This window comes from Leucoraja erinacea, chromosome 8 (genome assembly GCF_028641065.1).
Source record: "Leucoraja erinacea ecotype New England chromosome 8, Leri_hhj_1, whole genome shotgun sequence".
NCBI lineage: Eukaryota > Metazoa > Chordata > Chondrichthyes > Rajiformes > Rajidae > Leucoraja > Leucoraja erinaceus.
The window spans coordinates 48,436,492-48,508,580 of NC_073384.1; positions in this window are offsets into that span (position 1 = coordinate 48,436,492).

Consider the following 72,089-nt stretch of genomic DNA (forward strand, 5'->3'; position numbering starts at 1 on the left):
CCCAACTCCAGCAAACAACCTGGAGGCAGAGTTTTTCTTTGAGCTGTTCAAATTGCAGCACACACCAGCTGTTTATCTTTGGGAACACCTGTAAACCTTGTCGCCAACGGCTCGCAGCCTCATATTAACGCTCTGTCCAAGTGAACAAGACGCCCCTTGTATGTCAGACACATTCATATCAGATCAGATGCAGGCTGTACACTTTGTGATGGGGTTTCAATTCATGTCAGTTGCTCACAAGTCTTTCACTTTGAGTTTTCACAAAATGTCTTTTCCTTTAGAAAAACCTTTAGACTTTAATTTAGTGCAGATGTAGCGCAGAAACAGGCCCTTCGTCCCACCGATTCCGTGCCGACCCGCGATCACCCATACATTAACACTATGCTACACACTAGGGACAATTTACACTTTTACCAAAGACAATTAACCTACAAACCTGTGCATCTTTGGAGTGTGGGAGAAAACCGGAGCACCTGGAGAAAACCCACGTGGTCACAGGGAGAATGTACAAATTGTGTACAGACAGCACCCGTAGTCAGGATTGATCCCGGTCCTCTGGCGTTCGAAGGCAGCAACTCTACCACTGTGCCACCATGCCACCCCTAAAGTACTAAGTGCAGTTCTGGTCACCGCATTAGAGGATAATTGGCTTCAGTAAAAATAGTGTGTAGGGTAGTGCGGGATCTGGATAAACAGGGGATGGGGGAAGAGGAAATGGGGACAGGGAACGTGGGCTATTCCTGATTGTAAAACACAGAAAGCATTACTCTGGGAAATGTATGAAAATTCAGAAATGTCATAGTCACAGAGCTATTCAGATATGCAAACAAGTCCATTGGCCCACCTGTCCATGTTGATCATGCATACAGGGTTGGGCCCATTATCCTGCATTTGACCCCATAGCCCTCTTAACACTTCCTATCTACTGTATAAATCTGTCCAAATGTCTGTTGCACTTTGGGAGGTCAAACCAGGACACAACCTACAAAGTAAATGGTAGAGGCCTGGAGAATGTTGCAGAACAGAGAGATCAGGGAGTACAGGTGTGTGGTTCCCTAAAAGTGGCAATTCTGGTGGACACTGGTGAAGAATGAGTTTGGTGCGCTTGCCATCATTGGGAAGGGGATTGAGGGCAAACGTTGGCATGCACCTCACAATATGCTTCTCAGCTTCTCAGCTCCACCTGTTGCAATGATCTTGAGGATCCAGACCCACGGAAATTAAAGCACCACAGATTATTTGTTCACCCAGAAATCCTCCCTCAAGAGCAAAATGATGGACAGATCTCCAGCAGGTGGAACTAGTGAAGATGGACTTATTGAAGTGAGTCGAGATAATTATACCACTCTCCTGATTTGTGCCTTATAGATGATAGGGAAAGCCATGGGGTGTCAAACAATGAGCCAGTCACTATAGGATAACCAGTGTTCGATCATGAGCAAAACACAAAGTGTTTAGTTTAGTTTAGTTTAGTTTAGTTTAAAGAAACAGCATGGAAGCAGTCCTTTTGGCCGACCAGCCCAAGCTGACCATCAATCAACCATACACTAATTCTATCTTACACACAAGTGACAATTTACAGAAGCTAATTAACCTACATTTACAAACCTTTGTTAAATTGGAGGAAACCGGAGCACCTGGAGAAAACCCATGCGGTCACAGGGAGTACATAGAAACTCTATAGAAGTCCTTGTGTTCAGGATTCTCCGGTGCTGTAAGGCAGCAACTCTACCACTGCGCCTGCACCACTGTGCCGCCCCACGGTGCCATACTCCAAGTGCCAAGTAACTCAATGAGTAAGGCAGCATCTGTGGAGGAAATGGATAAGCAACATTTCGGGTTGGGGGTCCTTCTTCAGATCTTCTCTTGTACACATATTGTTTATATGGCTAGTCCAGTTAAACTTCTGGTCGATGCTGAACCCCAAGTTATTCTTAGTTTAGGAAGAAACTGCAGATGCAAGTTTACACCAAAGATAGACATAAAATGCTGGAGTAACTCAGAGGGACAGGCAGCATCTTTGAATCTGGAGGTGTGCGTCTTCAAGCTTCTGTACCTCTTGCCTGATGGGAGAGGGGAGAAGAGGGAGTGACCAGGGTGAGACTCTTTGTTGATGTGGGAGGCCTGGCAAGAGTATCTTATGCTGTGGATGTGAGTTGCCTCGTATCAGCTTATGGCTGAAAGGTATCCATGTCATGCTGCATGCAAGCATGGACTGCATCATTTGCTGGTGAGTTGAAGGGAAAGGTTGCAAAGGAATGCCAAAGGATGGAACAGAAGAGAGTACTACCCAGTCATAAACAGAATCATTGGGTGAATTCCACTGTGTCACACAGAGATGGAGAACCAGGAGGTCTCTAAGCACAGCAGCTGGGGCAGTGGGTGTTGGGTGTTGCAGTGGGTAGCCCAGCCCATCACTGGCCGCAGGTAGACGTGTCTGTGGAGCAGGCTGCTGGAGGCTGGAGCAACACACGGATCAAGCACTGCAGCTGACCCCACATAGAATGGATGAACGAGCAACTTGGGCATGTCCTGCAGCAGTTACACTGAGTGTCAGATTACTTTAGTTCAGTTTGGAGATACAGTGTGGAAACAGGCCCTTCAGCCCACCAAGTCCGTGCTGACCAGTGATCATCTCCGTACACAAACACTATCCTCCACACTAGGGACAATTTACAATTTTTACTGAGGCTAATTAACCTACAAACATGTACATCTTTGTAGTGGTGAGGAAACCGGAGCACCTGCGGAAAACCCACCTGGTCATAGGGAGAACGTACAAACTCCATACAGACGGCATCGAACCCAGGCACTGTAAGGCAGCAGCTCTACCGCTGTGTCACTGTGCTGCCCTGGAAGTGGAAGCATCGCCAGGCCAAACCGACCTCTGCATCACCTGGACAATGGGCCTTTAAGATATTTTAGTCAGAGGTGTGGTTAATCTGTGGAATTCATCATCACAGATTCCTGTGGAGGCCAAGCCATTAAGTATTTTTAAAACAGAGATCAGCAGGTTCTTGATTAGTAAGGGTGTCAAAGGTTATGGGAAGAAGGCAGGAGACAGGTTGAGAGGGAAAGATAGATCAGACTCAATGGCGACAAAGACTCGATGGGCGAAATGGTCTATTTCTGCCATAGTGCCATTATAACATGAAATGTTAATGACTAGAGGGCATAGCTTTAAGGTGAGAAGGGCAAAAGTTTAATGGAGATGTACGAGGTGATTTTTGTACGCTGAGAGTGGATTGTGCCTGGAACCTACTGCCATGATGGTTGAAACAGATGTAATACTGGGATTTAAATGCCTTTTGAATAGACACATGGATATGCAGGGAATGGAGGCATATGGATTACGTCTAGGCAAAGGAGATTAGTTTAAGTTGGCATCATGTTTGACACAGATATTGTAGGCCGAAAGGCCTGTTCATGTGTTGTATTGTTTTGGGGCAGCACAGAATTGCTACTTTATAGCACCAGATACCTGGGTTCGATCCTGACAACGGGTGCTATCTGTACGGTGTTTGTATGTTCTCCCTGTGACCGCGTAGATTTCTTCTGGTTGCTCTGGTTTCCTTCCACATTGCAAAGACATACAGCTTTGTAGGTATTTAAGAAGGAACTGCAGATGCTGGAAAATCGATAATGGTAGGTACACGAAAATGCTGGAGAAACTCAGCGGGTGCAGCAGCATCTATGGAGCGAAGGAAATAGGCAACGTTTCGGGCCGAAACCCTTCTTCAGACTTTGTAGGTAATTGGATTTGGTAAAAATTGTACATTGCCCCACATGTGTAGGATTGTGCTGGTTTACGGGGTCTTTGGTCGGGCGTGATCTCGTTGGGCTGAAGGGCTAAAGTAAAATATAAAGTCTATATTCTATGTTCTAAAATTTTTCGGGCTAATCTGATGCATGAATTCTTTCATTCCTTACATTTCGGAATAAGCAGCAAACCCGAAAAACTTTTGAAAGATGCTGATGAGCAGTAGTCACTTTTGAAGAAATTGGTTTTAATAAATTTGAGAAACTGGTGTGAACCAAGACAGGTTTGTCATACGCAACAAAACAAAACCTTACATATATATGCCTCTAAAACCACTCATGTCAGCAGAACAAGAGGTACCGACATAGAAAGAGATATTTATAATCATAGATGAATGTGAACAGTTCCATACCTATCGTAACAGAAATGAAATTTGTAGTTCAAAGCCTTCTTCAGTCTCGAGAGCAGATTTGCAAAATGAAATACAGTGCAAAGCACCAATAAGTCTGCAAAGATTAGCGTTGAGTTTCAGGGTTATGACTTTACTCTGAAATACATACCTGGAAAGGAAATAGTGCTGAGAATATGCACTCTCTCATCTGTCACCAAAGCAAGAGAGACAAGAGAAGGGAGATCATGGTGTGAAGATACACTACCTAGTAAATGTGACACCTCCAGAGCTACATAAGATCAAAGAAGAGGCTGACAATGATGACGACTTACAGGCAACTTTGTCAGCAAATGGTTCAGAAGAGGCCATTTAGATAAAACAAAAGATAAAACAAACCCAGAGAGCAGTAAAACATCCCCGGTCAATCAGGGACAACAGTGCACAGTTGGCATGATTCCGAATCCGAAAGATGCATGAAAGAATGACCCCACAAGATATTTTGCGGCACAGTGGCGCCACGGTAGAGTTGCTGCCTTGCAGCAACAGAGACCCGGGTTCCATCCTGACTATGAGTGCTGTCTGTATGGAGTTTGCATGTTCTCCCTGTGAACTGCGTGGGATTTCTCCGGGTGCTCCGGTTTCCTCCCACACTCCAAAGACGTACGGGTTTGTAGGTTAATTGACTTCTGTAAATTGTAAATAATCCCTAGTGCGCAGGATAGTGCTAGTGTACGGGGTGATAGCTGGTCGCGCAGACTCGGTGGAACGAAGGTCCTATATCCACACTGTATCTCTAGAGTCCAAGAGCCTAAAATATGTGGATATAGAGAAGTGCTAGCTGAGAGATGTTGCACCATATTGATATATTTAAAAATAGAGAGAGAATGGTGGCAACGTTCTGAGTGTGCCAGAAGTACTGAAGTACATACCAAATGGGACAAGGCCTACTGAAACGCCGCTTAGGTTAAGGATGTGCAATCCAAATAACAAGAACAAAACAACACCACACAGGTGAAGGAGTTTAACTGTCCATTTAATGACTACATCATTTCACTTTATTAGTGAAACGCCTTTGGTGCCTCTTCCCATTTCCCTGCTGCTAAGCCGAACTTGCTCTCACTCTTTCTCTTAGTTCCAAAGAAGGACCTTTGTCACGAGTCAAGAGCGTTTAATTGTCATATGTATCAAATTTAGATATCAAATTTAATTGTCATATGTACCTTTCTCTCCTGAGATGCTGCCTGGTCCGCTGAGCGCTACTTTGGTATAAACCAGCATCTGCAGTTCCTACCTACAGAATGAAATTCTTACATGCTTCAGCATAACAGTTTTGTAAACACAATACTCACAATACTTCTATATTACATGATAAACAAACAAAGTTCAATAAATTTAAAAGAAAACAATATTAGTGTAAAACAAAAGCCTGAAGTCCCCAGTGATATGAAGACAGTTTGTATTTCCTGATTTAGTTGGTGTCTGTAATGTTCAAGAGACTGATGGTTGTTGGGAAGAAGCTGTCCCTGAACCTGGAGATCACAGTTTTCAGACTCCTGCACCTTCATCCTTCGACCTGAAACATTAATGGGTCTGTCCCACTTAGGCGATTTATCAGCAGAATGCCGGCGACTGTCAAATTGCCGGCATTCGCCTGAAATACCAGCAACTGGAACGGCGACTGTCAGAGCGGAACACACACACACACACACAAAAACACATCGCTTTCTTCATCAGCCCATGTGAATGTTTCAGACAGCGCTCCTTCCACTTACCCTGTCTAAAAAAAAAATCACATGATGATAGAGACACACACCGCGATGAACAGGAAGGTTGGCGTGTAATTAAGACGGCTAAAGCACAGTGTACGGTAAGTCATTTAGAAGAGGGGGAGGGGGGGGAAGGTGGAGAAGGGGGGGAGAAGGAGCAGAGACAACTTTTAAGAAGCCAGAGAAACACGGCTGTGAAGCTCGGCGGACATTTAACTTATCCTTGGTTCTAAAAACTACTGCTTACAGTAGGAGGCCTTCAGACTAGTTTGAAGAAGGGTCTCGACCCGAAATGCCACCCATACCTCTCCAAAGATGCTGCCTGTCCTGCTGAGTTACTCCAGCTTTTTATGTCTATCTTCTGAGCTGGAAGTAGCTGGTCTCAGACCAAGACCCGGGCATACAAATGGGAGGTGAATTTGTTAACTCAGAACCAAGAATCCTATCTCATATTTGTAAGCTAATCATCCCAAGCTCCCTTTTATCCTCAAGTTGACAGACTTGAGAGCCATAGCAATCACCAAGACAATTTGAATCCAATTTTCAGAACAAAGGATATCTGAGAAATTAGTTTGTGACAATGGAAGCCAATTTATTGCAAGAGAATTTAGAGAGTTTGCAGTATTGTATGGATTCACATTTTGTGCCTCATTCCCAAGCCATTCAAGATGGCTCAGTTTCATATACATATTGTATTAATGAGAGCTTGTGTACCTTTAAGAACACAGTGCACCATGTGCTACAACTTTCAATATATTGTTGTACCAGCCAAGTTACTTAAGATAGACACAAAATGCTGGCATACGTCAGTGGGTCAGGCAGCATCATGGAGAAAAACGATGGGGGAGTTTCATGTCCAGACCCTTCTTCAGACTGAATGTAGGGGGTGCGTCTGAAGAAGGGTCCCAACCCAAAATGTCACCCATCCTTTTTCTTCAGGGATGCTGCCTGACCTTCTGAGATACTCCAACACTCTGTGTCTAACTTTGGTTTAAACCTGCAGTTAGTTAAGAGTTGACTCTCCTTAATGAAGCTTTGTTGGTGGCTCTCATTCAAGTTATTTGCTTTAGTAAGCAGCAGACACTAAAGACCCTAATGGTCTAGGAGAGAGAAATTACAAAACAGCCATCGGGAACCTTATTGAATGCTCTCATAAGGAGAGCCAAACATTGATTTAATTTCACCCTTGTAAAATGGACAATTTGACCAGCTGAATTACTGATTGGCAGACAGTACCAGATAGCACCTCCATGCACAATATGGTGCAAGATAGCACCACTATGCATATCCTTCACAAGACCAAGAAAGTAAGACAATTGTTGACTGATGCAAGTACCATGTTGTGTACAGCAGTCAGAAACTAATGAAGAGCTAGTCCATTAGATTGGGAAGCCCCACATAAAGACTTAAAGCTCCTGACCTGGAAGTTGCAGGTCTCAGACTCAGAGCTCAGCATACTATGGGAGTGCATTTGTTCACTCAGAACCTAGAAATATATTTTCAAGTCAAGTCAAGAGAGTTTATTGTCCTGTGTCCCAGATTAGACAATGAAATTCTTGCTTGCTGTAGCACAACAGAGTATTGTAAGCATAAATATGGAACAGTTCAGTTCATTATACACATAAATAAGCAGATAAAGTGCAATAGGCTGTTAGAGTTCAGAGTCTGTTTGTTGGGGAGTTTAATAGTGAGATTAAACGAGTACTTACCAGTACGAAGTTTGATCTGTATTTTATGAGGAGTTACGATGAGGGATTACGTGAAGAACCCACCCAGTGCGCAGGCGCGGCATACTTCCAAGCAGCGGTGTGGAATCACAGGTAGACACAATATTGAAGTAAAGATAGTAAAGATTAATGAGACATCAGCTCGAGTTTGATCTATACAACGAGGGTGGGAGCGGAGGGCACGTAATCCCTCATCGTAACTCCTCATAAAATACAGATCAAACTTCGTACTGGTAAGTACTCGTTTAATCTCACTATTTTACTTCGGAGTCACGTGAGTGACTACGTGAAGACTTCAAAGGTCTGTGATTTCAAACCGTGTAACAGCTATATCACTCACTGCCGAAAGTTCATCGAGGGAGGAAGTGGTATCTAAAGACCAACGAATTTGTTAGTTTTTTGAAACAAAATTGTTTATTTAACAATAACAAAAATTAGCTCCCCTGGGCTTTAAATTATAAGTTTGCAGATTCTAAAATTTTCTCCGCAAACACGTCCTTCTCCATCAGCGGTTTGTGGTAGAATTTTTGGAACGTTGATTCCCTTGACCATCCCGCTGTACTAAGGATGTGGTCTATGGGAACCTGCATCCGTTCCGCCGCTGACGTGGACGCTGCCCTGGTTGAATGGGATTTAAAAACATCCGTGTTAATCCCCGCGGCTTTTAGGACCTGTTTCAACCACCTAGATATTGTCTGGCTGGTAACCCATCCAAAAGGCTTTTTGTGGCTGACCCATAAGGCTTTTTCACTCCCTCTAAGTGTTTGGGTTGTGTCTACGTAGTCGTATAGATGGGTCACTACACACAGCCTAGGTTCTGGAGGGTAGGCCCGGAAGATTAACGGAGAGTTGGGTATACCTGGCCTGCTTTGTTTAACCAACCCCGGCATGGTAAATGTAATGGAATCTGGGGTGGTTACCATGTTGTCCAGTCTTAGTTGATGCAGCGACTGAACCCTTTGTGCAGAGACGAGCGCCATGAGCATGAGGGTCTTGATAGTGGACTGCTCCAGACTCAAGGATCCCACCGGAGGCCAACCTCTAAGGTGTGACAAAACTACACTTACATCCCATACATGGGTGTATCTGGGTGTAGGGGGTTTAGCATTATAAATCCCTTTGAGGAGTTTTATAACCAGAGGGTGGGATCCAATGCTGTGATGTCCTGTAGGCATAAGGTAAGCGGACAGGGCGCTCCGTGCTGCATTGATGGCACTGTAGCTCATCTTTTGGTCATGGTGCAAGTGGCCCAGGAATTCCAGCACGTCCGTGATCGAGGCTGTCTTGTATGATGTCCCTGCATCCAAGCAGTACTGTTCCCATTTCCTGATGTAGGTCAAGTACTGCTTCTTGGTAGAGACTCGCAGGGACGCCGACATGGTGGTGATTGTTCGTTCTGATAACCCCAATCCCTGGTAAGGCCTGTTCAGAACCTAGAAACCAGGAGTTTCAATTTTTGATGGCATGGATGGCTTTTGCCGGATACCGGGTGAGTCAATAGTTGTGGGTGGCTGTGAAAAACCATAGGTGACTCTACCACCATGTCGTGGAAGACTGGGAACCATGGTTGGGTAGGCCAGTCGGGTACGACCAGAATACCTGAAGCTGAGTCTGCTTGTATTTTCTGGAGTACCCGGCTGATGAGGCAGAAGGGAGGGAAAGCATAGAAAAAGAAATTTCCCCAATCCAGCGTGAAGGCATCTACCGCTGCTGCCTCTGGGTCTGGTTCCCAAGCCACATACATGGGTAGCTGGTGATTTAATCTGGACGCAAACAAATCTATATCTGGCGTACCGTATTGCTTAACAATTCTAGCAAATATTTTTGGGTCTAACATCCATTCGATGTTGTCATTGAATTTTCGTGACCTGGTGTCCGCCACTGTGTTTAGCTTGCCTGGTAAATAGGCAGCTGATAGCCAAATATGTCTCTCACCACACCATTGCCAGATTATAGTAGTCAATTTGTCGCATGATACTGATTTTATGCCACCCATGTGCTGGATGTAAGACACCGCCGTCGTGTTATCAATCATTAACCTGACATGCACATGCCGCATATCAGATGCATATGCTTTTAGCCCATAAAAGGCGGCCAGCATCTCCAAATAATTTATGCCAAGTGATTGTAGTAGCGATGCCTCTGAATTAGTCCATCTGCCACCTGTGCTGGATATAGAGTTAGTAGCTCCCCAGCCTAAAGCACTGGCATCCGTTGTAATGGCTATGTTAGGATTGGTGACGGCGATAGGACTGTAACTGTGCCAAATGTTATCCACCCACCACTGAAGTTCTGATTTGGCTTCAGCGGGTAAATCCATGGGTCGGTCATAATGCCCCCTACTTAGACGTAGTGCATGTGTCCTTGCTCTTTGTAAATTTTGATAATGCAAGGGCCCATATTGTGCAGCTGGGAATGCTGCTACTATACTACCAATGACTCTGGCTACATGCCGGATCCTTGGTTGCGTTTTTGCGATTAAGTTGTTACAGGCTTCTGTTAATGTAGCCTTTTTGTCTCTTGGCAGAGTGACAGTCATTAAACCATTGGGTAATGCTCTATACTGCCATAGTTGCCCCATCCAGATAAATTTCAGATATCTGAAATGATCCTTATGAATGGGTACTAAATAGTAAGCATCCTTAATATCTATGCTTGCCATGAAGTATCCCTTGGAGATCAGTTGTCTGGCAGTAACAAATGTCTCCATTTTGAAATGTTGATACTCAACAGACTGATTTAGTGATGTCAAATCAATGATAATACGACATCCACCATCTTTTTTAGTTTTGATAAATATATTCGATACAAATTCCAATGGCTCGTGTCTGGCCCTCTCTATGATGCCCTTGGACACGAGCCTATCTAGTTCAGCTTGTCCTTCTACCTTTTCTGATTCTGTGGGAAGGAATACCCTTTGGGGTATGTGCTGAACTGGCGGTTCTATGCCTGGTTTAAATTCAATTTTGTATCCACTGATACTGTTGAGTATAAACTTGTTGCTAGTAAAGGAGCACCAAACATGTTTGAAGAACCTTAAACGCCCTCCTGTTAATACAACACCCTTTGTCTGCGTATGTCGACAGGAACCAGACCCACCTACCTCCATGTTTATTTCTGGGAGCGTTTGCGATGGGTTTGGCCCGAGGGTGTCCTTGTTGGTGCTGTGGTGGGGCGGCGTATCTTCCCACGGCTCCGCCCTGGGCCCCGCTCTAAAAAAGAGCTCTGGGGGTAGTGGGAGGCGGTCACCAGGTTTTCACCAGCTCGGTACCTGCTGGTGGATGCCGAGGCGTGCTGCCAACTGGGTGTCTTCACCCTGCTCGGTCCTGGCGCTGCCCTCATGAGGCCTACAGGTTTGGCCGCCTCTTCCAGTTCCTTGAGCCTTTTTGCCAAGTCGGCCCCGAATAGTAGCGCCTCCTTTTCTGGCGCCGGAGCTTTGCAGAGGCCCGCGTATTTGGGGTTGAGGGCAGGCCTGATGTTTTCACGCCTTAGGTTGTTGAGCTCATACTGTGTGTTACACATTAGGGCCAGCACATCCTGCTGAGGTGTAGAGAGCTCTGCGTTCCCTGTGGACCGAGCAAAGGCGGTAATGGCTGCGGTGTGGAGCTTCAGGATACGCTGCATCTTCAGCTCTTGTGTCCTGATATGCTGCCCCAGCTGGCTCCATATTTGGCCGTTTACGGTCTTTACCCGCAGCGCCTCGCAGTTTTTCCGGCGCTGTGTAAGTGTCGAGGGCCTCTTGAATGACTTTCTCCTGCAATGGCTTATTGGAGAGCCTGTTGATACTGGCCGCCATTCTTGGCGGTAGCATCATTCCGGTCCTCGGGGGCGCCGCATACCTGCTGACTACACCCAGTAGCTCTTCTTCCTCCAGCTCGCCTGGCATGCTTGCGCTGTCGTCCGCCTGCCCTTGTGATAGGCCAGCCCAGTCCTGGCCTCCCTTACTGACCTCAAACAAGGAGGAAACAGAAGGGTGTGGCGATGGTTTGGAGGAGGCCATAGCCCGTCCTCCTTGGAGATGCCTTGCCTGCATCTCCTCGTCGAGCATCTGCTCGAGCAGCTGCCTCATGCAGCTTAAGCGGCCGTCTCCCCGTTTCGCCGGTGGAGAGTGTTCCCGTTCCTCCGACGAGTCGGAGGCCACCGGCCGGTCTGTTTTCCGGGTTGCTTTTCTCCCTGTGCGGGGCGTCGCAATCGGCGGCACAGGGAGGGGCGGCTCGGCGTCGGGTGTGCGGGAGCGTCCAAACAGCTCCTCCGCCGCTGGTGGCTGCCGCCCAGATATTGACCCCTCCTCGGGTGGAGTTGGGCAGGCAGTCCTCCTTGTTGGTCGCTTTCGGGTAGCCATAGCTTTTTCGTCCGTTAGCGACTCTCTGTAACACAAAAGACTCACTTACCTGAGGTCTTGTCTTTATCCTGCCGCTGGAGAGCCTGGCTCCAGCTGCTGCCGCTGTTGCGCTGCTGACGTAATGCCGCGCCTGCGCACTGGGTGGGTTCTTCACGTAGTCACTCACGTGACTCCGAAGTAAAATAGCCTGATGGCTGTGGGGAAGAAGCTGTTCCTGAACCTGGATGTAACAGATTTCAGGCTCCTGTACATTCTGCCCAATGGTAGCAGGGGTTGAAGGTTAATTTTCCAAGTCGTCATTTTTTTTGCACAAAGACCACAAAGTGAATATGCAACTGTTTATCACTTGAGAACGAGTTTATATGATGCATTAAGAAAGTCATAATAGTGAATAGGTGAAGTTTTGAACCAGATTATCCATTCAACTGGGTTACTTGTCCGAAACACCAGTTTTAAGAACATTGTGTTCTTAGTAGTTCTTAGTAATGTCCTGTGGTCTAAATCTCAATACAAGCTGCATGTTTTCGTCTTAACATGTAATTAAAAAAGAGATATTTTGGTGCAACAATAGATCACACTACTTCCTCCCCTAATGCTGACCACAGACCTTTCAGTTTCCAAACCAGCCCAACCACATTAAGACATCCCAGTCAGAATGTCCGAGTTGGGCCAAAAGGCATGTTTCTATTCTATATTCTATATGACTCTGAATCTAAGTTTCAACCAAATACTACCCCAGCTCCTAGGATGTGGGAGCAGAATTGGCCCCATCCTCTCATCCTCTCTGCCCTTCGATGATGGCTGTTCCATCCATCCTTCTCAATGCATTTTCCTGCCTTATCCCTTTGACACTCTTACTAATCAAGAAGAATTAGTATCCTAACCTCAGAAACCCTCTTTGTGACCATGTGGGTTTTCTCCAGGTGCTCTGGTTTCCTCCCACATCCCAAAGACGTGCGGGTTTGTAGATTAATTGGTCTCTGTAAATTCCCCCGAGTGTATGCCTAGAGAGTGGATGCGAAAGTGGGATAACATAGAACTAGTGTGAATGGGTGATCGATAGTTGGCGTGGACTCGGTGGCTAAAGGGCTGAAGATTATGTTTCGGGCAGAGACCCTTCTTCAGACTGTTCTATATTTGTTCTATGTTTCTTTTTATATCTCTCGTTTCCCTCTCTCCCGACTCTCAGTCTGAAGAAGGGTCTTGACCCAAAACGTCACCTATTCCTTTTCTCCAGAGATGCTGCCTGACCCGCTAAGTTACACCAGCTTTTTGTGCCTAGCTTCTGACTGTTCTTTTCCCCATTTTGTAGGTCCAAAGTGGCCACCCTTATTATTGCACCACCTGAGATCAGGCGGGTTACCAACACAGAGATCCTAATCCAAACTCCACAACTTGGCGTCACACAGAGAGATGCACTGTGATGTGAAAACCCAACCTTTCTGCACACATCCAGCAAGGGCTCTGCTGCTGTTTTTTTCTTCCCTGTTTATTATTAAAAACAGACAGCGTGTTACAAAAAAAGCCACAAGTCTTTGATTGTTTTTAAGAAGACTCGTGAATTCAGGGGGGTGATGACGGAGCTTGCTACACGAGGGCACTTATCTCACTTCTTGTCTCTTTGATTGAACTTTCCAATCCTGGTCTCTTGAGGGATGCGATTCTGTCCAAGGTCCTTGATTCAGGGGAAGACGAATGCTTACAAGAAAACAATGAATAACAAACAAATGGATAGAGACCTTAAATTGAAAGTACCTCCTCCTACAGTTGACTTCCTCTTTAAGTAAATAATGAGCTGCACCGGACAAGGACTGTAACAGTAAACACTGCTGTATTAGTACAAGGTTCCAAAATAATAGAAGACTTGAAAGATGGTGTGTCCTAACATTGGTTAAAGGGAGTAAGCATCCTGCATTTGTTTTCCTTTCTTTGTTGCCTTGAAGGGAAATGAACCATAGAAATGATGAAAACTGCCAGCTCTTGTTTATTTGGAAGTGCAGTCTCAGAGGGCCACCGTCCTATTCACTTTTTCTACCTTTTGCATCCTCTCGTCCTTAAAAGTAAAACTACACCAAAACATTTGCCAGCTGCAGTCAGTAACCATCAACCCAAGGACTGTGGGATGACTGCTGGCAATCTGCATTAACTCCTTTCTGCAAGATAATAGATGTCTGGGGGAAAGGAGCTCTTTAGACAGCCCCACTCATTGCAGATTATAAATGAATGGGCAAAACCCCCAGGGAGGCACGACCTCTAACATCTGGGTCATTTTTGCCTCATCCTTTGCCTATTATCTTAAGTAAGACTGAATGTTCAAGGATTAACTAGCTGACTTGTGTCCAAGATTTCTTGACAGCCACGACAAAAGTTGCTTAATCAGCATTTAGTTTTGAAGACTATTAGGAATCCCCCAAAGTAAAAGAAAACTTTAATAATGATAGATATTTTCCATGTGGAAAGGTTTTTGGGCATGTTTACACCATATGTGCTGATTTTTTTGATAACAGTTATCTTACTGTCTCTGCATCAATTTATTGTCCAGGAGGTCTGATCAGTAGATGGTTAAGTTTTTAAATCTTTGATGGAAATCAAGATTCTGCCAACTAAAAAAAGGTTAACTAAAACCAGCAGCTACGTGCTACAGTAGTTGTAATGACATTGGACTGCAGGTGAAGATGAAGCACTCTGAGGTTGCCAGCTATAAATATTGTTTCTGGCTTTCAAACCTAAATTACATTGCACAGCTCCATTTCAATGAAAACTATCTGCCATGAATGCTAACTATTTTAACCTAATATTATTCTTTTATTGCCTTTTCCATTACCTTCCTTCTGTCTTCCTGGTTTGAATCCATTGGATACACATTTTTCTCTTCAGTCAGAATGTCATCTAATTTGCACCCACACTGGTTAAACACTACCCTATCAGTCACCATTATGCCCCTGTCCCAGTTAGGAAACCTGAACGGAAACCTCTGGAGACTTAGTGCCCCGCAAGGTTTCCGTGCGGTTCCTGGAGGTTGCAGGTGGTTGCCGGAGGTTGCAGGTAGTGAAAGCAGGTAGGGAGACTGACAAAAACCTCCGGGAACCTCCGGGAACTGCACAGAAACCTTGGGTGGGGCACAAAGCCTCCAGAGGTTTCCGTTCAGGTTTCCTAAGTGGGACAGGGGCATTAGTAGGACAGGGGCATAGGAAGCACTTTTGATCGAGACCCTTGGACTATCCGTAATCGGACTTTACTGGACCTTCAACTAAACATTATTCCCTTTATCCTGTATTTGTACACTGTGGACAGTGTATGGTCATAAGGAATAGGAGTAGAATTAGGAACTCTGCCATTCAATCATGGCTGATCTATCTCTCCCTCCTAACCCCATTTTCCTGCCTTCTCCCCATAACCTTTGACACCTGTACTAATCAAGAATCTATCTATCTCTGCGTTAAAAATATCTTCTGACTTGACCTTCTGTGACAAAGAATTCCACAGCTTCACCACCCCCTGACTAAATACATTTCTCCTCATCTCCATCCTAAAAGAATATCCTTGAATTCTGAGGCTATGACCTCTAATCCTGGACTCTCCCACTAGTGGAAACATCCTCTCCACACCTACTCTATCCAAGCCTTTCCTATTCTGTATGTTTTAATGAGGTTCCCCCTCATTCTTCTAAACTCCAGCGAGTACAGGCCCAGTGCTGACACACGCTCATCATAGGTTAACCTACTCATTCCTGCTTGATTGTAATCAAGTATAATCTTTCTGTTGACTGGATGGCACACACGAAAAAATATTTTCCCTGTACCTTGGTGCACGTGACAATAAACTAAACTAAACTGGGACTTGAAGTGAGTGAGTGTGAATTAAGAGTCTATCCACTTCATGCATGGATAGAGTGGATGTGGAAACGTTGTTTCCAGTAGTGGGAGTTTCTAGGACCAGAGGCCTTACCCTCAGAATAAAATGACATATCATTAGAAAGGAGATGAGGAGGAATTTGTGTATGAAGGAACTGCGGACGCTGGTTTAAACCGAAGATAGACACAAAATGCTGGAGTAATTCATTGGGACAGGAATGGGTGACATTTCTGGGTCAAGACCCTTCATCAGAGGAGGAATTTCTTTAGTTAGTAGGTGGTGAATCTGTGGAATTCATTGCCACAGAAGGCTGTGCTGGCCAAGTCAGTGGATATTTTTAAGGTGGATATTGATAGATTCTTGATTAATATGGGTGTCAGGGTTTTTTGGGGAGAAGGCAGGAGTATGGGGTTAAGCCTTTCTAATTGCTCCCTTTAACTAATATACTCCAAATCCAGTCATCCTGATGAATCTTCTCTCCATCTTTCCAGTGCAACCACACCCTTCCTAGTCAAGAGTCGATGTCAAGAGTGTTTTATTGTCATATATCCCGAATGGAACAATGAAAAATGTATTTATAGCAGCACAACAGATATGTGAACATAGTACTCTGTAAAACCCATAATAAACAGCAACAAAAAGTTCAGTATATATATATATATAAAAAAAACCCAGACAAATAAATAGACAATAGCAATGCAAAAATAATGTATTTTTTAGTTTGGAGCATGTTTGGAGGTTGTAGTGTTTAAGAGTCTGATGTTGTAGGGAAGAAGCTGCTCCTGATCCTGGATGTTACAGTTTTCAAGCTGCTATACTTTCTTCCCAATGGCAAGAGTGAAATGAGAGCGTGGCCAGGGTGGTGTGTGTTTCTGATAATGCTGGCTGCCTTTTTGAGGCAGCGACTCGTGTGGATCCTTTCGATGGTGGGGAGGTCTTTATCCATAATGGACATCCTTTAGTGTGTCGATCAGAACTGCATGCAATACTCTCCATGTGCTGTTCAACTAGTGTTTTATAAAATGGCAACTTTGAGTTCTATGGCCTGACCTCTCACACGTACGCTGACGGGCCATAATTGTGGTCTTCTGTTATTGTAATGTCTTGTCGAATGCGGGTATTTTGGGATCCCGTCTTGATATCTTGATGCGTGTTTTCTTTCGCCCCTCTTGTCTTTTTTGTGATGTTGTAAATGGAGCTTCTGTGATGCAAAACAAATTTCAGACTCGCTCTGACAATAAAGTAATATTGTATCATTTTGTATCGTATTGTATATGCCTTCATCACCACCCTGCATTGCTGCTTTTAGGGAACTCTTGCCTTGAACCCCAAGGTTTTTTTTGATGAACACCGTTCCTTGGCTCCCTGCAATTTACAGCATATTTACAGCAATGTTGCCAATTGGCTTATCAAGTCTACTCCGTCATTCAATCATGGCTGATCTATCCTTCCCTCTCAACACCATTCTCCTGTCTTCTCCCCGTAAATAAAACCATTGTCTTTTGTTTATACATAATGCCCCCGGTTAAAAATGGACAGGACATGCAGGGTGGATAAACCACATGATCACTGCTTTATGTGAGCTTTGCGTGAAGAGTATCCTTTCCATTGTTTTCAGAAGTACTGATACAAACACTGTCCCCAAGGGATAGCTTATATCCTTCCAGGATATCCTAACAATTTTTAACCAAGGGGACAAATGTCAAGAGACGTGAACAATTAAGCTGACAGTGTAAAAACAGGGCACTGACGTGTGAACAACGTAAACTAACAAAACCACATCAAAGAGACAAATCTTTTATTGGCAATGAGATGTGCACATTAATTATTAATATTTATAATAAGCAGGATCTAACACCAATAAGGACTAAGGCAACGCCAGTGTGAAAATAATAAATAGCATGGAAAATGTAGACAGTTGAAGATCAGATGTGAATGCATCGAACATGGAACAGCACAAACTGTCACCTATTGCTTTTCTCCAGAGATGCTGCCTGACCCATTGAGTTACTCCAGCTTTTTGTGTCTGTCTTTGGTTTAACCCAGCATCTGCAGTTCGTCCCTCTACATAGAACAGTACAGCACAGGAATGGGCCCTTTGGCCCACAATGTTTGTGTCGAACCTGATGCAAAGTTAAACTGAACCCACTTGTTTGTGCATGATTCATGTCCCTCTATTCCTTGCACTTCCATGTCCCTACATAAAAAGTATTTTAAATGCCACTATTGTATCTGCCTCCACCACCACCCTTGGCAATGCATTCCAGGCCCCCACCATCCTCTGTGTGAAATACTTCCATTATTGGCTGCATTTTTCTCATATATTTTTATAGTTGTAATTAACTGCAAATTATTTGTTTACTGACTTTGTTAACGAGAAGACCACATAGGTTCTGTTGCCATCACTATTGTGGTTCGATGGTGAGTATCTTACATCCTTTGGAGGGATTGACATTGTCCAGAGGTTCAAATCCTCAGACACCCCTAAATATCGGGATTAAACATCTGATTCTCATAACCAACAATAATATGACTTATTTCTTGATAGTTAGGTTCCATTTTTTGCACATGGAAAATAGCCTACTTCAGATGGTTACAACAACACCACAGAAACATATTTGAAATATTGATAGAGCTCTCTAGTATGGAAATAGGCCCTTCAGCTCATCACATCATGCCAACTAAGGTGCCTTCCTGAGCTAACACTAACCCATTTGCCTACATTGGGTCTATCTCTCTAAGGATTCCCAACCTGGGGCCATGGCAAATTTCAGGGGGGCCACAGAAAAATGTTTGAGATTTAGGGGGCCACAGGTTCAATGAGGGGGCCACCGAGCTACCACCCTGTTGCCTCCTAAATTTCAGTTCTAATAAATTTAAATCTATGTAGTTGGAATATTTTTGATGTTTGTGGAATAGAATAAAAGAGAATATATGTGCAATTAATAGACACTGATATTTTTATGGAAGGTATTATAATATTGAAGTACTTTTTTCCGCTAATAATGTCAGGGGGGGGGGCCACAGAAAAATTAAAAGATCCCAAGGGGGCCATGAGCTAAAAAAGGTTGGGAACCACTGCTCTAAACCATTCCTATCCATGAACTTGTCCAAATAACTTTCAAGTGTTGTAATTATGTTTGCCTCTAGAGTTCCTTCACTTGCTCGGCCTTTCCCATTGAATCTTTGCAAGTTCAAAAATGACCATCAAAAAGTGCCACAATTTAGGACTGTAAAAATAGAGGTGTTTTGCATGAATTTGGCACTCTTAAGGGCCTGTCCCACTTGGGCGTCATTTGCTCGTCATTTATGCGTCACGACGCACGCACGGTGCGCATTATGCGCGCGTGGTGCGTGGTGACATTGGCAGTGACGAGCGGTCACGCGCGCCGCCTCAGGATTTTGGGATGTACAAAATCTTCGCGCGCCATCTGCGTGACTCGCAAATGATGCCCAAGTGGGACAGGCCCTTTAATGTGCCATTGTGATGGTGAAAATCAGACCTACCTCTAAAGGAATTTCCGTGATACAATTGCAGTGGTCATCTCCCCAACTCTAGTTATTCTTTATTTGTCCAGACTTTAAGCATCAGCATGTGATTTGATTTGATTAGGTTGGAGAGATGGGGGAATGGACATTGGAACTGTCAACCATATAATTCAGCAGCAGAAAGTACACAGTGAACCGATGTAAAACTTGATTCACTTGTTAAGGCCAATCTCATTGCTCTACTGTGGAATGCAGGGCTTTTAAAAAATGAAGAGACAAAGGGCGTGTGAGGTGTCTTGGACATAGGTCAGCGTGGATTGGACCAGCGCATCTAAAGAAGGATCTGGACCCAAAACTTCACCCATTCCTACTCTCCAGAAATGTTGCCTGCCCTGCTGAGTTACTCCAGCATTTTGTGACTATCTCATTGCTCTACTGGTGTTGACAACGTTTCAGAATTTGTTTCAACTTTGTGTGACTTGTTTGCAATCTGACTAGTCAAGACCTGCTCATAATTTCTCATGAATCATAGAATTATGATGACATTGAAAGAGGCCATTTGCTTCATTACATCACTGTCAGATCTAAGACAAGTAATCCGCCACTCCCAATTCCCTGCTCAAACAACATTTTAGAATTATTATAGTCTTATGATTTATGAGTATCATGGTTAGTAGGATGCAGATTCCATATACACTCAAGCTTGAAGGCTTGTGATGTTTTTAATCAGATTGACAAATATAATGAAAATAGGTTGGATAGTTAGATATGGGCCAGATTAGAATGTATCAGAACCTGGTTGGAATAAAGCCAGCTGCAATTTGTTTTGTCCTTTGGAATCTGGAGTCTTGAAAGACTTCATATTGTGCTCTCACCTATTAGCACACCCCTAGATTAATCTCAACGACATAACAATTCAGGTTTGGCAAAGAGCAGCATGTAAATATTAGTAGTAAGGAACTGCAGAAGCTGGTTTAAACCAACTGTACAAAACGCTGGAGTAACTCAGCGGGACGGGCAGCATCTCTGAAGTGAAGGAATGGGTGATGATTTGCGTCGGGTCGGAAGAAGGGTCTCGACCCAAAACATCACCCATTCCTTCTCTCCAGAGATGCTGCCTGTCCCGCTGAGTTATCCAGTTTTTGTATCTATCTTCAATGTAAATATTAGGACAGGTGCTTTGTCAAAGTGATTTTTATAGAGGTTCTTAAAGGAGGAATGTGATATTGCAATACAGGTAGTTTTAGAATGACAATTCTTGGAACTCAGAAGCACAGCCTTTGATTTGGGTGCTAAATCTGAGTACTGTTGATTAGCTGGTCCCAGAAAGACAATACAAATGCTTTAGACTTTTAGACTTAGAGTTTAGAGATACAGCGTGGAAATAGGCCCTTCGTTCCACTGAGTCCTCTGACCAATGATCACAACATACACTAGCACTTCTGACACACTAGAGACAATTTACAATTTACTGAAGCCAATTAACCTGCAAACCTGTGTTAATCCTGGTCAAATTGGAGAGTCTAGGACTTTAAAATTGGGTAAAAACTTCAGTGTTACTGGGAGATTTGGTCAATTTGGAACTTTCTCTTCAGAGCTGGGACAAGCTGCAGAGTGTTGCCAGTGTGTCTAGAGCCTAGATACAGTTTGCAAGAAAAGAATAAGAACATCTGCAGACCCTGTCAATTAGGTGCAAAATGCATAGAATGGATTGGATGGCTGCAAACCAGACATACACCTTGTAAATAATTGTAAATAATGTTGCAGAGTTTAACTTTGCCGAGTGTTGATTGGATGAGGTATTTAGCCTTGTCTGGGTTTCTGGCAGATCAGGGTAAATGTTTCTTAGTAGGCTTCCTTGCGACGTCCGGTTTGAATACAATGTTTTGAGCTGCTGTATTATTGGGTTAGGGAAATGTCTGTTATGTATGGGGTTATTCGATATCTGTAATTGGATTATTAAAAGACCACCCCCATGTGGTTCGGCCCCTCGAGGTCCCGGGACATATAAAAGTCCGCTACCACAAGGTCCAGCATTGATCTTCTGGGACAGCGTTCGGGACTGCATGAACTTCTGGAGTGTCTCTGTTTGAGTGAGGCCTAGAGGGCTTGAACAGGCAGATACGAGGATCGAACCTACGGTGGGATAGGTACAGTTGTTGAACCGTAATGCACTTTTGTTAAAATAAAGATTAGTTGTTTCATGTGCTTGATTCAGTGTTTTTACTGAAACTAGACTGGGGGAAAACTTAGATATGAGCACCTGTACGTGTTTGGAGTGTGGGAGGAAACCGAAGCACTCAGAGAAAACGCACGTGGCCACAGGGAGAAGGTACAAACTGCGTTCAGACAGCACCCGTAGTCTGGATCAATCCCAAGCCTCTTGTGCTGTAAGGCAGCAACTCTACCGCTGTACCATCTGACTAAAATGTTACCATTGTGATATTTCTACATTTATATATTCAAATGTGGCTCGGTTGCAATATAAAGAAAGGCTCTCTTCACATTTCATACATTCGTCAAAACTTGTTTCAGGTAAAATATTCCTGAGTGAGATGTGATGCTCGGACCAGATGCAGATGATTAGCCACATCATTGCAAGCAAGCTTCACCTCCGTGTGGCTGACGGGCTGTTAAATATCGTTACAATCGTCTGGATTTGAACTTTCGGCAATGCGAGCAGTTAATTTAAGGAGGGAATATTAATTGGCTTATCAGAAGGGTTGAGTGAGCACTTAGTGCTGGCGATAGAGGGGGAGAAAGATAAAACTTCTGTCGCCAAGTGTTATAGGGACAGGCTGAGACAGGCCAGCTGTTTGCATCTCTTTCATGAATCTGATAAGGGCCTTCATCTCTTTGCCTGGTTGTTTTCATTCTGCAATTTATCTATCGGACACTGGTTTGATTGTTGATAATGTATCACTATGGTCTGATGAGCTCTTATTTGCTTAACCTTTAATCACTTGTAAAAGCAAAGTTAAACTCTTTTGAACTCCTTTTGCTTAATGGCCATTTTTGCAGTGGTTACATTTAACTGTGCTTAAACAAGTCCTGTTAAAATCTCTTCACAAACATTCAAATATACGTATATTGAGCAATCCGAATGAGATGAGATCAAAGCGATATTGAACGTCCCAAAGCTGCCTTGACAGGCACTGTCGCATATTTAGTAATATATTACATAGAAATTCCTTAAGACTGATTTAAAGCACAGATTGTCCATGCCTATGTTTACAATTCAGTATGATGAGCCTTATTACTGGATGCCCAGTGCTATCGTGTCAGTTCTTGCACATATCATAAGGTCATAAGGTCATAAGTGTTAGGAGTAGAATTAGGCCATTCAGACCATCAAGTCTACTCTGCCATTCAATCTTGGATGATACTTCATGTGTAGGAAGGAACTGCAGATGCTGGTTTACACCGAAGATAGACACAAAATGTTGGAGTAACTCAACGGGACAGGCAGCATCTATGGATAGAAGGAATGGGTGTCGTTTCGAGTCTGAAGAAAGGTCTCAACCTGAAACGTCACCCATTCCTTCTATCCAGAGATGCTGCCTGTCCCGCTGACTTACTCCAGCATTTTCTGTACAATTATGTCCTTGTCAGCCTTGACATGGTGGTTTAAATGCTGATGCTGGCTTGGATGTTTGCACCAATCAAAACCATGCATCTGTCTCTGCTGTATGATTCAGAGACTGGAATTAAACAGCAGAATTCAGACCGATTCCGTTGCAAGGGGTAACTGCACGGAACTTTAGAATTTTCAGGAATGGTAATTGATGATATTTCTAAAAAAAAGATTGTTTCTATTTAGTCTCTGACATGTGCTGCTTTTCTTTCTGCCTGGAGTTGGAGATGAATGATTCAGAGGGACCCCCCCCAACACCCCAACCCATCCCCAACCACCACGATGGCCTTTTGATCCACTGGCCATTAAATGAAAGGTCAAATAGATACTCAGTCTTGTGCTGACACAAAACAGTTTTAGACTGTCATTGGGGAAGTTCCAGTCAGCCAGCTCCATCTGGCCTGTAACCATAAACTTTGAAATATAGCTTTATAAATGTTGGCATAAGCCTCACCGCACCGCGCACTTGCACGCAGCTGCAAATGGGAGGGGTCACCCTCGGGGTCTACCTGTGCTATTCATAATCGCACTACAGAGGGACAGGACAAGAGTAACACACAGTAATAGCAGCTCTAAATCCTGACTATAATTGCGTAGGTGTGTGTGTGTGTGTGTGGGGAGGAACTGCAGATGCTGGTTCATACCGCAGGTAGACACAAAGTGCTGGAGCATCTCAACGGGTCAGGCAGTATTTCTGGAGAAAACGAACGGGTGACGTTTCAAGTCGGAACCCAAAACGTTACCCGAAACGTTCCTTTTCTCCAGAGATGCTGCCTGACCCGCTGAGTTGCTCCAACACTTTGTTACTATAATAGTGTCTATAATTGTGCCATTTTAGCTGCCAAGCCTTCAGATGCCTAGCTGCTGAACTCTAGAATGCTCTCTCTGCTTCTCATAGCCTCACTGTCTCTCTTTCCCCAGTGAAGTCCTCCTTTAACAATCCCTTTGACAAAGCTTTTAGTTGACAGTGTTAATATTTCTTTATGTGACTGACCTGAGGATTTGTCTCATTTTCAATTTGTGTAACCGCTTGGAGAGTTGTAAGTTGTTATAAGCTTCAGTTAATGTTATTGTTGAGGAATGTTTCTTGTCCAAATTTCCTTTCAAGCAACGTCTAATAATAAAGTTTCTTCAATGAACTTTTGTTGGAGATAGGAGGAGGACTCTGAAGTCTGAAGAAGGGTCTTGACCCGAAATGTCACCCATTCCTTCTCCACTCAGACAGAGATGCTGCCTGTCCCACTGAGTTACTCCAGCAATTTGTGTCTAACCACTTCATCATAAAGTGTCACTCACAGATGAGAAGGTGTGAGAAGGATATTGCAGGGAGGACCATAAAGGGTTATTTAGAGACAATTATAAAACATTTATAAAGGTGTAAGTAATATTTTTGTAGTGAAAATTATAAAATTAATTGCAAAAAACATTAAACACTTAGATGTATTTAAAAATGTTAAACCATGGTAATATAATTTCAAGAACCAGTATTCACTTTATCTTTGCGGAAACAAGGAACTGCAGATGCTGGTTTACACAAAAGGGCACAAAGTGCTGGAGTAACTTAGCAGATCAAGCAGCATCTCTGGCAAACATGAGTAGGTGCTATTTCGGGTTGAGACCCTTCTTCAGACTCTGGCAGAAGAAGTCGGACGAAGGATCCGAACATGAAAAGTCATTGGTATTCTGGGTACCTGGGTATTCCAGAGATGCTACCTGACCTACTGAGTTACCCCAGAACATTATACCAACTGCGATGTCATTAAACTATTTCGGTTTGATTGAAATCACTATAGCAACTAACAACTTCTGTACAAGAGGATAGGGCGGCACAGTGGCGCAGTGGCAGAGTTCCTGCCTTTCAGAGACCTGGGTTCAATCCTGACTATGGGTGCCGTCTGTACGGAGTGTGTACATTGTCCCTGTGACCACCTGGGTTTTCTCCGGGTGCTTCAGAGGCGTACAGGTTTGTAGGTTAATTGGCTTCCGTAAATTGTAAATTGTCCCTCGTGTGTAGGATAGTGCTAGTGTACGGGTGATCGCTGGTCGGCGCGGACTCAGTGGGTATGCTGTTACCACCCTGTATCTCTACAAGACTCTCTAAGTCTAAAAGTCTGAAGCATTGGTATTGCCTTTCTGGAACCTGTTAGACAATAACATAATATATTCGGATATAGCACACAAATCAAAGGATTTGCTACTGAGTTCCAAGAATTGTCACTTTAAACCTACCCGTATTTCAATATCACATTCCACCTTTAAGAACCTCCATAAAAATCAGTTTGACCAAGCATCTGTCCGAGTATTTACATGGTGTTCATTACCAAACTTACATTGTTATATACTTGAGATTAATCTAGGGGTGAGCTGATAGGTTGGACCATAATATGAGGTCCTTCAAGAATCCAGATCCCAAAGAACAAATCAAATAGTATCTGACTTTATTCCAACCAGGTTATGATGCATTTTAGTCTAGCCTATATCTAACTTTCCAACCTACTTCCACTACCTTCATCCGCCTGATTAAAAACATCACTACCCATCATTAACCCAGCGAGGCAGCAATCCTACCAGCCGCACCACTGTGCCATCCTTGGTTAAGGCTTGGCCCTTTCTAAATAGCCATCTAAACTCTGTTCACAAATGATCAGGTCTTTCTGGCTCCAGTTTCATCCTGGGTGCTGAATATTTGAACATTTTCTCTCTCTTATTAATTAGCCTGATCAGGCTTTGTTTTCATTTTTACCAGGAGCACAACCAACAAAGGAGGTGGTGCAGTGATGTGGCTATTAGATTTGTTGCCTCCCAACTCCATCAGCCCACATTCAAGCCTGACCTCTAATGCGGGCAGTGCAAACTTTACATTTTCTCGCTGTGGGCTTCACCCAAGTGCTTCAGATCCTCCCACATCCCAAAGGTGTAGGTTAATTGCTCACCGTAAATTGCTCTAATGTTTGCATGGATAGTTGAACTTGGGCAGGGGAGGGTTTTGATCGGAATGTGGGGATAACAGGGTTACAGAGAAAGTCAGGAGAGGACCTTCAGTTCTTTGTTTCTACATGGGTTGCTCTATGAGCTGGAATAAAACTCACTGAACCAAAATACTCTCCATTTCTGTTTGTAATGTAATACAGAACTGCAGCAGAAAAACACGAATCATCTCAAAGACCTAGCTGAAGTACTGCAATTTGTTTTACTGATGATCGGAAATTAAACCACACCTCGTTACATGCAGAACAATCTTATCAGACAAACCTAAATGGGTAAAAGAGTCAAAATTCAATACAATACAATGCAATTTTGTTTGTCATTTGATTCAAGTGTTTGATTGTCCCAGATGGAACAATGACATTCTTACTTGCAGCAGAACAACAGAATGTGTAAACTTAGTACACTGTAAACAATATAATAAACAAGGAAAGTTTGGTATGTGTATATATACATACTCACATATACATCACATATACATACATATATACATATATATATATATATATACTAGACCAAGTGCAGACCCGTTGGGTCTGGTCCCCGAACGTGCTTCAGACCCTGAGTACGGGGAGGGGGGGAGGCTGTAGTGGGCAGGCGGGCATGATGGCAAGTGATATCTATAATATAAACAGTTTGTATATAATATGTAGAGGTATATGTGAATATGTGTGTACATTCACACACAGAACATTGTTTTCTTATACACACATATATGTATATATACTGTACACACACACACGCACACATGCGTACACATAAAAATCAAACAATAATAGTGCAATGATAACTAATAGTCCATGTAGTTCAGAGCTTATTTGGAGGTTGTAGTGTTTAATACTGGACGTTACATTTTTCAGGCTCCCGTACCTTCTTCCCGATGGCAGGGGTGAAATGAATGTGTGGCCAGGGTGGTGTAGGTATCTGATGATGCTGGTTGCTATTGACTGATTACTATTGAAGAGCAGTTTTTGTTGGGGATATTTACAACTCTATTGCATGCACATCAACCCGATTGCAAACACCTATCTAGACTCTGATGGTAAGTTGTGCAAACAACCACTTGGAGGTGTGCATGATGACTCACCCCCTCTCGGTTTGTTCCCAATTCATGGGAAAATTCATTGTATTTGCCTGGTATCCTACCCTGATGATGCAAGGTCGTGAACTTATGTGGGATGCTATAATATCATCATAGTCATAGTCATACAGTGTGGAAACAGGCCCTTCGCCCCAACTTGCCCAGACTGACTAACATGCCTCATCCACACTAGTCCCACCTGTGTAACAATAATTTGCACACTTTTGGGGAATTATCGAAATAATGTGAATAGTCATGGATTCGTAAAGTACAGGAACATTTGGTCCAACTTACTCATGCTGACAAGGATTAGTCTGGACTGGTCCCATTTAGCTGTTTGGCCCATATCCCACTAAACCTTTCTCACCCATGTATGTCTAAGTCTAAACCTTCAGAGATACAGTGCGGAAACCTTCAGCCCACCGAGTCCAAGCTGACCAGTGATCATCCCGTACACTAGCACACCAGCACACAATTTACAATTTTACCAAAGCCAATTACACTTGCACTTGCTCCAGGGACTAAGTTTACTGTACCATTTTAATGTTGTGTGGTGTCTTTTTAAAATTGCTGTTTTTTTCTTTTCTTCCCTCCCACAAATATGTATTATGTGAATATGTGATTCTGTTCCATTCTGTTTGTAGTTTGTTTGTTTAATTTTTTTGCACAGTCCACGAGCATTGCCACTTTTCATTTCACTGCACCTCTCATATGTGTATGTGACAAATAAACTTGACTTGACTTGACTTGACTTGATTAGCCTACAAACCTGCATGTCTTTGGAATGTGGGAGGAACTTGGGCACCCACTTGGGCACAGGGATCATGTACAAAATCCATACAAACAGCGCCCATAGTCAGGATCGTACCTGTGTGTTTTTTTGCACAATCCACGAGCATTGCCACTTTTCATTTCACTGCACCTCTCGTATGTGTATGTGACGAATAAACTTGACTTGACTTGACTTGATTAGCCTACAAACCTGCATGTCTTTGGAATGTGGGAGGAATCCGGAGCACCTGGAGAAAACCAACTTGGGCACAGGGATCACGTACAAAATCCATACAAACAGCGCCCATAGTCAGGATCGTACCCGTGTATCTGGTGCCGTAATGCAGCAACTCTCCCACTACACCACTGTGCTGCCCATTGTGTCGTTTAAACATAGGTTTTGTATTCTGCTTTTATAGCTTCATCTGGCAACTTGTTTTATGTAGCCACAATCCTTTATGTGAAAACATTGCCTCTTGGGTCTCCATTAAATCTTTCCCCTCTTGACTGAAACCTATGGCCTTCAGTTCTTGACTCCTCTCACCTGGGAAAAAGGTCAGTAACAGTCACCTTATCTATGCCTCTCAGTTTGATTGATCCCTTACTCTGAGACTGGCCCCTAGTTATGTATAGACAGGGAGTGGGATCCCTTTGGATTCCAATATATAGCAGAGTTTACAATAAGTACCTTCCCCTCTGTTGTCAGGCTTCTGAACAATCCTGCCAAAAGCTAGGGTACTGTCCAATTCACCTCTACCTCATTGCAGATATTGAACTTTGTCTATGGAGCTAGTGTGCTACAATGCAGACAATTATATTCTGCACTCTGTACATTCCCTTCTGCTCTACCAATTGAACTTTATTTTATTTTATTTTTGTGTAGTTTATTGTCACGTGTACAGAGGTACAGTGAAAAGCTTTTCATTGTTTGCTAACCAGTTAGCGGAATGATTGCAATCAGCCGTCTGCAGTGTAGGGTTACATGATAAATGGCGAGGAGATTAAGAAGAGCACAGTTAAAGTAAGACATGCTGCTGTTGGAGAAGAGTGTTAAAAGAGTGAAGCAATTGTATCGGGTGATCACGCAGAGAGCCGCCAGGCTTGGGCGCCATCTTGGGAGGTTGGAAGAACTTCAGTGTGACTTGATTGTATTCATGTATAATATATGCTGATCTGATTGAATGAGATACAGACAAAGCTTTTCACTGTGCCTTAGTGGTGCATGTGACAACAGTAAACCTAAACCCAAACCTAGAGTTGCTTGCGTTGGTCTTGGAGATTTAATAGTGAATAGAACTTTAACCTCCAACTGAATTTTGTTATTTCGTTTCGGGACGTATGACAATAAAACACTCTTGACTTGACTCTGAAATGGTGATATCACCTCTTGTCTTTCTTCATCACTCAATGTTCTTCTTCTGCTCTTCATTATCAGTTGTTGGACTCACTTCAGGACTATATTCAAACTAGAATCTTTTTCACTATTCTCTTGGGTATCTTGCACTGAGATCATGTGTTGTCCATGAATCTTTCTGAATTCCTCACCAGCAGCTATGAAAAACCTTTGTCTCTCCTCTATACTATCAGGCTGAAGAAGATCCTGAACTAAAATGATGCCTTTACATTTCCCTCCCCAGGTGCTGTCTGACTCGCTGTTCCTCCAGCTGTTTGTTTTTTTGCTCAAGATTCTAACATCTGCAGTTTCTTGTTTCACCTCCATAATATCTTCCATGTTCCTTTTTCTCATCCTCATTTTCATCATGCAGTCTGCTTTTCATCATGCAGTCTGGAATGCTTCTCTTTTTACGAGCTCTACGTACAGCTGCTTTGATATTGTATCCACCGTAGATTTAATTATCTTGATCATTTGACAAGAGAATCCTCCACCACTGAATTCTTGAGGCTTGAAGCTGCCATTGTGAGAATTGTGATCCTGATTCCGAGGTTCATTGGGAGTGATCAACATGAATGGTGAACTACCAAGTAATGGTGGAATTGGCTATGCCCATTATGTGATAGCTCCGACTTTATGCGTGGAAGCACCATAAGATATCTTTCTCATAGAATTCCTGCAAAATCACACCAATGTGTCTCTATGAGCACCATAAAATGGATGCCATCCAGTCACTCTCTACGATTTTCAGCAACGTATCATGTCATCCAAGTTCATTCACCTCATCTTCTGTAACTAGCTGTATGTAGTTTAGGTCGGAGCTCGGAGTAAATTAGCTAGGCTTTTGGTTTAATGTGTGTGCGCGCGCTTTTTCCTTTATTACCAGTGTACAATTTGTTCCTAATATCGGTATATTGCTCTGGAAATTTTGGCTCGATTGGAAAATTCTTCCGCTAAATATATTCTTGCAACCCATCTTTAATTTCTTGAGTCAATCTTTGCCTGAATAGAGTTGGTATGTTTGTATATTTGCCTATAACGACTAGTTGCTTTCCTTCCTTGACCATTATGTGAAACAAGATAACCCAGCGATTACAGGGCCAGGGGATTATATCTTCAGTTTCAACTTGTTTTTGCCAAAGGCACTTTGTGGAATGTCTTAATGTGCTGTCCACAATCAATCAAAAGCTCTTCTGTTGTTCATATCAATAATGCTCTCCATTTAAAGTTATATCCCATTGGTGGCAAGTATGCTGTTCAAACATTTCTCTTTGATTGCTTATCAGGTTCAACATTGTACAAGTGTCTCCTTTATGGCTTTCAGTTACCCTCATATTACAAAACTACCCTGTTGACATTATTCTGGTTTACAATGCTAGGTGTGGTCAGAGGCCATGTGATATACAGTACATTGATCTAAACTGGCATACCTATAATGCTCAAATTTCATTAGATTGGTAGCGGCTTTCCTTGCCAGGCATGTCCTTGATGCCAAGCATGTGACTCAAATACAGTTTGTCCACATAGACAACTAATACTGACATTATGCACCGATTGTAGGACATAGAACTTAGAAAAATACAGCACAGGAACTGGCGCCTTGGTCTACAATCTCTGTATCATACATAATGCCAAGATAAACTAACCACATCTGCCTACATGTAATCCATATCTCTCCGTTTCCCGCTTATCCATGTGCTATCTAAAAGTCTCTTAAATGCCACTATCATATCTTCCCCCACCACCAGCCCTGACAGTGCATCCCAGCACACATCTGTGTAAATAAACTTGCTCCGCACATCTTCTTTAAACTTTACCCCTCGCCACCTTAAAGTTATGCCCTCTGCCTTTCACATTTACACCCTGGGGAAAAGATTCTGATTGCCCACCCTATTTATGACTCTCACAATTTCATTTACCTATCAGGTAAATGAAATTTCCCCTCAACTTTCGGCATTCCAGATAGAACAACCCAAGTTTGTGTACAACCTCTCCCTGAAGCTTATACTCCCTAATACAGGCAGCATTCTAGTAAATCTCTTCTGCACTCTCTCCAAAACCTTCGCATCCTTCCTGCAATAGGGTGACCAGAACTCCAAATGCAGCCCAACCAATGTTTTATAGAACAGCATCATGACTTCCTGACCCTCATCCTCAATGTCTCATCCATTGAAGGCGACCATACCATACACCTTCTTTACCACTTATCTATTGGTTAAAGTTCTTCAGTGCTTCTGAAAGCCTTCTCCATTAGAACATAGGAAACAGAGGCAGGGGCAGACCTACTTGGCTCTGCATCCCTTTTTTGCCTTCCAATTATGTATGATCTTCCCACCTTTAACATAGAACAGTACATCACAAGAACAGGCCCTTTGGCCCACTATGTCTATGTGAACATGTGCAAAGAACAGTCCTTATCTGCCTGCTCATAATCCACATCCCTCCATTCTGTGTATATCTTTTAGACTTTAGGCTTTACTTTAGAGATACAGCATGGAAACAGGCCCTTCAGCACACTGAATCTACGCTGACCAGCGAACACTCCGTACACTAGCACTATCCTACACACTAGGAACAATTCACAATTTTACTAAAGCCAATCAAGCTACAAACCTGTACTCCTTTAGAGTGTGGGAGGAAACCGGAGCACCCAGAGAAAACCCACGCGGTCACAGGGAGAATGTACAAACTGTGTACAGCCAGCACCCGCAGCCAGGATCAAACTCTGGTCTCTGGCGCTGTAAAGTAGCAACTCTGCTTATCCAAAAAAGTATCTTAAATGCCACTATCGTATCAGCCTCTGCCATCAGTATTGGCAGTGAGCTCCAGGCTCTATCTACCCTTTGTGTAAAATATGTGTCCCGCACACCTCCTTCAAATGTCTCTCCTTGACGTTTTGCCATCTGGTATTTGATTTTTCCATTCTGACTGTCTACCCTATCTATACCTCTCATGATTTTTTATACTTGAAAGCAATTCTTTGCACAAACCATATAACCCTTGATTCCTGTAATGTTGATTGCTGTCTCCATTTTGTAAGCACGCATGAATGCATGCACCAATGTATTCAATAATCCGACTTGATCTCATTCCACACCTAGTATTTCAGGAAGGCACCATAATTGCAGTCTGGAGGCAGACTTTGTTCAACGCCGCAATTTAATTACTAATGATCTCATAGAAACATAGAAACATAGAAATTAGGTGCAGGAGTAGGCCATTCGGCCCTTCGAGCCTGCACCGCCATTCCATATGATCATGGCTGATCATCCAACTCAGTATCCCGTACCTGCCTTCTCTCCATACCCCCTGATCCCCTTAGCCACAAGGGCCACATCTAACTCCCTCTTAAATATAGCCAATGAACTGGCCTCAACTACCCTCTGTGGCAGAGAGTTCCAGAGATTCACCACTCTCCGTGTGAAAAAAGTTCTTCTCATCTTGGTTTTAAAGGATTTCCCCCTTATCCGTAAGCTGTGACCCCTTGTCCTGGACTTCCCCAACATCGGGAACAATCTTCCTGCATCTAGCCTGTCCAACCCCTTAAGAATTTTGTAAGTTTCTATAAGATTCCCTCTCAATCTCCTAAATTCTAGAGAGTATAAACCAAGTCTATCCAGTCTTTCTTCATAAGACAGTCCTGACATCCCAGGAATCAGTCTGGTGAACCTTCTCTGTACTCCCTCTATGGCAATAATGGCCTTCCTCAGATTTGGAGATCAAAACTGTACGCAGTACTCCAGGTGTGGTCTCACCAAGACCCTGTACAACTGCAGTAGAACCTCCCTGCTCCTATACTCAAATCCTTTTGCTATGAAGCTAACATACCATTCGCTTTCTTTACTGCCTGCTGCACCTGCATGCCTACCTTCAATGACTGGTGTACCATGACACCCAGGTCTCGCTGCATCTCCCCCTTTCCCAATCGGCCACCATTTAGATAATAGTCTGCTTTCCCGTTTTTGCCACCAAAATGGATAACCTCACATTTATCCACATTATACTGCATCTGCCAAACATTTGCCCACTCACCCAGCCTATCCAAGTCACCTTGCAGTCTCCTAGCATCCTCCTCACAGCTAACACTGCCCCCCAGCTTAGTGTCATCCGCAAACTTGGAGATATTGCCTTCAATTCCCTCATCCAGATCATTAATATATATTGTAAATAGCTGGGGTCCCAGCACTGAGCCTTGCGGTACCCCACTAGTCACTGCCTGCCATTGTGAAAAGGACCCGTTTACTCCTACTCTTTGCTTCCTGTTTGCCAGCCAGTTCTCTATCCACATCAATACTGAACCCCCAATGCCTTGTGCTTTAAGTTTGTATACTAATCTCTTATGTGGGACCTTGTCAAAAGCCTTCTGGAAGTCCAGATACACCACATATATACACCACAAATCTCACTGACTTTTGGTTTCTAGTTCTGAATTTCGAGCTCTTGTATTTACCATCTATAACCTTACTGAATGAAACACCCTTTGTCATATGTGGCTCCTGCAGCTCTGCCAAAGCGGCCAATGTTTCTGAGCCCAAGTCCACAAGTACGATCCCCTTTATGTCTCCTTAGTCTGAAGAAGGGTTTCGACCCAAAATGTCACCGATTCCTTGAGATGCTGCTTGACCCGCTGAGTTACTACAGTTTTTTGTGTCTATCTCCATTTTACAATCTTGTTAGACTTAATTATAAGCTGGGACATCTTTACCTTCAATCCAATTTCATCAGTAGAAACAAAAAACTGCAGATGCTAGTTAATACACATTAGTTCATTAGAAGGAAGCAGGAGTATGTCATCGCTGCATGAAAGGCCATGGATGATCTTTGACAAAAGGACACAATGCTGAAGTAACTCAACGGGCCAGGTAGCATCTCTGGAGAACATGGATAGGTGACGTTTACAGTCAGGACTCATGGGCTTGATATACCTCCCATCCTCTGTGAATACACATTTGATATATTCCATGATTCCTTTCCTTAGGAAGGGCTTCAGTTTTATTCATGTGATTATACTGGAGAGGGTGCAGATGAGATTCGCCGGAAGAATGCTTAGGGTGGAATGTTTTAGTTGTGATGAGAGAAGGAAGATAGTGAGACAGAAAAAAGCGTAGATTATAGCATCAGCCCAAAAGCAACTAATCTGTCAGAGTTTGATGCTTAGATTGACACAAAGTGCAGGAGTAACTCAGCAGGTCTGGTGGTATCTCTGGAGAAAAAGATGGGTGAAGTTTCAGGCCACAGTCTGAAGAAGGGTCCTGTCCCAAAACGTCACCCATCCCTTTTCTCCAGAGATGCTGCCAGACCCGTTGACTTACTCCAGCACTTTGTGTTTATCTTTGGTATAACCTGCATCTGCAGTTATTTGTTTCTTGAGTTTGATGTTTCCTAGATTAAAGCAATGTGTTGCCCCTTCAGGCTGCTTTGGGAGGTGAAGAATGGTTTCAGCTGGAGAATGGAGCACCAAAATAGCAGCCCGGGGTTCAATCTACATCATGGAGTACAAAGACAAGTCTCACAAGCCCCACTTTCAAGATGGCATCTATTTGACTTTGCATTAGAAATGCGTGAAACAGGCCGTGTTTGTCAATTCAAAGAGGGATTTGCAATCTCAAAATATCATGTTCCGCTGAGTCCAATAACACTCAGAATCCTTTGCTTGAGTTAATATGTTGCTTCAAAGCCTTTGTGCACTTAACCCAATGGAATGCGTTCTTTCATTGAACATAACCTGAGAATTAGGGTCAAGGTTTCACTTAAAGCCTGAATTATTTATGTCGCTGGATTAGTGCTTATCAATAGGTTTTATAGACTGCGCTTTAAATTAGGGTTTTCGATTGCCGCTATTTCTAACTGTGAAGAATGAGTTTGAGTAAGGTTTTGTCTGGTATATAGTTGGGCTTAATTTGAGTGTGAGTTCTAGTAGTGTGAAAGTCTGGTGTGAGCAGAGGGGGACTACATCAATCACTTGGCTTGGGATACCTCCCGTCCTCTGTGAACAGTGCATGTCTGACTGGGTAAGCTGTTAAATACATGCAGTATTGGCTATTATTTTATTAACTTTTTAACCTCTAGCTGATTATATTCAAAGGCATTAAGCAGGCGGTCCCATGAATGCAATAATCATAGATTATGCATAATCCTTTGCCAACAGAAACATTGTTTCTCTGTGTTGTAACAGTCGCTGGCTGTTTGGACACTTTAAGCCTATATCTTAATCTTGCGCAAATATACATATATCTTATTTGCAGAACAGGACACAAATATGCGATAATTTGATGACTGGGAACTTTCCCACAGGTATGCCCATGGCCATCCTGAGTTTAGTGCAGCTCGAATCCTCAACACCTCCCTTCCCCTAATTATACCACAGGATTGGGATCCTTCTGCTGGGCATTGAGGGGCTGAGTCTGGTGGGGGGGGGGCTCTCCTCAAACAAGGGAAGAGATATCACCCCAGGAGTCCACATGAGGGACAATGGCATTAAATGCAAGGATAAAGGGGAGTGCTAATACTACCGAATATAACACTAGGCATGCTGAACATAGAGACACAGAAAAATGTTTAACTGCTGATGCTGGTTTATAGCAAAGATAGACACATAGAGACACAGAAAGATGCATTAACTGCAGATGCTGGTTTATAGCAAAGATAAACACAAGATGCTGGAGTAACTCTGTAGGTTGGGCTGCATCTCTGGAGAAAAAAGATCCCTTTTCTCCAGATTCTGCTTGACCCGTTGAGTTACTCCAGCACTTTATGTCTATCTTGAACAAATATTTATTCAGCTTTAATGCTTCACTAGTTGTAGACGTAAAGAACTGCAGACGCTGGTTTTCAAATAATGGCACAAGATACTGGAGTAACTCAGTGGGTCAGGCAGCATCTTTGGAAAACATGGATAGGTGATGTTTTGGAAAGGGTCCTGATCCGAAACGTCACCTATCCATGTCTTTCAGAGATGTTGCCTGACCCATTAATGCTCCACTGTTTAATTGGTTCCATTGTCTAAAGAGGCAAAATAATATTTTAATGACAAACCATGATTTCTCTGACACCATAATATTGTCATTGTAATCTTTCCTCTGGCCAAATGGATTACATCAGTGATACATTAAAGGTTTTTCAGGTGTGCAATGTGTTGTAACCTGTACTGCCAAATCACTCAGTTATTTACAATATAAACTGTGCTAATGACTATGAAAATAAAATTTCTGTCATTACGCTCTTCCTGGCAAGGTAAGAATAGTTGTTGCACTTGGGTTATGAATGAGGAAACTAGTTCAGCTTCTATTGAAGGAAACCATTAACTAGTACGGTAATATTCCACCAATGTCTGGCATGTGATCCATCTATCACTTGCTAAACTTTGCCCAGTAGTGTGAATATTGATTTCTCTAACTTAAAGTAACCCCGGCATTCCCTCTTTCTCTATCTCTCCCCCAACCAAGTCGCACCAGCTCGTTTTCACCAACAACAGCTAACAAGGCCTGTTTCCTTTATCATCATTACTTTTTTGCACATCTTTCATTCATTGTTCTTTATCTCCCCACATCATCTTTATATCTCTCGTTTCCGTTATCCCTAACTAGTCTGAAGAAGGGTCTCGACCCGAAACGTCAACAATTCCTTCTCTCCAGAGATGCTGCTGGTCCTGCTGAATTACTCCAGCTTTTTGTGTCTATCTTTTGTCTTGCCCCACCTGCACTGACCTGAAACATCATCTATTGATGTTCTCCAGATATGAAGATGTCTGCCTGACCTGCTGAGTTACTCCAGGAATCTGTGTCGTAATTTTGGAATCAGCATCTGCAGTTCCTTGTGCCTGCTTGGTAGTATTCTCATTGGTTTTGATTATTTTCTGATTTTTTTGGTTTCTTGTGCAAACTATTCATGAGACCTGTTACATCCTGGGCCACGTACTGTATATATAGCCACTCATGTTTGTCAGCAAACCATCTCAAAGAAGTGGAGAGCACCATGGAGCTCGTTTACTTCATTGCCTTCATTGGTACTCTTTATTTCAAAATTTTATTCAGAATAACAAAATATATGAAAAACAAAAATCGCAAAAATCGCAAAAATCTTAGAATATCTCATTGTTTATATGTTCGATGTTAACATAGAAACATAGGCATAGAAAATAGGTGCAGGAGTAGGCCATTCGGCCCTTTGTGCCAGCACCGCCATTCAATATGATCATAACTGATCATCCAAAATTGGGAGTCCGTTCTGGCTTTTCCCCCCATATCTCTTGATTCCCTTAGCCCTAAGAGCTAAACCCAACTCTCTTGAAAACATCCAGTGAATTGGCCTCCACTGCCTTTTGTGGCAGAGTATTCCACAGATTCACTACTCTCTGGGTGAAAATGTTTTTCCTCATCTCAGTTCTAAATGGACTACCCCATTCTTAAACTGTGACCTTTGGTTCTGGACTCCTCCAACATCGGGAACATTTTTCCTGCACCTACATTGTGCAAAGAATTGTATATGTTTGTGTAAGATTCCCTCTCATCCTTCTAAATTTCAGCGAATACAAGTCAACCCATTCTTTCATCATATGCCAGTCCCGCCATCCCAGGAATTAACCTGGTGAACGAACACTGCACTCTCTCAATATCTATAATGTCCTTCCTCAAATTAGATCAAAATTACACACAATACTCCAGGTGTAGTCTCACCAGGGCCCTGTACAACTGCAGTAGAACCTCCTTGTTCCTAAACTCAAATCCCCCCGCAATAAAGGCCACCAAGGCCACCATGCCATTCGCTTTCTTCACTGCCTGCTGTACCTGCATGCTTACTTTCAATGACTGTTATCCAGCACATCCAGGTCTCGTTGCACCTCCTCTTCTCCTAATCTGACACCAGTCAGATAACAATCTGCCTTCCTGTTCTTGCCACCAAATTGGATAACCTCACTTTTATCCACATTATACTGCATCTGCCATGCTCCTGCCCACTCACACAACCTGTCCAAGTTATCCAAGCTAGTCTTGTGCATGTAGAACATAGAAGTACATGGAGTACTTGTTCAGTAGAGGAACACTTGCTCAGCTCAAAATTAATAGATCCTTAAAAATTGTTATTTCTCATCAGGTGGACATTTAAGCTCTGATACCAGATGATGTTCTTCAAAATCATTGACGTTTTATTTAATTCTAGGCTATTTGGATATCATGTTGCTCTTTTAAATTCAGTTTAATTTATCTCTCATCATCCTCATTTTTTCATTTTCTCTGTATTTCTTTATTTCTGTTCCAATACCCAACGTTTTAATCCGTCTAGAAATAGTGGTGGCCTCGACTGTTCTTATTTTGCCTGAGATAATCTTCCATGACCAGATGCAGTCAATGACAGGTATGAGTCAGAAATATCAATCACAATATCTTTTTAACAATATGCCAGTTGTTCATCACAAAGTCATCATTACCATTTAATTTTTCATATATATTAGTCAAACTAAGATTACATTAAACGTAAAATTACTATTTCCTATTTTCCTTTATAAGGCATCTTAATTTCTAATATAAGAAATGTGGATTGAGTCAAGATGCTAATTAGTTGAAAAATCCAATGAGATCTATATTTAACATTTAAGCAAAGAATCCCAGGTCAATAGGAATACTCCAAACTGAAGAAGGGTCATGACCCAAAACGTCACCTATCCAGGTACTCCAGAGATACTGCTTGCCCCGCTGAGATACCTCAGCATTTGGTGTCTTTTTTTGGTAAACCAGTATCTACAATTCTTTGTTTCTACAATAGGAATATTCCTTCATCACACTGAAAATTTAAGAGATGCATGCTTAAATGGATACATTGAATTCTTCAGTTTCTCCCAGTTAAAATACGAGAAAAGATTTGGCTGACTGTTTATACCACATCCAGTAAAGTAAAGTAAATTAAAGTATCCTTTATTGTCATTCAGACTTTTCAGTCTGACCGAAATTCCGTGCCTTGCAGTCATAACATAGAATAAAATAACAAAATACACAATAAACACAGATTTAACATCCACCACAGTGAGCCCACCAGGTCCTCCTCACTGTGATGGAAGGCAAAAGTCTTAAAGTCCTTGTCTCTTCCCTCCTTGTTCTCCCTCTGCATTGAGGCGATCCAGGCTTCCGATGTTGGGACCCCACCGGGTGATGGTAAGTAAGTCCCGCGGCTGAATCTGAGCTCCGCAAACGGGCCGGTTCAAACTCCGCATCCCGGGGGCGGTCGAAGCTGCCGCCCTCCAGTCCAGCGGACGAAGCTGTTGTTGCGGGAGCTCTGGTAAGCAGGTCACCAACCTGGGACCTGCGAGCTCCCGACGATGTCGTCCCCTGGGTTCGCGACCGTGCCTCCGAGGCTCCGAAGTCGGGTTGCCGCCGCCGCAACGCCACAACGCCACCACAGCCTCGAAGTCAGCCAGCCTCGCGTTGGTAAGTCCTGGCTCTGCCTCCAGAGCCTCGAGGTCAGTCCCAGTTGGAGGCCACCAGCTCCGCCATTAGGCTGCAGCGCAGACGGAGTTGGAGACGGGGGATACGACAAGAAAAGGTCGCATCCCCCCGAAGGAAGAGACCAAAAGCTCTTTCCCCCCCCCCCCCCCCCCCCCCCCCCCCCCCCCCCCCCCCCCCCCCCCCCCCCCCCCCCCCCCACCACCACACACACACACATACACAACCAAAATAAACTGAAACAGAACAAAACAAAAAGTGCAAGTGCCGCCACTTCCAGCTGGTTTATGGGAATGGTAAGGCATTAGTCACAGAGTCATACAGCTTGGCAACAGACCTTTCAGCCTGCCTTTCCCACACTAACCAACATGTCCCATCTACACGTCCCACATGCCTGCATTTGGCCCATAAACCTCTAAACCTCCTACCCATGTACCTGTCTAAATGTTTTTTAAATGTTGCGGTACTACCTTTTTTCACACCTTTGCATTAACTAGACCAATATTAGACATTGGAAAGCTACTCATCCAAGGAGAACAAATGTGCATTTTCTATGAAGATGCTGGAAATCTAAAAATAATAACAGAAAATGCTAGAAAAACTCAGTAGGTCAGGTCGCATCTGTGGAGAGAGAAATAGAATAGTAAGATTAAACGAGAACTTACCAGTTTGAAGTTTGATCTGTATTTTATGAGGAGTTACGATGAGGGATTACGTGAAGAACCCCACCAGGACGCATGCATGTCATTCTTCAAAGCAGCGGTGTGAAATCACAGATAACTGTAATGACTAAACATAGTAAGATTAGAGAAGAGATACCAGTTAAGTATATGATCAGGGTGGGAGCGGAGGGCACGTAATCCCTCATCGTAACTCCTCATAAAATACAGATCAAACTTCAAACTGGTAAGTTCTCGTTTAATCTTACTATTTTACTTCGGAGTCACGTGAGTGACTACGTGAAGATTTTAAAGCTCTGTGATTTCATGCCGTGGAAATGAGTGCATGCATCACGTCTGCCTTGACTGTGGGAGGAATAGTGTTAACATAATTTGGACATGATTCGTCATTGAAATCATAAAATTTATTAACACAAATTATAACCCCTTTTATGGGTTTAATTAATTTACAGAACTTAACATTTTTTCTGCAAATGTTCCAGATTTCCTCACTGGTTTATTGTAAAATAACTGGAAAGTTCTTTCCCCTGACCATCCTGCTGCTTTGAGGACTTGGTCCATGGGCACATCCAGCTGTACTGCTGCCGATGTAGCTGAAACCCTGGTGGAATGAGATTTAAAAATGTTAGTATCCACAGCCTGTGTCAGCACCTGTTTCAGCCATCTCGAGATGGTCTGGACCGTCACTCTTTTGTGAGGTTGCTTATGGTTGATCAGCAGTCCCTTCTCATTGCCTCTTAGGATTTTTGTTTTCTCTATGTATAATGACAGGTGTCTAACTATACATAGATGGTCATCTGAAGGGTATGACCTGAATTGTATATTGAGGCCTGCTGATCCCTGTCTGTTCTGCTTTACCAGTTCGTAGATGTGGAACGCAATATCGTCCGGTGAGGAGGTCATGTTGTCCAGTCTGAGTTTATGCAGTGAATGAACCCTCTGTGCCATGACCAGTGCCATTAACATGACTGTTTTCAAAGTTAGTCTGTGTAGGGACAGAGTTGATGCTGGAGACCAGTCCCTGAGCGTTTTCAGGACAATGCTTACATCCCAAATTTGGGAGTACCTGGTTTTTGGGGGATTTGTATTAAATATTCCCCTCATGAGCTTTGTTACCAGAGGGTGAGTCCCTACAGTGTAACACTCTGTCCCTTGCCATAGGTAAGTCGACAGGGCACTTCTGGCGCTGTTAATGGCACTGTAGCTGAGACCCTCGTCATAGTGGAGGCCTGCCAGATATTCCAGAACAGACGGGATGTTCATGTTTCTGTCGTTGATGTTGTTCTTATGACAGTACATTTCCCACTTCCTGATGTAGACCAGATATTGTTTTGTAGTTGATTGTCTTGGGGCCGCTGAGATCATGTTCGCTGTTCGGTCCGTTAGTCCCAGTTGTAGAAGTGGTATTTTTATTTTTATTTTTTTTTTTTTTTTTTTTTTTTTTTTTTATTTATATTTTTATTTTTTATTATTGGAGATAAGTACATAGTCTATTACATCATTACTGTCTTACATTTTTAAAATGATAACATTGACAGTTATTATTACATTGTCTCCAATATTTTTTACATTTTTCTTCGTTTTTTTTTATAACTAGATAGAACTAAAAGGATAGGTGAAATAGAGGGAAAGAAGAGGGAAAGAGAGGGGGAAAATAAAAAAATAAAAATAAAAAAAAAAAAAAAAAAAAAAAAAAGAGAGAGGGGTGAAAAAGGTAATTAAATCTGTCGTTGATGTTGTTCTTATGACAGTACATTTCCCACTTCCTGATGTAGACCAGATATTGTTTTGTAGTTGATTGTCTTGGGGCCGCTGAGATCATGTTCGCTGTTCGGTCCGTTAGTCCCAGTTGTAGAAGTGGTATTTTTAAACTCTACAAATTAACAGGTTCAAGCTTTTATGGCATGGATGGCTATCCCCTGTCATGGGATGTAGTAACAAGTCTGGTCTGTGTGGGATGGTAATACATGGTTCTAATACCATGTTTTGCACAACTGGGAACCATGGTTGTGTAGGCCAATCGGGTACTACTAAAATACCAGACGCAGAGTCTTGTTGTATTTTCCTTAATACCCGACTGATGAGGCAGAAAGGAGGGAATGCATAGATAAACAATTTCCCCCAATGGAGCGAGAATGCATCTGTTGCTGCTGCCCCAGGATCTGGTTCCCATGAAACATAGTTAGGTATCTGGTTGTTTAGTCTGGATGCGAATAGATCGATATCTGGTGTACCATATTTTGCTGTAATATCAGCAAATACCATTTTGTCCAACATCCATTCGGTGTTTTCATTAAATTTGCGTGACCTGGTGTCTGCCACTAAATTTAGTCTCCCTGGTAGGTTAGTGGCTGATATCCGAATATCTCTCTGGATGCACCATTGCCAAATTGAATTAGCGAGATTGTCACATGATATCGATTTGTTACCACCCATGTGGTTGATGTATGCTACCACGGTGGTATTGTCTAGTTGTAATCTAACATGCTGGTGATATCTTAAAGCCGCGGTCTCTGGTGAGGAAGAGCCGATCCTGGACTGACTTTGGACTCTGGTCCTGTCCACGGGGGGGAAATGGAGGAGGACTGGCCAAATTTTGTGCCTTCCACCACAGTGATGAAAGCTGTGGTGGATGTTTGTGTTACAGTTTTATTGTGGTTGTGTGTTCTTTATTATTGTACTGCTGCTGACAACCCAAATTTCCATGGACCCTGGTTGTGTGGCAATAAATTATATCTATCTATCTATATGACCCAGTACAATATGACTTAAGGCCATGGAATGCACCCAACATTTCCAAGTAGTTTATGCCCAGTGTGAGTAAGAAAGATGCCTCCTGTGCTGTCCATCTACCTCCACAGCTGGTGATGGTATTGGTGGCTCCCCACCCAAGTGCACTGGCATCGGTTTGTAGTGCCATAGAAGGGTTACTGACAATGATCGTTGTCTATCCACCATTTTAGTTCCGATTTGGCTTAGATTGGTAGTCTCATAGGTCTGTCAAAGTGACCTGCATTGATTTTTAGAGCTTGTATTTTTGCTCTCTGTAAGTTTTGGTAATGTAGAGGTCCAAATTGTGTGGCTGGGAAAGCAGCCACCATTTTACCAATTACTTTTGCTACCAATCTGATGGATGGATTTCTGATGTCAATGAGGTTGTTGCAAGCCTCTATTAAATCTCTAGCCTTTCCCTTAGGTGGAGTCACCATCATGTGAACTGAGTCAATGGTGAATCCCAAACAGTCCATAGTAGTGGACGGTGTTAGTTTAGATTTAACTGGATGGATGATAAATCCCAGTTTTTCAAATAACTGTTTTGTGGCTGTTACAATTTCGTATGGCCAATTCTAAAGTTATGCCCACTATGAGTATGTCATCTAAATATGCCATAACCATGTGATTACGTTTCCGTAGGAACGCTAGGGCTGGTTTTAAGATTTTCGTGAACAGCCTGGGGCTGATGATAGCCCATTTGGCAGTGCTTTATATTGCCAGGGTTGTCCCATCCAGTTGAATTTTAAGTAACATCTGTGGTCACCTCGTATAGGCACTGAATAGTAAGCATCTTTTAAATCGATGCTGGCCATGTAGTACCCTTTGGAAATTAATTGTTTAGCAGTAACAAAGGTTTCCATTTTAAAGTGAAGATATTGTACAAATGTATTTAATTTTGTCAGATCTATGATGATGCGACAACCACCATCATTTTTGGTTTTGGTAAAAATATTGGACACGAATTCTAATGGTTCGTGTTGAGTTATCTCAATTACACCTTTTTTGTAAAGCCACTCCAGTTCAGCTTGTGCATCTGATTTTTCTTTATCAGAGAGTACGAACACTCGGTTCAGTCTATGTTGAACTGGAGGGCTGTACTTGTGTATAAATTCTATTGTATACCCCTGGATACTGTTTAAGATGTAAGTATCGGTAGTTAGCATGCTCCATGCATTCAAAAACAAGTGTAGTCTCCCCCCAACACCCATGCTCTGCACATTATTTAGGGAACCAGACCCACCTACCTCCATAGTTACCAGGTTTACTTTTTCTTGTAGTTCTTCCGCTGTTGTTGCGCTGGTGCCTGGTTTCTCGGGTTGGTTGGTGTTGGCATTGGGGTTCCACACATCTTCCAAGAAGGACGGCCTGGGCCATGGCCTAAAAAAGACTCATGTTTGTAAAATCGTGCCTTCGAGCTTTCACCAGTTCTGCTGGTGGGTGCGTAGGGATGCTGTCTTTGGCTGTAGTGTGTTTTTGTTGGTGTTCCTTTTATTAACCCCAAGGTTTTGGCTTCTTCATCAAGCTCTTTTACCTGCTTCGATAGATTGCCACCGAACAAGAGAATTGGTGGTTTTCGTGGCCCCAGGTTTGCACAGTCCCGCAAATTTTGGGTTCAGTGTCGGTTGTATGGCACTTTTCATGATATTATTTATTTCGTGCTGGGTGTTACAGAGTCGTGCCAGTGCATCTTGTTGGTCCTGGGACATATTTCTGTCATCCACTGTACGGGCAAACGCTGTTATCCCTGCGGTCAGTAATTTTAGCACTTTTTGTAATTTCACATCCATGCTCCTGACCCCAGTTCCGATGTGTTTCCATATACAGTTGTTGATGATTGGGACGTTCAGGGAAATGCAATTGCCCGGTGCCAGGTGTCTTCCTGTGGTGTCCAGTACAGCCTGCTCTTGTAACTGGTTTAGAGACATATAGTCAATACTGGCAGCAAGCTTTGGCTCCAGATTTTTCCCAGTCTGTTCCAGCTGTATAAAATTGGCCACCATGCCCAGCAAGTTCTCTTTTTCTCGCACCCCATGCACACTTATCTGTTCTTCTGCGGACCCCTCTTCCAGGTCAGCCCAGAACTGACCCGCAGTGCTCCCCTCCGGTGAGGTGGAAACACTATGCAGCCCTTGAAAAGGTGCTGCTGTGGGTTTATCATAGGGCCCACAGTGACCCGACTCCATCTCCCGGAGTCTGTCACGTTGGAGCAAATGCTCCATACACCGCTCCATCCGGCTCCAGCGCTCTCGGTCGCTGTCCGCCCGCGGTGTTTCAAAGTCGGACTCCTCTGAGTCCACGACCTTGTTAGATTTGTATTTTGCCTTGCCGCCCGGCCGCGTGGATTTGGCCGGTGTGGCGGCAGCACGGGCACAGCTGATCCCACTACGGGTGATCCAAGTGCCGTCAGCTGCTCTCGCTGGCTGCCCGCTACTCCGCGGTCCTCCCTCACCAGCTTTGTCGCAGCCCTTGTCTTCTTTGCTTTCTCCATTTCCCTGCCTGTAGTTGGGAAAGGAAACAAAAAAGACCGCAGAGTAAACCCTTACCTGCAATTAGCGGCTTTTAAACTGCCGCCGCGGAGGAACGTCCTTCCACCGCATCTGACATTTCGCAATGCGTGTAGCAATATGACACACATGCATCCTGGTGGGGTTCTTCACGTAGTCACTCACGTGTCTCCGAAGTAAAATGAATGTTTTAGGTCAAAGACCCTTCATCGGACCCTTTTCTCAGCTCTATTTCTTTCCACAGATCATGACTGACTTGCTGAGATTCCCTAGCATTTTCTGTTTTTCCTTTCTCCGAGTGGTATTTTTAACATTCACAGCATTTTAGATCCAAATGAAATTCCCGTAGACTCAAAGTTGTTGACAAAAATGAGCAGCACGGATCATTTGCAGGCATAAGACGTTCAGATAACCCTCCCTACTCCAAAGCTAGGTAAACTGTTTTTTGTAAGTTGCTCCTAGAGTGTAGGATGCGAATATTTGATGGGTGATTGTTGGTTGGCGTAGACTCGGTGGACCAAAGGGCCTGTTTCCACGCTGCATCTCTAAACTAAACTAAACTAAACTAGATTAAACTAAACTAAATTAAACTAAACTAGATTAAACTTGTTTTGATTCTAATTTTTAATTAGCCATTTTATTTTCTGATATAATAGTGACTAAGATGTTTTGAACGAGTTGCCTTCAAGCTTCTGACCAAGTATTGAACATACGACTCTCAAAATAGCAAAAAAATATTTTTGTTTATAAATGGCCCAAGGTTGCTCGTATGCAAAGCAACTAATTCCATTTATAAGGATGCGTTCATTTGTTTTTCTGAGTTACTATTGTCCTTGGACCCTTTGAACTGCACACTTTTAGGATATGTTCTTACGCACGAGGAAAGTTTCATTTAATAATTGCAACTTCCTTTCCTTCACTGTACTCAAGGAACCCAAGCAGGAAGGCAAAACACTTCTTTCAAAACAGGAATGAAGAAGATCAACATTTTTGCTGAGGAAATTTCTGCTGTCACATGAACATTTCAGCAAAATAATTGAGATTACAAGATAAAAATAGAAGTGGCTGTTACATTTTATTTCAGATATTAATGATATGCAATTCGCTCTTTTTAGACTAGTGTCGAACTGAAAGGGGGAAATGTTGCAAGTTCAGCTGATAGCGACAGAATTTTACGGATATCCCAGTCATGGTCGATTTTGGTGGGACATAAATACTGGAATATAAAGTTTTAATCAGTGCAAACAAAATCTTGGCAAATGTGAGCTGACTAATCTTCCCAAGTAATTTCAAGTAATCTTCCAAGTAATTTCAAGGTTTATAATTCTATTGACATGTTTGAAACTGGGTAATGTTTACACTGGTGTTAATGGTGCCTGAAAAACTCTTTAAGCATTCCAGAGACTTCTTGCAATTTTTCAGCTGCTTTCAAAACCACCTTCACCCACATTCCCTTGGCTACTGTTGAAAGGCTCACTTTTTTTGCATTGATTATTCTACGTCAAGGCATTTTCAGAAATGCTCTGGCAATTTCATATCACGACTGAGGAAGACTGTGAATTTATTCATTCGATTTGATCCTTGTTTACCAACATTTGATCCTTGATAAATTTACCCAAAATTTGACCCGAATCTTGCCCATTTGCCAAGGCACATAATAAAGTTCCACATGTCAGCAAAAGAGAAAATGCCTAGAATGCACTCACAACGTGGCTTGGAAACTGATTAAGAAGTGGTTCAGTTCAGTTTAGTTTATTGTCACATGTACCGAGGTACAGCAAAAACATTTTTGTTGCCTGCTATTCAGTCAGCAGAAAGATTACACTACAATCAAGCCATCTACAATGTAACAATTACAGCACGGAAACAGGCCATCTCGGCCCTTCTAGTCCGTGCCGAACACTTTCTCTGACCTAATCCCATCTACCTGCACTTAGACCATAACCCTCCATTCCTTTCCCGTCCATATACCTATCCAATTTATTTTTAAATGATAAAATCGAACCTGCCTACATCACTTCCACTGGAAGCTCATTCCACACAGCTAAACTTTAGTCCCTTAATTCTCAATGTACAGATACTGGATGAAGGGAATAGCGCTTAGTATGAGATAAAGTCCAGTAAAGTCTGAGGGTCTCCAATGAGGTAGATGGTAGCTCAGGACTGCTCGAGGGGAGAAAATAAGGGAAATGGGCATGTACTCAGAGATCCAGAGATGCAGAGTCCCACTGAATTACTCCAGCTCTTTATCTCTTTTTTCCGTAAACCAGCATCTGCAGTTCCTAGTTCCTGCTTACTCCAATTAACAAGACAATCACCATGTCTCTATTTATCAGTTCCCATCACAGATCAAAATGTGGAAAGATTTTCTATTATCTCTACACAGAGGAACACAGATTTATTGTTTATTTAAAACTACCCGACAAGTACTCCAATGTAGGAGACCAATGTCAAGGCTTGCATTTTTCGGCGACACAGTGGTGTAATGGTAGAGCTGCTGCCTTACAGCATCAGAGACCCCGTTTTGATCCTGACTACAGGTGCTGTCAGTACAGAATTTGTATGTTCTCCCTGTGACCGTGTGGGTTTTCTTCGGGTGCTCTGGTTTCTTCTCACACTCCAAAGATGTACATGTTTGTAGGTTAATTGGCTTGGGTAAGTTGTCGAAATTGTTCCTTGTGTGTGTAGGTTGGTGTAAGGGGTGATCGCTGGTCAGCGTGGATTTGGTGGGCTGAAAGGCCAGTTTCCACACTGTATCTCTCAAGTGACTGAAGGGCTTGTCCATGCTGTATGACTCTAGGAATCTATATCTGACATAAGACTTCCAAGACAGATACTCTAACCCTGATGTAAAGGGAGATTGCTTGGCAGGCAAAGACAAAGATTCAGGGATATACTAGTTTTATTGAAAGAGAGGGCATAATTAACATGACATTGCAAATCACCAGTAAATATACTTTTATTCCATCACCAATCTCATTTATCTCTACCCGACCACAAAGCACTGTCCTATTTTCCTCCCAATGTTAGTTCTCCTCAAGGTGATCTGATTTGCATTTAACCTTTCTGGCTCTCGTTTTCCTCTGCTGTGAAGCACTCGATTGTGGCTTTGTTGTTGAACTACAGTTAATGCAGGTAAGAAGCAGGGAGAAGACCCTTCTCACTGGCGTTTTCAACCTGAGACATGCAGCATCCCCAGAATTTAATGTGGTCATGAACAATGGCGTTAACAAGCACAGCTTCACTTCAGGGGTTATGAGGCGAAGGTAGGAGAATGCGGTTGGGAGGGAGAGATCGATTAGCCATAATTAAATGGCGGAGTAGACTTGATGGGCCGAATGGCCTAATTCTGCTCCTATCACTTCTGACCTTATGGCTTCCTCTTGTTTATTTTTCTGCATGCACCTCGAAAGAGTATTGCCTAATATATTTCAGGGGTATCTTGCCAAGATACTTAGAATTGTAATTAGAATAATATCATTGGGAACACAGAAGGCTGCAGATACTGGAATCTGGAGTAACAAAACAACTGCTGGAGGCAATCACTGTGTTTTTTGCTCAAGATTCCAGCTTCTGCAGTTCCTTGTGCTGCAGCATCTGTAGTTTCCCTGCAACTGTGCTGTCAGTGAGAGGGCTTTGAGTAGCATCAATATTTGCTTCAGGTAGATTTTGTAGACTTTTAGGACCAAAACAGAATAGTCTGAAATGTTGGCACAGCTGCACGTTGTGTCTTGGGTAGCAGTGTGGCAGTCTGGAATAGCTGCTAACTTTACAGCAGAAATCACTGTAAACCTTCTTTCTCGGGTAAATGGACCATCTGTATAAACTATTAATTAATCTATTCATTCACAAAAGAAAACACATAAATATCCACGTCCCGACTCTCTCGGTGCTCCTGTCAGTTGCAATGAAGAGTCTGATTGAGCTATGAATTCAGGTCAACAGTGGGCGTATTATAACCCAACCTAACAAGTTGCCCTAATGACACTCATTAAAAGATTAAATAAATAAATGTGTCCCTTTTTATTAAAAGAACAGAAATGTAAAGAAAAAAAGGTGAGCAATCAACAGTTTAAATGAGACTGTGTTACAGGGCACATTGCATCTACCGATCAACCCAGATTCATGCACTGTTTCCTCCCAGCTGTTATCAGGCAACTGAATCATCCTATCACCAACTAGAGAGCGGTTCTGACCTCCCATCTACTCCATTGGAAACCTTTGACTATCTTTAATTGGACTTTATCTTGCACTAAATATTATTCCCTTTATCTGTACATTGTGGACTGCTTGATTATAATCATGTATGGTTGTTTCGCAGACTGGATAGCAGTCAACAAAATGCTTTTCACTGTACCTCAGTATATGTGGTGATAATAAACTAATTATACTAAACTAAACAAAATTAAACTAAACAAAACTAAACCCTGAAGCCGGACACAAAATTATGAAGTTACTCAGTGGGACAGTCAGCATCTCTGTAGAGAAAGAATGGGTGACGTTTCGGGTCGAGACCCTTCTTCAGAAATAAATTAAATCCTGTGTGTCCTTTTTCCAGTGGCCCTTTAGGGTTTGGCCAGTCACAGTAAAGGCACAGACAGCATGAGGATCACTATCTATCAACCCTTTCCACCGTGTCCTCTCCTCCCACCAACTCCACTCAAAGGTCCTTATACACTGAGCTATGTCTGTCTAGAACTTATATAGGATCTTCTCCAAGAGCGGAACTCACCCACAAAACATGGAGGGGACGGGGGACACAATTTTTTGGCGGCCACGCGTGCATGCGCACACTCACACACACATGCGTGCGAGGCTTCGGAGGCTCAATCCAGCGCTAAATGCAGCTCAACTCTGCCTGTCTCACCGGGTTAATTACAGCCCTGTCTGGACTGACGGGATACCAGCGCGGCTTCTCCACGCTGGCCATATTTCCTGCAAGTCCAGGAAGGCTGTAGGCTCACCTGGTGGAACAGGCAGAGTTGAGCTGGGTTTAGCGCTGTTTCTCTGAGCTGGCCCGTCTGATTCCCGACCAAAGATCCTATAGCGGAGGATCTTTGCTGCTGACCTCTCTGGCCACCCGTGGGGGTACTCGGGTGGGGACGGGACAGCGCTATAGGCCCGGCCGGGATCGATCCTGGCTGCGGATGAAGCGCAGGTCTGTGCCTCGTCTCCCTCCTCCAATCACTGCGCTCTATCCTCAGTCCCACCCTCCCCACTCCTCCCTTCTCCAATCATCGCGCTGAATCATGTCCCGCCCCCATTGTCTGCTGACCGACGTCTCTCGTCCAATCGGCGCTCTCGATCATCAGTCCCACCCCCACTGTCTAGCGGAAAGCGGTGATTTCACTGGGTTTTATAATCCGGATTACAAAAACTTGGGGGGGATGTCCCCCACCTCTCAAAACATGGAGGGGACGTGTCCCCTCTGGCCCCCCCGGGTTTTCCTCCACTGATCTTCTCATCCAGTCCTCGAAGAAGACATATTAACATTTCAACTGTGCTGTGTTCCAGTCATGCCAAAATCACGAGGAGTTAATCCAAAGGTCAATGTTAGGAGCCATACTTACATGTTGTTACAGCACTGTATCTCTCTCTGTTTTACTTTCCATTAGTTTCGTTTTTTAATTTAGTTTAGAAATACAGTATGGAAACAGGCTCTTCGGCCCACCGACCATCGATCCCCATATGTTAGTTCTATAAAGATAAAGATAAAGATAGCCTTTATTGTCATTCAGACCGAAGTCTGAACAAAATTGCAACGCACTATCCTACGCACTAAGAACAATTTACAGAAGGCAATTAACCAAAGGTTTGTATGTAATTTGGATTCTGTATATTATAAAATTGTTCCTTATGTGTCACATAATGTAAGTGTATGGGGTGTGAGCAGGTCGGCGTGGACTTGGTGGGCTAAAGGGCCAGTTTGCACGCTATATATATCTAAACTAAACTAAACTAAACTAAACTAAACTAAACGGAGCTAAACTAAACTAAACTAAACTAAACTAAACTAAACTAAGTTAAACTACAAACCTGCACGTCTTTTGAATGTGGGAGGAAACGGCATCACCCGGAGAAAACCCACACGGTGACAGGGAGAATGTACAAGCTCCATGCAGACAGCACCCATAGTCAGGTTTGACCCTGGGTCTCTGGTGCTGTAAGGTAGCAACTCTACAGCTGCACCACTGTGCCTCCTTGCCTAGTTTACCTTACCACGTTAAACATAGAGTCTCCATTTTGTCTTAACCTGGGTGTCATAAGAGCCCTCGAAAATGTAACAGAAGTCTGTATTGCGTAGGAAGAAACTGCAGGTGCTGGTTTATCCAAAAATAGATGCAAAATGCTGGAGTAACTCAGTGGGTCAGGCAGCATCTGTATCGGGTTGGCATAGATCTGCTGTTAGAGGTGAGGGGGATTGCAGTTGGGTAAGGACTGCTGAGTGTTGAATAACAGTTGTAACTGTGCCGCAGACACCTGTTGTCTAACTGAAGGAATGCTCTCACCAGGCCTTGAAGCCAGGCTTCATATTTCCTTTTTGTGTCTTGGTCCTGCAGCCGGTGTTGCGATTACACTGAGTGCAGGAGGGAACAACCGTTTATGTGCTTTGTGGTCAATGCCTCTGTGGATTATCTCCAAGCCAACGTTTACGGAGCACTACAGCTAATGCTGCCCAGATGCTTTATCTGTGGGAAACCTTGAAACCACACTGCACTAAACTTGCGGTGTTGTCAGGAATAAATGTTCTTTACGTTTCAGCCTGTTTGGTACACACTCAAGGTTTTCACACCGAACAATTGTAGTGGCAGTTAGACCAGACCAGGACATGATTTTACTGGTAAAATGCTTTGCAGATGTTTGAGGTTATCAGCTTCTCAGATTATTTGAATTTGGAGTGGTTGGGGGGGGGTGAATGGAAAGTGGGGAGGTGAGGTGTACTTTAGCGCCTATGACACGTTGCAGTCTGGGTGAGCACAATGCAGTGGAGGTGAAGGGAATTAGTGCAACCGCAGAATGCAAGGTTTCAGGCAGAAATGGATACCACAAGAGTATCTGGAACAAAAAAGTCAAGTCAGACTCATTCTTTTCACACAAAACAAAAATCTAACTGTTTACTTCCCTTGAGGGGAGCCACTAAAACTTCAACCTGTTCAGAAATGTACACTTGTCAAGGCCTGCAATAGCTTCAGCGTTGGAGCTTCCTGTCACCTCATTATTTTAAGGAACTTACAAGTTTAGTCTAATTTATTATCACATGTGCCAAGGCACAGTGAAAAGCTTTTGTTGCGTGCTAACCAACAGTGGAAAGACAATACATGGTTACAACGAGCCATCCACGATGCACTGATAGAGTAGAATTATTGCTGTTGTAGGGGAGATGTAATAGAATGGAGTGATTGTAGTGCGTTATTGCAGGCTCACTTTTGTGACCAGTGCCCAAAGAGTCACCTGGCCTGGGCGCCATCTTGAATCTATAAAAGGGTTGCTCTCGACTCAGAAGGATAAACAGAAAACAGCTTCCAACACAAGTGTCAGAGGTGTCAGAGGTTATGTGGAGAAGGTAGAAGAATGGGGTTAGGAGGGAGAGATAGATCAGCCAAGATTGAATGGCGGAGTAGACTTGATGGGCCGAATGGCCTAATTCTACTCCCATCACTTAGGGTCTTATGAAGTCTGCAAGCATAATTCATAAATCAATATAAAAATTGTTAATCACCAAAATATCAGACGTGTCATAAAGTAAAAAATATCCAGTTGAGTAATTAAATGACTGTTCACTTTCCAGAGGGTGGGAAGGAAACGCACCATGCGGCAGGCATGTTGGGTGATTAATGGTGGGCCTGTGCATGTTGGGCAATTCAAGGATGGGACATAAACAGAACAACACTGACAACTCAAACAGTCCACAGTGGTAGAGTTGCTGCCTTGCAACGCCAGTGAGCTGGGTTCGATCGTAACGACTGGCTGTTTGTGTGAAACTTGTACCATCTCCCCGTGACTGGGTGAGCTCTGGGAGCTCTGGTTTCCTCCCACATTCTAGAGACATGCAGGCTTGCAGGTTAATTGGCCTGTAAACTGTCTGAAGTGTGTAGGATAGAACTAGCGTATGGGTGATCGGTGGTCAGTGTGAACTCGGTGTAACAAAGGGCCTGTTTCCACGCTGTATCTCTAAATAAAACTACTACCCTCACCACATTAATGTCCCATAAATAATGTGCATTTGCTTAACACCAACTTCTATTTATCAAGCACCTTTAAGCTAGCAAAACATCCCATGGCATTTCAAAGGAGCAAAATTAACCGAGAAACAAGAGACTGTAGGTGCCGTAATCTGGAGCAAAAACAAACTGCTGGAGGAACTCAGCTGGCCCGGCAACATCTGTGGAGCCGGATGGATGGTCGACATTGTAAAATTATGAGGGGCATTGATAGGGTAGACAGTCAGAACCTTTGCCCCAGGATGGAGGGCATAGCTATAAGATGAAAGGGGAAAAGTTTATTAGAGGTCTGAGGGGCAAGTATTTTGCACAGAAAATGGTGGAGGCCTGTGCAAAATACTTGAGGGGAGCCACTAAAACTTCAACCTGTTCAGAAATGTAATGCGTTGCCAGGGGTGGTGATGGAGGCAGATACAATAGCGGCGTTTAAGAGCCTTTTAAAAGGGCACATATTGTGTACAGGCAGATGAGATCATTGGCATTGTGTTTGGTACAAATTAAAGACTGCATTTACCCTATCTAATCCTCTCTCGATTTTACACACCTCTATAAGATCACCCCAAGGAATTCCTTGGTTCCTGCGCTCCAAGGAACAAAGTCCTTGCCTGCTCAACCTATAGCTCCAGACCTCGAGTCCGGGCAACATTCTCGTACTTGGGCAAGTAAATATGGGGATGAACTGCCAGTGAAATGGTGGAAGCAGAGTTAGTTTAATACACGTGGTGAACTGGGCAGTGTTTACCGCTTTTGGCAGACTTGGGCATTCAAGTTGCTGATCCAGGCGGCAATGAAATCAGTCAATATGGTCTGCACTGTACACCTGTAGACGTTCACCTGTAGAATGTCTAAACCTGGTTACTACAATTCAGCTAATAAGCTCAGTGAATATGTAATGGGGGGTGTTGGTATGGTCAAACATCTTAACAATTCAGAAAGTCTATATAGGACAAGGAAGCATTGATTATCTATGTGACTGATAAAGGCCATATTCAATATAACAGGGTGAAACTGGATGTGGAACCCGAACAAAATAATTTGGGGTAAATTGGGCTTCAGGGATTGAAACACATTTATGAAAAAAGAGAAGTGGAGTTGGAATGTTAGTTTGCAAGTTTGGACATGGCTTCTTTTAATCCGGATGTTTATTTAAGAAAAATATTTTAAAAGCTGCTGAGAAATGTTAAGGTAAACACATTCGAGTGATGTCTCCCATTAAGATGTCTGTTCACCATGTTTATAGACTAATGCTCTTCTGAAGGGTGATTCCTACTCATAAAAGGTCTTTCAATGATTTTTTATAGGCTGCTTGAATGTTGCATCCTGCTGCTTTTAAAATGTACTACATGACAGATGTTCATATTTTTGCTACATGGGTTAATTTCAGGAGGTTGTGTGTATCTCTGTTTATATCCATTTATCACCCTTGAAGCTGGGTTCACAACTGAGGTCATCGTGATCAGTCAAAGGGAATTTTTTTTCAATCCACAGCAGATCATTTTGAACCTCTGTTCAAGACCAACATGAAAACTTAGGGTCAAGAACAGATATTCGGGCCCTCAGGACCTTATAGGACACAAAGTGCTGGAGTAACTCAGAGGGTCAGGCAGCATCTCTGGAGAACATGGATTGGTGACGTTTCGGGTCGATACCCTTCTTCAAAGCCTCGAATATAACAATTACAGCACGGAAACAGGCCATCTCGGCCCTACAAGTCCATGCCGAGAATATGAGTGAGTTCCTTTTATTAATAATAATAATAATAAATTTTATTTATGGGCGCCTTTCAAGAGTCTCAAGGACACCTTATAAAAATTTAGCAGGTAGAGGAAAAACATGTAAGGGGAATGAAATAAATAGTAGAGACATGACCAGTACACAAAGTAAATACAGAATTCAATACAAAACACAGTATGAGGCAATTAATGCACAGATGAAAAGGGACGGCACGTGGGGCCGTCTTTTGGAGTGGATGTGTGAAAATGTCCCATCTACTGGTTAGATGGAGAAACTGGGCTTGTTCTCCCTGCAGCAGCAACGTTTGAGAGTAGATTTGATTGAGATGAACAAGATCAAGATGCACTTTAGTCTGTCTGTTTGAACTGTTTTGACTATTTTACTGTTCTTTTACAAACCATGTTATGTTATGACATCGGATGGAAGCTGCATACCAAATTTCGTTGTGCTTATGTGCAATGACAATAAAATTTATTATTATTATTATTATTATTATTATTATTATTATTATTATTATTATTATTATTATTATTATTAATAGGTTAAATAGAGAAGATAAAGACAAAAAGCTGGAGTAACTTAGCGGGACAGGCAGCTTCTCAGAAGGTATGGGTGAAATCTTTTGGTCGAGACCCAAATAGAGAAGGCTGGTTCTCTGATGGGCAGAAGATAGATGATGGGTAGTCCAGTGATACAGCTGGTCTCACAACTCCAGGGAAATGGTGGTCAATCATGACCTGTGTGGAGCTTGCACTTTTTTGCTGTGATGGTGTGGGTTTCCTCTGGGTATGCTGGTTTCTTCCCAATTTCAACATCATGTGGGTTGGTAGAAACATTGGCTGCAGTGAATAGTCTCTACTGTATAGGTGAGCAATACAAGCTGGTTGGTAGTCAGTGAAAATGTGGGGAGCAAAAAAATTGGATTCACGTGTCATTAGTGCACGTGGGTGATTGATGATCGGTGTGACCTTGATGGGCTGTTTCTGTATTGTATCTCTCTGTGACTCTACACGAGAAAAAAACCCTCAGAGAGCCGATAATATCTAGAACTCACTGACTGTAAGGGCGAAGGAAACAGTAAAGGAACTGAATAAGTAATCAGTAATTTGCATGACTTTGGGGAATAAGCAGATGAATGGAACCAAGGGGATGGATTTACGAAAAGCCTGCTTAAAGGACGAATATGCAGCAGTAACTTTACTTTATGACACCAAGGAGATTAAACAAGAAAAATAGCACTTACCTCCAGTAAATAAAATTAGACAGATGTACCACAGCAATCAAAATGACTTTGAAGTTTTAATAAGCAACACTGTGTACTGCAACTTTGTTCATCTAAATTATTTGCTGGCTTATCACCAGAAAAACAACTAAACATGAAATTCTGTTTGACTTAAAACAGTAGGTAATTGCTCTGAAAAATGCAGTTTCTGAAGTGCCAACACAATAGCAATAAAATGAGCAAATGCCACACGGACAGAAAAAGTAGTTCTACAGTCTAATAAATTCCTTACTAAATGTGTGCAGCTATTTATTGGCCTCTAAAGAAGGGAGTTGCTTGGTTATCATTTCAGAATCTTTTGTGACAAGCAAAGAGGATAATGATAAACATTAGTAAGATTTTGCCGAGTACAAGAACTAATAAATGTACTTTTGTACCATTAATTTTTAAAAAATCAATTATATTTTAACATAAATCTTTTAATGTAACCAATAATTTACCTCAGCCATGCTTTCTATGCACGATAAACCATTCCGGGCCTTTGATTCACTTGAGTAATCGATGGTAATAAACATGCTCATCTTTCTCTGTAACTAATGCTATTGCTCCTTGCACTGTTACATTCTCCATAATTTTCTGGATGTTAATGTTGTTAACATAGTCCTCCTGCTGTGTAATGGCTATCTATGTACATTTACTCATTTCTCATTCAACTGGAAACTTTCTGAGCTCTTGTCGTTTTTCACTCGCAGTATGGAATATTTGAACATTAAATACATTTCAAATAAATAAAAAAACTGCAGGTGAATATATTTTTGTTTGATAATTTAGTTTGAATCTTTAGAATATTACTGCAACATGGGCGGCACAGTGGCGCAGTGGTAGAGTTGGTGCCTTACAGCACTTGCAGCACCGGAGACCCGGGTTCGATCCTGACTACGAATGCTGTGTGTATGGAGTTTGCACGTTCTCCCCATAACCGCGTGAGTTTTTTCCGAGATCTTCCTCCCACACTCCAAAGACGTACAGGATTGTAAGTAAATTGGCTTGGTATAAATGTAAATTGTCCCTATTGTGTGTAGAATAGTGTTAATGTGTGGGGATTGCTGGGCGGTATAGACTCGGTGGGCATGTTTCTGCACTGTATCTAGAAACTAAACTAAACTACCAGTAAGTAGCCAGTGCAAGGCATTTTATTTGGAGCGCATTTGAAGATGAATTTGCCATTTGAGACAAAGCCAATTCCGAAGTCAAGACTAAAACAGAAAATGCTGCAAGCATTCCGCATCCATGGAGAGAGATGCAGAGCTTTTGTATGTTTGGTCAACAATGCTTGATCAGATGTGTAGGAAGGAACTGCAGATGCTGACTTACACCGAAGATAGACACAAAATGTTGGAGTAACTCAGCGGGACAGGCAAGATCTCTGGAGAGAAGGAATGGGCAAAGTTTCGGTTCGAGACCCTTGATCAGAACTGGAGAAATGTGAAAACAGTCATCATCCTGCCTCTCTTTACTGACTGCTTCTGCAGCGCCTAATCAAAGAGATGCAATTGCCTTCCAGAATAAGTCATCCAGGTAACATTCCCCCTCCCTGATGCATTGTTCTCTGAACCTGAGACCCGAGACTCCAGTTCATCAACTATGAGGTGACATTCCTAGAGTTGCAGACACTGGCTTCATTTTACCATGGATCAGCTCCCACATATTGCAGTGACAACATACCATCTGCCTTACCATACTTGCCCTGTTAATCAACTTATTGATCTGAATATTAATTGCCAAGGAATCAAGAACCAGAATACATAGGTTTTAATTTAGTTGAGTTTAGTTTAGCTTATTGTCACATGTACTGAGGTACAGTGAAAAGCTTTTTTTGCTGCGTGCTATCCAGTTGGCGGAAAGATTATAAATGATTACAATTAAGCCGTCCACAGTGTACAGTTACAGGATACAGAGAATAATGTTTAGTGCAAGATAAAGTCCATTTAAGTCAAGATTAAAGACAGTCCAAAGGTTTCCAATGGGGTAGATGGTCGGTCAGGACCGTTCTCTAGTTGGTGATAGGATGGTTCATTTGCCTTGTAGCAGAAGGGAAGAAACCGACCCTGAATCTGGAGATAAGCGTTTTCACACTTCTGTACCTCTTGCCTGATGGGAGTGTGGCGACGAGGAAGTGAGGGAGAGGTCGGTTTAAGGTGAGAGAGGAAAGAATAAAATAGGAAACTGAGGGACATATTTTTCACACAGAGGGTGGTGGGAATATGTATGAGCTGCCAGAGGACATACAGTAGTTGAGGCAGGTACTATAACAACATTTAAAAGACATTTGGGCAGGTACATGGATAGGAAAGGTTTAGAGGGATGTGAGCCAAACGTGGGTAGGTGGGACAAGCATAAATGGGGCAACTACAGTAGGAATGCTTTACAGTCTGATGTGACTAAGCACAGTGAGATTCTTTGCTGGGTCCTCCATTGTTCTTCCCCTCCGCCCTCATGATGGTTCTCCATGCTCTCATCGACCCACGAGGCAACGCCGCTGCCGCCGCCGCCGCCGCCGCGAGGCTTCACCACCGCCGAGGCCCCATTGTCGCGAGGTTTCACCGCTGCTGCCACCGAGGCCTCACCGCTGTCGACGCCCCACTTCACGCCTCCGTGGTACTGACCTGGGCTCCAGCCATCGGCCGTTTTGCCTGACCCAGGCTTCTACCCACGCAGCCCCGGCTGGGCCTCGACTCGGGTTTCTACACGGCGACCCGGGAGGCATCGAGACCGCGGCGCCTCGATAAAGGTCTCTGGCTGCATTGGCACGGGCAAGTTGGACCGAAGGGCCTGTTTCCTATAACTCTATGATTCTATCTTACATTTCCATCACCAAAGTCCCTTGCTCTCCAAGGTTTCCCTTACACAAGGTTTGCTCTCACTGGCCATTATACACATGGTATAAATACACTGGCCCTCAGCAGATCCAACACATTGCCTGGTCCCATGGGTTCTGAGTCAGTTCAGTTCAGTTAACAAATTGTAGCTAGTTTCCTAGCTACCTGGCAGACTATAATTTAACCACTTTATCCTACTTATTTACTACTTGTTCATTACAGCAAGGTTAAAATAATCTAACACTTAAATAAAATAAAATAAATAAATATATACAATTAAATCGAAGATAGGCACAATATCTTAATTGTGATATTGTAACACATAAAAGGTCTTCCAATTATTATTTTTTTGTTGCATCCTGCTGCTTTTAAAATCCACCACATGACAGATGTTCATATTTTTGCTACAGAAGTTAATTTCAGGAGGTTGTGTGTATCTCTGTTTAACTCCATTCATCACCCTTGGGGTTGGGTTCACAACTGAGGTCATCGTGATCAGTAAAAGGGAATTTTTTTTCAATCCACAGCAGATCATTTTGAACCTCTGTTCAAGAACTACAAAAAAACTTAGGAACAGGAATGGGTATTCAGGCCCTTAGGCCCTTAAAGGACACAAAATGCTGGAGTAACTCAGCGGGTCAGACAGCATCTCTGGAGAAGAAGAATAGGTGACGTTTCGGGTCGAGATCCTTCTTCAGAAGAAGAAAATCACCTTGTTACTCATCAAATTCCACACTTCAGACAATGGGCATCATGAATGTTCACAGTTCCTCTGGCACAGGTTCCAGCCTTCAGTTAAACTGTTCTAGTATGTCACCTAATTATCCAGTAGGTTGCTTGTTTATCATTTTGTATTGTTTCTCATTGCAAATGAAAACTACCAGATTGAATATTTAAATATTTTAAATGAAATCACCCATTGCTCAGAAAAGTACACACTCTCTGGATAATTCACTCGGTCAATACTGCACACTCTGCGAAAAAAAGTGCTCTTTTGGCTTTGCAGCTCCATTTACTATTGTACATACAATTCAGGCGACAGACTAAATGAAACTACATCATTTAGCCAGTGACATTAGATAACCCAAATACATTGTCATCATTGATGATTATAGTGGTCTATTATAGTGCAAAAAGTAGTAGCTAATTGTGTGGTCCTAAATGGTTTAATGAGAATGAAAAGGACGCACTCGTGTTTAAATAATACTTTGTCGCATCTGCTAAATATATTTTGGGGTTTGCCATTTTAACATCCAATTCATGTACAAGCTCTCAGTAAATTCGGTAGCCCTGGTGCACGAAGCAAGCTCCCAAAACAGCAAATGAAAATTTGATTTAATCTGGCGCTGTTTTTTGAAAGAACAGATAGCTCAGATGGCAAGAGTCTCCTTTGGTGTGTTAGATATTTAAGTACTGACTGTCATCAGGTTTAATGGTCATCGTAGCTGAGATCTATCTGCTTTTCACTCCTGCATTCACCCAAGCATGCTTATCAGCCCAGACAGCTGGAAACCAAACAGCGGGAATCTTGGAGACACAGGAACTACAGATGTTTGTTTATAAAGAAAAAGACACAAAGCGCTGGAGTAACTCAGCGGGTCAGGTAGCATCTCTGGAGAAGATGGGTAGCCAACATTTTGTTTTGGGAGTAGACAAAAATGCTGAGAAACTCAGCGGGTGAGGTAGCATCTATGGAGCGAAGGAAATAGGCAACGTTTTGGGTCGAAATTCTTCTTCAGACTTTTGTCTACCTTCAATTTTCCAGCATCTGCAGTTCCTTCTTAAACATTTAGTGTCGGGACCTTTCTTCAGACTGATTATAGTGCGGGTGTTAGGGCAGGGCTGGGCAGAAAGCTGGAAGAGAGATTGTAGCAGGATAAAGTTTGGCAAATGATAGGTGAACACAGTTGAGGGGGGGGGGGGGGGGAGAGGGGTTGATGGGCAGATGATTGGACAAAGGCGAGTGATGAAAAGACAATACATGTGAGATAAGGAGAAAAGGATAGAAAAGGTGTCAAATGTGAAGGCATTGGAAGGAATGTAGGTGGAAATCATATAGGTCTCGGATCATTATCTCCTACTAGCCCCAGGGAATGGAACATCACCATTACTGAGATCATCAAACACAAATAGATCAGGCATGGGACTTTCTGATCCATTTGTACCATCATTGTCATAGTATTGGATAATGCCAGATTATCTTCAAAACAGTCTCATACAGACATTAGTGGCATTACACAAGAATATCGCTTGACTCGCTAAGCCAATCTATATATAGAACTGCAGATGCTGATTTACAAAGTTAAAGCATAAAGTGCTGGTGTAATGCAGCAAGGCAGGAATACTTCACTGTCAGATCCGATTTAGATCATTCCCCTCTCACCTGAAACCGATTTCCTCTAATTTTAGACGCTTCTACTCTTGGAAAAAACATTGTGACCAATTTTTCTACCTATGGCCCTCATAATTTTGTAAACCTCTATAATCTTATCCGTTAGCCCCCAGTGCCCCATTGAGTTAATTCCAGCCTATCCAACCTCCCCTTGTATCAAATGCCCTCCATTCCCACAACATCTTGGTGAATCTCCTCTGCACGCTTTCTAGTGTGGCCACATCCTTTCTACATTGTGTGGTGACCCAGAAATGAACACAATACCTCAAGTGTGACTGAACCCAAATCTTGTGCAGCTGCACCATGATACCCCAATTCTTACCCTTCTGCCGATGAAGACAAGCAAGCAAACACTTCCTACACTATCCTATTCACATGTGTCACCATTTTCAGGGAGCTTTCAACTTGCACCATATGATCCCTCTGTAAATCAATGGTTCTCAGGTTCCTGCTGCCCACTGCATATGTCTGCCACGATTAGACCATCTGAAATGTATTACATCACACTGGTGTATATTAGGTTCCACCTGCCAACCTACCTCCACCCAACCTCCAAGCTGATCTATGTCCCTCTGTATCTATGGCGACCATCACAACTATCTACAACTCCACCTATCTTTGCATTGTCGGAGCATCGGATAATTGCAGAGTATCTTCAAAACAGACTTATACGGACATTATTGGCATACCGCAAGAAATGTCACCTGACTCACTAAGCCAATCTATATATAGAGACACAACGAACTGCAGATGCTGGTTTATGGAAAAAAACCACAAAGTGACTGTGTAACTAGTAGTGCAGTATGTCTGGGGGACGTGGCGAGGTGATGTTTCAGGTCGTGACCCTTCTTCATCATGGGTCCTGACCTAAAACTCCACCTATCCATGTCCTCCAGAGCTGCTGACTGACCTGCTAAGTCACTCCAGCACTTTGTGCAATCAATATATTGTGTAGTCCAGGTTAGTCTCCTTGTCATGGACTCTACTCCACCCAGTAAGTATCCATTCACCAACCTTACTAATATATGAGGTGTTTGGATATTGACTTCTTGCACTGCAATTTGGCTGAAAAAATACACAATACAAATAATTACTTCTGACAAAGGTTCCTGAAGATATTGCAGATTTATGTTTTACCAGCTTATGACAGGTATATAAAGTGTTAATAAGAATTGTTTTTTTTAGTTACTGTAAATGCTATTCCTGCTGTCTCATTGCTGTGTACACATGTCAGTGCTGATACTAAAACCACACACTGACACACCACATCTCTTTCAGCAATACTCATATCAAGCATCGGTGACTCATGGTCACATGTATAGCTCTTGGAGATGATCGCCAAGGGCTCAGTGTGTTTGAGGCTCAGAAAAGATACTTCCTGCAGTACACTACACTAAAATAGTACGATTAAACGAGAACTTACCAGTTTGAAGTTTGATCTGTATTTTATGAGGAGTTACGATGAGGGATTACGAGAAGAACCCGTTCAGCACGCATGCGCGGCATACTTCAAAGCAGCGGTGTGGAATCACAGATAGACACAGTTATTGAAGTAAACATAGTAAAGACAAGGAGACATAAGTTTATCAGTTTGTCCATATTATTGAGGGTGGGAGCGGAGGGCACGTAATCCCTCATCGTAACTCCTCATAAAATACAGATCAAACTTCAAACTGGTAAGTTCTCGTTTAATCTTACTATTTTACTTTGGAGTCACGTGAGTGATTCCGTGAAGATTTCAAAGCTCTGTGATTTGAAACCGTGTAACAGTTCATACTTCACTCGCTGCCGAAGTCATTCGAGGGAGGAAGTATGTTATCGTAATCAACCATGAATCCGTTTGTAAAACAATAATGGTGTTATTAACAACAAAACCAAATGCTCCCCCGGGCTTAAATTATATATATTTTGCAGATTCTTTTTCTGCAAACGATACAGGTTCTGTCAGTGGTTTGTTATAAAAGTTTGGAACGTATACTCCCTAGACCACCCTGCTGTAGCCAGGATGTGGTCCATAGGCTCGTCCATCCTCTTAGTTACTGATGTGGAAGCTGTCCTGGTGGAATAAGATTTATACACGTTAGTATTTACTCCAGCAACTCCCAGTACCTGCTTGAGCCACTAGAGATAGTTTAGCTCGTCACCCGACCATGAGGTTTCCTGTGGCTGACCCATAAGGCTTTTTCCTCTCCCTCGGTATTCCTTATTGTGTCGATGTAGATCTCTAAGTGGGTCATGACACATAAAACATGGTTCAGGTGGGTATGCCCGGAATTTCATGACTGGACCTGATGTTCCTGGTCTGTTCTGTTTGGCCAGCCCTTGAATGGGAAATGTGACACTATCTGGCATTATAACCATGTTGTCCAATCCCAGTAGATGGGAGAACTGGCTCTTTGTGTTGAGGTAAGGCCACCAGCATGTCCATCTTCAGGGTAGGCTGTTCCAGGGTGAGTGACCTGGCTGGTGATCATCCCCTAAGGTACGTCAGGATTTAACTGACATCCCAATTTGGGTGTACCTATTTCTTGGGAATGGATTGAATATACCTCTCCTGTATCTGATCACCAGTGAGTGGTACCCTTTACCCTGTTGTTGTGATACCCAAGTTGAGTAGGCTGACAGAACATTTCCTTCATTGTGGTGAAGACCTGCCAGGAGCTCCAGTACAGTTTTTTGTTGTAGTTGAATGTGTAGTTCCTGTTTTGGAACAGTGTCCCATTTCTTGATGGTCCTCAGGTATGTTTCCTAGGATATGTGACGGAATGCTGTCATCATGTTGATAGTGCTGCTGATCCAAGCACAGCTGTGGTCTTCCCAATTCTGCAATTCTTTTAATGACCATGTCGAGGATCACTGAGAACCATGCCTGTGGACTTAGTCCACTGTAATATGCGTAGTACCCGACTGATGAAGCCATAGTACCTATTGAAGAGGTAGAAGGAAAGGAGAACATAGAGATTAGATTCCCCCCCACCCCTCAATACGCGGGAATGTATCCATCGCCGCTGCCTTGAGATTGGTTTCATGTGACGTAGGTTAGTACGTGGTGATTTAATTGAATATAAGGAAATTCATATCTGGTGTCCATATTGCTTAGTAATTTCAGCACATATTTTTGGTTTAAATGTATGTTTACAGTATTTAGCTCACCTGATAGGTAAGTTACTGATGGTCAAACATGTTTGACGACATACAGTTACCAATTGTTAATAAATTGTCACCTAATATCGATGTTCTCCGCCCATGTGGTTTGGTATATGCCACCACTGTGACGTTGTTAACTTATAAACGAACATGCAAAATTGGTGGTTTACTGAGCAAATGCTCAGTAAGTAAGTTAATATATAACATGTTTAAGTCAATTCACATTGGCACTAAGTATTCAGATTCAGATTCAGATTCAGATTCAATTTTAATTGTCATTGTCAGTGTACAGTACAGAGACAACAAAATGCATTCGTTGTATTACAAGCTCAGTAACACATCAGGACACATAAGATGTTACTCAAAACAGGTGGAAGTGTACAACCATAATCCTTCCTATGCCGATAAATTCCAATGATAACACTCCAGATTAGTCCATTTGCCCCCATATTACAGGTATGGAGATAGTTTGAACACTAGTATCTCAGCTCATAGGAAAGGTACAATGTTCAGTAGCTGGTAATGCTGCTACTATCCCAATTACTTTGCCACGTAGTTGATTGGTGGTTAAATGTTACCATAACTGATAGTCTTAATGAATACCAGATAGACAATGTTGTGGATGGTCAACGTAAATATCTGGATATATGACAGAGCCCGCTAAATAAGTTAGTAGCTAATGCAGCTAATAAAGCTATATCCAAGGATAGTCTGTTGTTAATATATAGACATGCCATGATGGAATGTTTCTTAAGTGTCAGGGCGGGTTTGATTCTGGAATAGCTTTGGCTTATATGCCAATTCAATACTCAAATCAAGTTTATTTGTCACATACCCACGCGAGATGTGCAGTGAATGAAAATGGCAATGCTCATCATGGTTACTCCATCCAGGTAATTGTGTATATCTGAAACTTATATGAAAAGGTACTGAATAGTATGCATCTTCAAGGTCGATGTCCACCATAAAGTATCCTTGGATCCATGGTAGAAGTTACAATCCCATAAGTGAGTATACCTGGTGAAATACTCAAGTGGTTAATCAATGATCGTGCGACATTCACCATCGTGGGAGGGTAGACCCCTTGGGGTGCTTGCTGAATTGGTGGCAAGATATTAATTCTATTCCTCTTGTATTTATTTTTTGGTATATAACTACCAAGTGTGATAGCTTCCTAACCAGGCGTGATTCACCCAACCCTTGTTAGTACAACCCTTCACCTTTATGTGATGGTAGGAACCATACTTATCTGTCTTCATTGTTGTTTTCTTCGGTTTCTGGTTCCTTATTCTTGTAGGGACGATGTTTGTTGGGGGGGTGGCGCATTTTCCATGGGGCCTGCTGTGGGCCCTGGCCTAAAAAGGCTTACGGGATTGGCATGCAGGCCCCGAGCTTTCACCAGTACCATGAGGTAGACATCCTCATCTCTCTGGGCTGGGCCAAAATACATTTCCTAGAATTCATTAATGAAATTCCATTTAAATTGTACTGGAAGATAAGCTTTCCAGTCGTAAATATTTCATTTGATGAAATCATTCCCATCAGGTCCCATATGGAGACCTTTACACGCCATCAGACGTTTTCATTCAAGATATCTCAAATAGTAAAATATACAATGCCTGAGTTACTCCAGCACTTTGTGTATTTTCCAAAAGATGTGTGGATATGTGTCTCAAATGATGGAACCATCAAAGCAGCACAGTTGTTCAGCGATTTGTCCTGATGCCTCACAGCTCCAGAGTTCCAGATTTGATCTGTGACTTCCAGGTTCAAGAACAGCTTCTTCCCATCAACCATCAGGTTGGGACAGGTAAAGATGCTGCTTACAGTGCTTGAGACTCAGGTCCAATCCTGACTATGGGTGCTATCTGTATGGAGTTTGTATGTTCTCCCTGTGACCATGGTTTTTGCTTGGGTGCACCGGTTTTCACCCACACCCCAAAAGAAAATTGGGTTTGTCGGTTAATTGGCTTAAATAAAAATTGTAAATTTTACTTCGGAGTCACGTGAGTGACTATGTGAAGACCCCGCCAGCACGCATGGCGACATAGCGTCTCACGCAGTGCAACAGCGATGGGCGGGGGAACGAGCTCTCCTGCAATAGAGTTTAAAACGGGACCTCCAGGTAAGTAAAATTTATTCTGAGGTCGTATTTGAGAAACCCTTGTTGTGCTCTGTTTTGTAGACAACATGGGCAAGGGCAGATAAACAAAGAAGGTCGCACCCCATCCGACTCGGATGGCCCATGAGGGTTCCAGCAGTGGGGGGTGGCCGGCTGCATCTGAGTGCGGTCCCCAGTCACCGACGTAATTTCTGTAGAGCCGAGCCCAATGCCGCTAGCTGCTCAGCTCGAACTACCGCAGCGGGTTGGAGGCAAGGCAAAGCAGAAGTCGGTCCGGTGAGTTCTGTCCGGAAGACACGCCGCCCGAGAGCAGAAAAGGTGACCGTTTGTCCCACATGGAGCAGTTAATGGAGCAAATGCTCCAGCGGGACTTGCTCCGGGAGATGGGGCAAGCCCGCCATGGGAGTGTATACACACCCGCAACAGTGCAATATCCAGCACTGTCCATCGCATCTCCCTCAGCAGAGGGGAGCGTTGGTGACCAGGGCTGGGCTGGTCAAGAAGAGGGGTCTGTGGCCGGATAACAGCAGTATGCTGGGGGTGCAGGAACAGGAAGAGCTGCTGGGAGTGGTCAAACGCTATGCAGTAACACTGCGAGCGGGACAGCCGTTGCAGTCTAAACTTGCGGCCGGTATTGACTACCTGTCCTTCAAACCACTACAAGAACAGGTAGTTAATGAGGCGTTGGACAGAGAATTGCCCCCGGAGAATTGCATCTCACTCAATGTACCGGCCGTCAATAGTCAAATCTGGGGGTACATTGGGTTGGGCATACGTACCCAAGAGGTGAAACTCCAAAACATTCTGAAGCTCCTGACGTCGGCCATCACTTCATATGCTCGTTCCGTGGATGGGGTCGAAATGACCGACAACCAGCAGGACACCCTGGCTCTACTGTGCAACACGCAGTACGAGATTAACAGTCTGCAGAAAGATGCCATCAAACCTGCCCTCAATCCCAAATTTGCAGGGTTGTGCAAATCTACGACCTCACAACCTCAAATCCTGCTATTTGGAAAGGACCTGTCGAAACAGGTAAAAGATCTGGATGAGGAGTCGAAAGCACGGACTCATGAGGGCAGGCTCCGGGACGAGAAAAACCACACAACCCAGACGGCAGCACCCCTACGCATCCACCAGTAGGCGTCATCATCATGGTACTGGTGAAGGGGCCCGCATATCATCCCCGGAGGTCTTTTTTAGGCCAGGGCCCAGAGCGGACCCCATGGAAGATGCGCCACCCCCACACAGCAACACCTCGACCAACGAAGAACCAGAAACCCAAGAAATGAACACTCTACCGGTAACCATGGAGGTAGGTGGGTCTGGTTCCTTCCAGAACATAAAAGATGCAGGGCCTGTACTAACTGAGGGAAGGTTACACCTGTTTTTGGAAGCATGGAGGACTATCACTCTTGATAATTATATACTACAAAGTATTCAGGGATACAAAATTGAATTCATTCAAAAAAGTATGCCACCAGTTCAGCATGCACCCCACAGGGAGTTTACCCTCTCACAAAGAAAAAAATGCGAGGGACAGGCAGAACTGGTGAGATTACATACAAAAGGAGTCATAGAAAAAACAGAACATGACCCTTTGGAATTCGTATCAAATATCTTTACAAAAACCAAGAAAGATGGTGGATGTTGCATCATCATTGACTTGACGACACTGAATACTTTTGTCCAGTATATACATTTCAAAATGGAAACATTTGTTACTGTCAAACAATTGATTTCCAAAGGATACATGCATGCATCGATTTAAAAGATGCATACTATTTAGTACCCATTCATAAGGATCATCATAGATACCTAAAGTTTAACTGGATGGGGCAACTATGGCAGTATAAAGCGTTGCCAAATGGGCTAACATCAGCCCAAAGATTATTTACCAAGATATTAAAACCAGCTTTGGCAATACTAAGAAAACAAAAACATATTGTCATGGCGTATCTTGATGACATTTTAATAGTGGGCAAAACCCTGAAATTAGCTATATCAGCAGTATTAGCTACTAAACAACTGTTTGAAACTCTGGGGTTTGTTATCCAGATAAATCTAAGTTGACACCATCCACAACTATGGACTGTCTGGGATTCACAATTAACTCAGTCCACATGTCTGTAACATTGCCAAAAGAGAAAGCAGCAGAATTGGCACAAGCCTACAACAAATTGATGGTTACCAATCAACCAACTATTCGACAGGTGGCAAGAGTAATTGGGAAATTAGTAGCAACATTTCCAGCTACTCAGCTTGGACCTTTGCATTACCAAAACTTACAAAGAGCAAAGGTTCAAGCGCTAAAACAACATAAAGGTCATTTCGATCGACCCATGAAATAACCAGCCAAAGCAATATCAGAATTACAATGGTGGAAAATAAATATTTGGCATAGTTCCAGCTCCATCATTATCAATAACCCAACAATCACGATACAAACGGATGCTAGTGCTCAAGGCTGGGGAGCAACTAACATTATATCTAGTACTGGTGGTAGATGGAATATACAAGAATCATCATTACTACAGACATTGGGTATAAATTATTTAGAAATGTTGGGTGCGTTTTATGGGCTAAAAGCTCACTGTTCAGCTATGCCCAATTTGCATGTCCGCCTACAAATTGACAATACCACAGTGGCCTATATTAACCATATGGGCGGAATAAAATCTGGTCAACACAATTTGGCAATGGTGTGTCGACAGACATATTTGGCTATCAGAAACTTACCTACCAGGTAAGCCTAATACAGTGGCAGACACCAGTTCACGAAAATTCAACGACAATGGATGTTGAACCCCAAAGTATTTGCTGATATTACAAAGCGGTATGGAACACCAGATATCAATCTCTTCGCATCCCGACTGAATCACCAGTTATCAACATATGTCGCTTGGGAACCAGACCCTGAGGCAGCAGCGATGGACGCGTTCTCGCTGAATTGGGGAACATTTTTTTCTATGCCTTTCCCCCCTTCTGCCTCATCAGTCGGGTCCTACGCAAAATACAAATGGACTCAGCTTCAGGTATTTTGGTAGTACCCGACTGGCCTACACAGCCATGGTTCCCTGTGGTCCTTGACATGGTCACGGAACCACCCATGACTATTCCCAGAAGACGAGATGTGTTGGTCCACCCTGTCACAGGCGAGAGCCATTCGTGCCATGACAGAATAAATCTGTTTGGTTGCAGAATTTAGAAAGACCACTATTGGATCTGGGACTATCAAACAGGACCATGGACATGATGACGGCATCTTACCGACAGTCCACCAAGAAACAGTACCTCTCCAGCATCAGGAAGTGGGAAGCATACTGCTCGAGGACTGGGGCGACATACAGAACAGTGGCGATAACGAACGTAATGGAGTTCCTGTCCAGCCTTCACTACGATGAAGGTCTGAGTTACAGTACAATTAATTGTACTAGGAGTGCTCTGTCAGCCTATCTATGGCAGGCACCAGGATAACAGTCCATAGGATCACATCCGCTGGTGGCCAAACTAATGAAAGGTATCTTTAATACCAACCCCCCTAGACCAAGGTACACCCAGATCTGGGACATCAGTGTCGTCCTGTCATTTCTAAGGGGATGGTCACCAGCCAAATCCCTGACTCTGGAACAGCTCACCCTGAAAACGGTAATGCTGATGGCTTTAGTCTCAACCCAAAGGGTCCAGTCCCTACACCATATATTACTGGACAACATGGTCATACCAGCTGACCAAGTTACATTAACTATCTGGGAGCTGGTCAAGCAGAGCAGACCAGGAAGTTCAGGACTAACAATGGAATTCCGGGCGTACCCACCTGACCCCCGTTTATGTGTCATGTCACATTTGCTGCTATATCTTAGCACAACCAAATAATCCAGAGGGAGAGAAAAGGCACTATGAGTCAGCTACAAAAAGCCACATGGTCGGGTGTCGTTACAAATCATCTCAAGATGGCTCAGACAGGTATTGGGAGCTGCTGTGGTGGATACTGACATTTTTACATCTCACTCCACCAGGGTAGCAGCAACATCAGTGGCTAGGAATATGGACGTGCCATTGGACCATATCCTGGCAACAGCGGGGTGGTCCACGGAAAGAACTTTCCAAACGTTCTACAATAGGCCGATTGCTAAACCTGCATTGTTTGCAGAAAGGATTTAAAATTCTGTAAATATATAATTTAAGCCCGGGGGAGCATTATTTTCTTTGTTTAAAATAAATATTGTTATTGTTTTTTAAAACTGATTCATGTTTGATTACGATAACATACTTCCTCCCTTGGATGACTACAGCAGTGAGTGAAGCATGTACTGTTACACGGCTTGAAATCACAGAGCTTTAAAATCTTCACGTAGTCACTCACGTGATTCCGCAGTAAAATAGTAAGATTAAACGAGAACTTACCAGTTGAAGTTTGATCTTTATTTAATGAGGAGTTACGATGAGGGATTACGTGCCCTCCGCTCCCACCCTCAATTATAAAGGTCAACTGGTATCCTAGTTCTTCCTATCTTTACTATGTTTATTTCAATTACTGTGTTCTGTGATTCCACACCGCTGCTTTGAAGAATGTCGCGCAAGCATGCTGGCGGGGTCTTCACATAATCCATCATCATAACTCCTCATAAAATAAAGATCAAACTTCAAACTGGTAAGTTCTCGTTTAATCTTACTATTCTCCCTGGTGTGTAGGATAGTGCTTGTGTACGGGGATTGCTGGTTGGCACAGACTCGGTGGGCCAAAGGGCCCTTTTCTAAATCAGGTTCTTGAATTAACCC